At 55.3% G+C, this 56,299-nt stretch overlaps 2 protein-coding genes across 2 annotated transcripts in view; both read right to left on the bottom strand.

The window, feature by feature from the left end:
* Positions 1–5,843, bottom strand: part of ENTPD2 (ectonucleoside triphosphate diphosphohydrolase 2) — an 11,545-nt gene extending 5,702 nt beyond the window's left edge. Inside the window, exon 1 of the mRNA XM_014949756.1 lies at positions 5,652–5,843. Within this exon, the coding sequence (XP_014805242.1) occupies positions 5,652–5,762 (111 nt within the window). The 5' untranslated portion in view covers positions 5,763–5,843. The remainder of the gene's footprint in view (positions 1–5,651) is intronic.
* A 31,417-nt stretch (positions 5,844–37,260) lies between these two features.
* SAPCD2 (suppressor APC domain containing 2) lies at positions 37,261–49,902 on the bottom strand. Its single transcript, XM_014949709.1, has 7 exons — positions 49,502–49,902; positions 44,680–44,821; positions 44,215–44,490; positions 40,973–41,119; positions 40,721–40,822; positions 40,125–40,238; positions 37,261–39,076 (listed from the first exon to the last, which is right to left on the bottom strand). The coding sequence occupies exons 1-7, from the start codon at positions 49,876–49,878 to the stop codon at positions 38,948–38,950; spliced, it is 1,287 nt and encodes a 428-aa protein (XP_014805195.1). The 5' UTR covers positions 49,879–49,902; the 3' UTR covers positions 37,261–38,947.
* Positions 49,903–56,299: the final 6,397 nt, after the last annotated feature.

Raw genomic sequence — 56,299 nt, 5'->3', positions numbered from 1 at the left:
GACCCTGGTAGGACCCCTCCACCTCAACCCCTGCCACCCATGGGCTTGAGGCTGCCTGTGCGGGCCACCTGGGTGGCCTTCTGGAGCTGGTTGGCAAGCTGCCTCTTGCCAGAGAGGAGGCTGCGAATTTGGGGAAGAGGGGAAGCAGCTGAGCATCTCTGGGGTGAAACCACTGGAGGCTTAAACCTGGCTTGTACCAAGGCCATGTCTGCTGCCTGCCTTGCCCAGACCCCATGCAGCACCCAGAGCCACTCCAGCCCCGCCTGGTGGGTGCCCCCGGTCCCATCCCTGTCCCTGTCCCCACCAGCTGCAGAGAGGGCTCCAGCCCGGGTAGCTGCAGGGTTGGGTTTTGGCCAGCTCAGGTGGCAGAAATAAAGTGTCAGGGCACAGGCAGGGACGCCTGGGGTCCCCTTGTAGAGGCAACCCCCATTCCCATGGGGGTTCCCATAGGGAACTATTTCCAATGGGTGACACCCCTCCCCCAACATCCTCCAGCTGCCATTAACCGTCAGCAGCTTCCCACAGCCTCTGAGCCAGAGCTATGAGCCAGTAGAGAACCCCCTCTGCAGCCAGACTGCGGCTGTTGTGCCACGGCACTGGTGGGGGAGCAGCTCCCAGTGATGCTGAACACTGCAGAGAGGAGGAGAGGGAGCTCTGACGGCCTCTCCCTCCTCAGCTAATGCTCCAAAGCACAAAGCTGGGGAGCAGGATCCCCATTTTGGACCATTTCTGGGCTGGGTGCTGGGGTCAGTGCCCTGGGCAGCTTTGAGGGGCTCTCAGCCTCCTCCTCTGTCCAGTGTGCCACGGGCCACACAGCCCCTGGCAGTGAGTGTCCTCCCAGTCCCTCCTTGCCATAGCACCCTCTGCCTTGCCCACCTGCCCCAGGGCCCCGTGGGGACCCTGTGCACCCTCAGACAGATGGGCACAGATGGGCCTGTACCCACCAGGCACAAGGACAAACAATAAAGGGTGCTGAGTCTGCCCCAGTGAAGCTGTCTGTCCCAGGGGATGCCCACTGGCAAGTCACCACCACTTCCTACCCCATGGTCCTCTTGGAATGTCCCCTTCACTGTCCCAGCCCTCACAAGTTGGTGCTGGCATCCCCATGGGGGGTCCCCGGGAAGGGTCCAACCCCAGCAGACCCCCCGCCCACCTCTCCCATGCATGTGTCCTCACATCCTAAGAACACCATGCAGATGTCCCTGGTGTCCTTGCAGGGCACCACACCACCCCTGTGCCACCCCAGGTATCACCCAGAGTGACATTAGCATTAGCTGGGGAACAGTGCTGTCCCCAAAGCGACAAGTCACCCCCAACCTGAGACTGAGCACAGCCAGGACCCCGGGAGAGGTTTCCAGCCCTGGGATGACATGGCCAGGGGAGGAGGACTGCAGGTCACAGAGAGGGACAGGGCTGGAGATGGGGGTACCGATGGGGTGACAAGGGCTAAGAAATGCTCGAGCAGGAGGCAGTGAGGACGACCCGCAACAGGAGGGACACCTGCTGCCACACCCCAGGGATGGGGACAGCCTGGCGGGAGCAGTGCTGGGGGTGCCAGGCCAACCCCACAGCAGGAGCAGACATGGCCACGCAAGCTTGGACACGTGGCCAGACCCGGGGGGCAGGAGGAACCCCACGTGCCTGTGGCAGGGGGAAACCTGGTTCAGGGGGTTTAATCCTACCCGCACCAGGACTGACCCAGCTGGGCCCTGCTTCCAGCCCCACAGAGAGCGGGCACGGGGGTCCACTGAGGGGGGTTGCATGTGTGTGGGTGCGCACATGCATGGCTGTGTGTGCATGTATGTAAGCATGCAGTGTGTGTGCCTGCAGGTGGGGGGTGTGTGCACAGACACATGCACACGTGTGCAGACTCAGGTGTGGAGGTGCATGCGTGTGGGTGTGCGTACACATATTGTGGCCAGTGTGTTTGTGTGCCCATGTGGGCATGTGCAAGGGTGCGTGTGTGCCTGGGGCAGTGGCGCTGTCTGCTCAGGCCCAGGGAAGAGGAGCACACATGGCTGCGGCTGCAGCTCTGCCCCCGCACAGGGTGGCCAGCAGCGAGAGGCGGCACTGACCCCGCGTCCAGAGTGAGCCCCATGGGGCGGTGTCGTGGTTGGGGTGACAGTGACACCATTGGGACAGGCTACCGAACCATCTGCCCCATGCAGGTGCCCGTTCCTAACAATGCCTGTGGGTTGGGGTCCCTCATCTTGACCCCAGCATCCAGGTGGGCAGAGCCCATTGCTGCCAGGTGTGGGGTGGCAAAGATGGGCAGCAGCCCCAGGACTTGTGGGTGAGGGACAGTCTGCGGGAGCCCCCAGAGCGGTGGTGGCCGGTCCCAGTGGGAGAGACAGCGGCACTCAGGCCCAGGCGAGGTAATGGCATGTGGCAACATGAACCACCACAGTGTGGTGGCCGCTGCCAGGCTCAGGGAGTGCTCGGAGCCCCGCCAGCCACCACCGCCACCGTTTGCTCCCTAGCTGCCAGCATGAGAGGAGCCACCATGCCCCTCTCCCAGCGGGCACAGTGTTTTGCATCAGCCATCCTCCCCAGCGGCGCTGGTGGCAGTGAGTACGGGTGGAAGCCACATGCACAGGTGTGTGTGCACAGAGGGGCTGAGGAAGACCTGGATGGCCAAGAGGGTCCCCAGGGACAAAGGAGAGGTCCCATCCCCTCCTCCAGACCTGGGGGTACACACATGCCTCCAGCACCCCCATGGGAATCAGGGATGGCATCACCCACAGCAGGGCTGTGATGGTGCCATGCCCTGTCCCTGTCCCAGCCCCTCTGCCTGGACATCAGAGCCACTGTGTCACCCAGCACAGAGCGAGCTGCTGTGTGGGCTTGAGCTGTGCCTGAGCTGTGGGCTTGCAGCCGTGCAGGGGCCCTGCAGACAGGAAGCCCAGAGAGGGAGAAACGTGGCTGAAAGCCCATCTCATTAGTGATTTGCAGCGTTAAGTGCTGCCCTCAACTCTTCCAGCCTATGTGTCCCATGCCTGCCAACGAGAGGGCTGGAAATGAGGGCTGGAGGGACACAAGGACGCTCTGGCACGCTCCCGCACTGGCGCCTGGCTGCTGACATCCCTCTCATCTGCCCCAGCACACTCAGTGCCCTGGGGCTTGGCAGTGTCTCGCACACATATTCATAACCCTGGCCCCAGGCCGTGGGGCAGTCCTGTCCCCCCCAGCATCTCCTGGTGGCACAGGGATGATGGACTTTTCTAAAACCAGAATCTCCTACACAGACCCTGGTGATACTGCAGGGCTGGGGGACCTGGGGTTCCTTGGTGTGGACCTGCACTGGGACAGTGTCCCCGTGCTGTCCCTGGCCCTGGGTCACCCATGGCCCCGCTGGTTCTGCCCCACTGCAGCATTGCACAGCCCAGCGCAAGCCAGGGCTGCTCAGTCTCAAAGTCCCTGAGGTGGGACAAAGAGGGCAGGGATGTCCCCAAAGGCTACAGGGCAGCAAAGACATGAGTAGGGCTCAGGTCTCCTGGTGAGTGCATGGCTGCCCAGGAACATCTCACACCAGAGGGGAGAAGGAGGAGGGGGATGTTGAGAACTGACCAACTCACTGCAGCCTGGCATCATGCCCCGTGGCTGTGACTGAGCCTCCAGCCCCCTACCCCACAGACTCTCTGGGTGGCCCCATGATGCAGGGGGGACTCAGTCCAGTCCCACAAGATCCCACCTCCCTCGAGAGCAATGAGTCTGGGGTATGCAATGGATTACAAAGAGTTTCCTCCCTGCCATGGAAGCACAGCTCTACTGGAACGGCTGGCAGGGGAAGAGCCCAGCCGGCTTTGTAATGGCCAATGAGGAGATTTGCCAAAAGAAGGAAAAAAAGGGTTGTCAAGAGAAGGCAACAGCTCTGAGCCATCAGGCAGCAGTGCCATAAGCCCTGCTGCAGACCCACAAGGTAAGGGGAACGCTGAGCTACCAGGATCAGTCTCTCTGGCAGCAGGATAACTAATCCAGGGTATTTTTAAGGAATTATTCCTTTTTTAAAAAATATTTTTAAGGAAATATTCCATTTTTTTGCCATTCAAGGCAAAGGAGCTGGAAAGGGAAGATGTGGAGCTGTAGCTCAGCAGTGAACAGGGCTATCACCCAGCAGCTGCTGCTTAACATTGACCAAACCAGCAAGAATCATGTCTTGCCCAGGTGGGCGGGGAGGACGTGCCCAGGGTCCCCCACAGCAGGACCGACCTCCTCTAAATTGTGTTGGCGTAATTGGGGCTGAGTTAGACTAAGACAAAGCTTTGCATCCCCAGAACAGCCCTGAGCTTTGTGCAAAAGCAAACCCCTCAGTGTGTTCCTGGCGCCGGCCCCACAGGATCAGGCACATCCACAGCACTGGTGCCGAGCTCTGGCGGGCAGCACCTCACCGCACACACCGCGCTGGATCTCACCTGTGCTTGGCACAGCCTGAAATGGTGCAAGACCCCAAGTCCCTGGGCTGAGCAGCACAGCCTCAGGCGGAGCAGGGCCAGGACATACATTGGGGTTTTTTTGATTTTTGGGCCCCAAACCGCAGCACTGCCTGCAGACTGGAAGGTGCTACCACCCAGAGAGGGAAAAAGCACAAAAAATCCCAAAAATTAAATTGTTGGAATTACATCTGGCTAAAAAGCAAAGCTCCAGCTTGGAACCAGGAGGAGACAAGGTTTCCCAGGCTGACCCAACTGGTGCACATAGGGCACTCAGCACCAATCCACCTAATTCCCTTACACCCAAAGACACAAAATGTGTTTTGAAACCAGCTACAGGCACTGCTCAATACGTCCCAGCATGTGGCAATGCACAGTATAGACAGGTGTCACAGGGAAAGAGTTAATCATTGCTAGTTATACTAACAGCAGAGACTATCATCTTGGCTAACACAGCTTATTCTCTCAACCTAATCTTCATTATATCTGACAAACCCAGAGAGAAGGCAACACATCTGGCATTCAGTCTGGCTCAGAAAGTTTCCAAGACTTGGGAGGAGAAAAGGGGGGTTTGGATGAACCATTTTCTAGGACAAGAGCCTGCTCCCCATTTTCAAAACAAAAGACTTGGGCTGCAAAAGAGTCAACTGGGGAACTTGGCCAACAAGAAATTGGTCGGGAACTTCTTTCATCATCCAAATTTACAATGAAAAAGATAAAAAAAAAGGAACTTATTTTCACAGGGGAGTGCATTTCTCCTCCAGCAGTGCTGGCTCAGGCGATGCAGCTGGACCCCAGGAACGACGGGCAATGCTGGGGTGCGCAGGGGTGCCCTGAACCCAGACAGAGCCCCGGGAGCAGATGCTGACACTGTGCCTTGGCGGGGGAGGGAGGAGTGGGAGGGGGGGCACATCCAGACACGCCACCGCTATTTTTCAGTGTGTCCAAAAGATTTCCCTCTCAAAGAGCGGGTCTGAGCCCCGGGTGTCCCCGCAGCAGGGAGGCTGGCCGCTGGGCCCTGCGACCCCCACCCCGCAGCCCCGGTGGCCTCCCGTGGCGCTGGGGATCCCCCGGGTGCCGGAGCCTCCCCCGCACTGGGCGTCCCGCAGGTCGGGGTGCTCCGCGCGGCCCCCCCGCCCCCTGTAGCCCAGGTTCCCCCCCGCCGTGCCCGCTGTCCCCCTGCCCTCCGTGCCCGGTGCCTCCGGCGCCCGCCCCGCTCACCTTGAAGCCCGGCGGGCCCCGCGCGTCCCCGGAGCCGAGGCAGAGCAGGAGGATGCCCAGGAGGCAGCCGAGGGCGAGGAGCAGGAGGACGGCGGCGACCCGGCGGACCATGGCGGGGCCGAAGCGGGGGCAGGTGAGCGGCTCCGCGGCGGCTGCGGCAACTCCTGCTGCTCCTCCTCCCCCGCCTCCTCCTCCTCCTCCTCACCCGCCTCTCCCGGCTGAGTCACCGCCGCCCCGGCCCCCCCGGGCGGGACACCGGGCTCCGCCGGGCTGCGGGGGGCCGGTCCCGGGCTGCGGGACCCACGGCTGTCCCTGCCCCGGGATCAGCCCCATCTCCCCCCTGCGCCGGGCATCACCCTGCCCCGGGATCAGCCCCTTCCAGCCCCCCAGGGGCATCACCCTTGTCCTGGTGGCAGCTCCACCTGCCCCCCCGGGCATGGTCTTTGACAGGATTCAGCGCCATCCCTGCCCCCCCAGGCATCACCCTTACCCCGGAGTCAGGCTTGTCCTGCTGCTCAGGACATCACCATCACCTGAGCCCCGATCTGTCCCTCCTCCCCAGACATAGCCTCTGTCCTCGGGATCAGGCCCATCTTCTCCCTCCACTAGGCATTGTCCTTGACCCAGGACTCAGACCCATCCTGCCCCCCACAAAGCATCGCCCCTGACCCAGAGATCAGATGGGTTTGATGGGAGGTGAGAACACCCTGAGTATCAGAAGAGCTCCAAGAAAGTGTCTCACCTACCATGATTAACAACTACAAATATATTACTGCTTTTAATCATTACAAGGAGTTTGTGACAGCCCTGAGAAGCCCAGATGTATATTGAGATTGTTTTTAATATGGTCAGAAGTGAATAATGTAATGTGTTTCCACATAGAGCAATGAGCCAAGGAAGGTTGGGCCCCTGGCTCTGAGAAGGACATTTTGAGCTTGCTTACACAAAGGGATAAAACAGCGAACAAAATAATAAACAAGGAGATATCACCAAGGAGAGGAGGCTGAAGGAGTACGTGGCTTCCAGCCCAGCTGGGTTGCAGGCTGAGGATCACACACCAGCTCCTTGCAGCCTGCCTCACTTTGTAATTTATTCTGAAGCAAGCCACTTTTCCTGCCACCCTCAGCTGCCCTGCACGTAGCACTGATGCCCACGTAGCACTGGTGCCCATTGCACTAGCACTGCGGTTTCCACAGAGCTTCCTGCCATCGTGGTGGCACCCGGGTGCAGAAGTGCTCGAGGGGCCCAGCCTGTGCCTTGGGCTTGTGGTCTGGGGGACCTTGGCCCCAGCGTGCTACTGTGTCATGGAGGCTCTGCTGCTGGAGGCCCTGCCGGTTTTTGTCCCCCAAAGCAGTGACCAAAGCAGAGTCTGGGGAAGATAGTGCCTGAATAGGGGCAGAGAGAGTGACCCTTGCATGGCTGGTGCCCACCACCACAGCACAGGGCTTCTCTGCAGGACAGCTGTGGTCAACCTCTGAGTGTTTGCAGGGGTGTCTACCTCCTCAGTTCAACTCATTAAGCATTCAACCTCTGGAAAACCTGTATCAATCAATTCCAACACAATACTGATTTATGTGAAAAATTATTCCCATTTGCTGCTGCTGCTAATATTGCAGGAGACCATAGTCTTGGCTCTAAGGATCAGCAGAGCATCATTTCTGCTGCCTTCCCGCATCACTGCTGACTTTAAGGCTCTTCTCAATTTTCCATACCTGCTGTTCTTGACTCTTCTTGCCACCCTCCTCACCCATCCGGTGTTTCTGATGCACACATCTGCAGGTGCAGCTGCAGCAGGGATTAACAGAAGCAGAAAGATCTTCCCTGGATTACACTTAATCCCTTTCTCAATAGCTTCCAACCTCCTGATTGCCTTTTTGTCTGGGCAAGCAGTGAGAAGAGGTCTTTGGGGACTGAAAAGGAACCACAAATCTTTTCTGAATGGTAGCGAGCAGAGACGGGGCTGGGAGAGCCCTGTACAGTTAGGGATGGTCTTTTCTTTGCTCCTCATCCATATTTTGCACTTAGGGACTTTGGAGCAAGTCCCTTTCTGATAGGCAGTTACTCTCATGGTGGGACCCTCCTGGGATTTGAGTGGAGATGTGGCTTCATACTTTGGTCTTGCGCAGACTTGGTCACATTGTTCCCAGATCGCCCATTCGTGACACAGAGCAGGGGGTTTGCATCCTTTCCCTCTGCAAGAGGGGTTGTCCCTCCTTCCCTGCACAGGGTCATATTTGCCATCCTCTGCCCAGCCCCAAGGGCGGTGGGGGTTGAGCTGAGGTCCAGGGGAGCCGATCACTTGTGTCCCAGGAGACTCAGCCTCCAGCACAAACTGGGAAGCACCAAGAGCTGGGACATGTTGGACTGGAAATGCTTCCAGACATTCAAGGGGAATGACTTTCACACAGACCCATGTATAGCCAGAGAAATACCCCAGTGATGGTGTGTTCAGGCAGGGAGTGCCCCAACCCCACTGCCCTGGGCTCAGCTTGGCCAGGGCTGGGCAGCCCCCACAAGGGGAGGCTCCCATGAGCAGCAGTTCTTCATCGTGCCCCATTTACAGTAGGCACGACGGGCAAGGAGAGCAGGGCAGGGTGGCAGCACCTCTGTCTGCGCCTTGCAGGCATCCCTGACCACTAATCAGGAGAGCCCAGCCATGTCCTTGAGGAGGAGCAGGTGCCTGCACTGAAGTGGCCACCCCAGGTGGGCAGTGCCTGTCCAGGAGCATGAAATGAGATCCAGAGCTTCAGGCACAAACAAATTCAGTGGGGAAAAGAAAGTGAGGGTCAGGGAGGGCTTTCTCTGCAATGGAAGATGGAGCAAGGGATCTCCCAATACCATGGGAAGGAGACTGTAGCTTCATTTGTCTGAGGAAACCAGGGACACATGGATTTTGGATGCCAGGAATGGAAGGCTGGCACAGATGCCACCTCTGCAGGACACCACGTTTTGAAGTAAGATATGCCTGAATGAGCATGTTCAATGCACTAACAGCTGCGTGTGGAGCCAGCCTGGTGCAACCAGATTGTCCTGCTGCCCTGTCACCTCTGTTACCCTGTCACCTCTGCCAACTTGCCACCCTGCTGCCCTACTGCCTCCCTGCACCCTGACACGCTCCTTGTTGTTGTGTTGCACAGCAAGGCAGGGGTGGAGGAAGAGCAATGCCAGGTCTTGGGGCCCTGTGCTCCATGGGCTGTCCAGTGCTTCTGGTATCCCACTGTCTTCATGCCCCCGGTGCCATGTCTGCTCTTCACTGCCTCATGTCCAGTTTTTCATCCACCAGAACCCCCATGTCCTTCTTGGCTTGATATTGATATCAGGAGTAACAGAGACCCTAAGTATGACCAGACACTTACAGTAACCCGATATAACCATATAGTCAATCAGATGCAGGGCCATGATTTGCTGTGAGCCAGCAGTAAGATCCCCAGAGTTTAATGCCAATTTTGCATGCTTACAGCCTGTGTTTGGGATGGCACCTCCATTACAGGGCCAAGGCAGTGAAGGACCAGGCGTACTTGTGAGATATGGCACCGTGATGGGGCCCAGAGGAGCAAGTGGATGTCACAGGAAAAGGGGGTCCAGATCGGAAGCCCCAACTCCCAACTGTGCTGGTGCCTTGACTCACTCCATACCTGGGTAAGCACTGAGAGCTTGCTCCCAGGTAAAGCTGAATGAAGATGTGCCACCAGCACACCCAAGGCATCTGCAGGCTCTTGGCATAGAAACATAGGATGGTTTAGGTTGGAAGGGGCCTTAAAGACCATCTAGTTCCAAACCCCCTGCCCTGGGCTGGGACACCTTTCACTAGACCAGGTTGCTCCAAGCCCCATCCAACCTGGCCTTGAACCCCTCCAGGGATGGGGCAGCCACAGCTTTTCTGGGCAACCTGGGCCAGGGTCTCACCACCCTCACAGCAAGGAATTTCTTCCTAATATATACTCTAAATCGCCCCTCTTTCAGTTTAAAACCATTTGCCCTCATCCCATCGCTCCACCCTCTGACCAAGAATCCCTCCCCATCTCTCCTGGAGCCCCTTTTAGGGACTGGAAGGGTCTCTAAGGTCTTCCCGGAGCCTTCTCTTCTCCAGGCTGAATATCCCCAACTGTCTCAGCCTGTCCTCACAGCAGAGGAGCTCCAGCCCTCCCAGCATCTCCATGTCCTCTTCTGGATCCACTCCAACAGGTCCATGTCTCTCCTGTGCTGAGGCCCCACAGCTGGACGTAGCACTGCATGTATTCCTTCATCACCCACCGCTGATGTGGACACTGACTTCAGCTCAACAGCACAGGGGAGACAGGGCTTTCCCCTCCCCACTCCAAGCAGAGGCTTCCCAGGAAAAACAGGTCCTGGTGGCAGTCACATCCCAGGTGGGCAACAAAGCCTGTCCCCACCCCAGGGGACTCACAGGCAAAATATTCACTGGGGACAAAGTGGCAGGTGGGGAACAAAGATGAGAAGGTGGGGGGTGCGTTACTCATCCAGCAGTGTGGGATAACTGCTTCCCGGACAAAGGAGAGAGGTTTTTCTAATCTACCTCTTCCAACAAAAACATCTGACATGGGGCCACCTGGGCGAGGGCTGCCTGTGTTGAAGGAGCGATTAGTGGAAACACTGGAACAAGAGCAGGGACTCGCTGGCTGGCCCGGGGAGGTGGTGCCTGGGCATGGTGGGGTTTGCTGGTTGTGGGGTTCAGGGCTTCTCAATGTCTTCATTAAACAAGGATGAGCACATCTGGGAGCACTGGTGGGCGGCACTGCAGTTCCACATGTGGCTGGGAAATAACAGGAAGAACAGAATGAGCCTGGAGACACTGCAACAGGCAGGGGTCCAATGGGAGGGATTAGGACAGGGATTCTTCTCCCATCTGCAAGCTCCTTGGCCAACAGCAAGTGTAGGGGAGATTCAACCAGGAGCATTCAATAATCTGGGGACTAGGATAAGCCACTGGTGTGGGCCAGCCATGAGCAATGCACAAGTAGCCCCATGATGCACTCAAGAGCTGCTAGAATAAAACACTGATCTCAGCCCTGATGGGAGCTCCAGAGCAGCCCCCGCCTGCTCCTGAGAGGGCAGTGGGTGCCATGGCTATCCTGCAGAGAGTCTCAGGGCAAGGAACAGCAGCAGGTAGAGAGAGGGGCTGGTTGGAGACCAGCACAGTCCCTGTGGCAGCCAGCAGCACATTTGGGATGGTGGGAGGCTGTAAAGGTGTCTCCAGCAGGAGAACAGCCCCCATCTGCCTCATGGGCGGCTCTCGAATGGCGTGCGAATACGGGCGGAGGGCAGGGACTCGCGCCCGGTCACAGGCTGGGCTGAGACTGCTCTCAGGGCCACATGTTGTCACCCATGGGATGGGGAGTCCCCTAACCCTGATCCCAATCCCAATCTCGATACCAATCTCAATCTCAATCCCAATCCACATCCCAATTCCAATCCCAGTTCTGCCTGGGAGCAGCACTGGACCCAGAGCCAGGTGGAGGAGCTGTAACCTGCTCCCAGTCCCCAGAGTTACATACACTCCACTGAGCTCTGCAGCTCCTGCTGGAGTCAGGACCTGGACTGACCCAACCCTGGGGACTCAGCTGAGAAATCAGGTGTATTTTTGGAGATCTCAGGCCAGTGCAGGCCAGCCATCCCACAAGCCCAGAGCTTCCCTGCAGCCTCCAAACAGGCTGAGTCCTGCACCAATCAAAGGACTTGGGCTTCCCAAACTGCTGATGCTGACTCTCTCCTCAGTGTGTCCTTGTGTTGCATGGAGGAGTCCCAAAATTGCTCGACATACCAGAAAAACCTCTCAACAGCCTGTCTTGCTGGGGCGATGCATTCCCCAGACCAGCAGAGGTGTGCCCAGGCGCAGCCAGAAGGATGCTTGTGCACGCACCCACATCTCCACCTGCACGGTGTCACTGGCATGGCCAGAGCCGGGCCAAGACTGGCCAGGGAGCGAGCGCCTGCCAGGAATAGCTGGGAATGCCCACACCAGCATCAAGCAAGGTCACAGCACACACATGCAAGGTATTTTGTTGTTTTTTTCTTTGAGTTTGTGGGCAACAGGGCTGCAAATCCAACCCGTGTTTCCAGGGGTAGGGGAAAAATAAGCGGGTACAACAAACTAAAGTGTGCCTGAGCGCAGTTCCTGCTGAGCCAGTGGCTTGGCATCTGCACCTAATGGGTGGAAGCTCCCTGATGCACTCAAGCCTCAGCTTTGAGCCCAGAGCTTTTCCTCTTACAGGCACCGAAGTGCTCCAGGACTGGAAGGATCCCAGTGTATCCAAGGCTATAATCCCCATCCTGGCAAGGATGCTTGCCTGGAAGGAAGATCAAACCCAAGCAAAAGTCCCCATTCTTGCCTTACTTTCTAAAATCTTTTCTCTTTCCTGTTTCCCAGGGCAGTGTCTGTGTGGTGCCAACCCAGGGGGGCTCTCACGGGCTGGGATCTGCTCCCTGTTGCCCTGGCACCGAAGCAGCCAGGAAATAGGCAGCTTCTTGGAAAAGCCCCACTGATTTCTACCGGCTGCCTCACCAGGAGTCCTCTGGTGACAGGGCAGAGGGCAGGATGTCTGGCCACAGGGTTCTTGCACCTGGCAGGGCAGGTGTGACAGCAAGGAGCCAGCGTGGGCTGGAAGGCACCCTGTGCCATTGAGCCCATGGCTGTGGCATGGCACCTCATGAGCTGCTTTCCCAAACTCATGGTATGGGGCTGTGGACCCTGACATTGGATCCTTCCCCTGCGCCATGGCCTCAGGGCAGAGGTGTGTGGGCATGCAGAACACCGGAGCCATGGTCACATCCCACCAGCTCCTGCAGCCACTGCAGGCTCACCTTTCCTTAGGGTCAGGGTGTATGGGCAGGAGGCAAGTGCACACCATGGAGGAAGGACGCACCACACACAGACCCACGTGGGCAGCCTGGCCCATGGGTTGATCCCCATCCTCAGCAGGAGGGAGGGAATGGTGGTGGGAACAGAGCTGGTGGGATGGAGGGGTAAATTATATTCTGTTTGCAATAAAACAGGCGGCTGTTTGTCACTTTTCTTAAAACTGGCCAATACTATTGAGGGCCTTCAATCATAAGTGAGAACCACACTTCAAATGACCTCAGCTCCGCACCACGAGCACTAGCCCCAGAGCCAGTGCCAATGAGCCCAGATGATGAGCTGAACCCTTGGCCCAGATCTCAGGGCAGGAGGCTCACTGCAATGGGTGCCCCACGGCTATCACCACATTCTCATGCAGAGTCACAGCAAGGACCGGTTTCCCTGCAGGATGCTGAAACACCCAGGCTATCCTTGTTGAACCCCCGCCAGAGCATCAGAGGGGCTCTGAGCAAGCAGGGGGCTGTTGGGGTGCCTATGTGGGACTCTCTGCCAGAGCTGTGACTCAGCTTCCTGAGGTCCGAGGTGAGCAGGACCATGGGCTGCTGCAAACGCCCCCCGCGAGCAGGTAGCAGGACAGGCAGAAGGTATGGGGATGGCCATGCCTCCTCCAACTGGGGCAGGTGCATGCACTGCAGTCCACTTTCCCCCCAAACCCACACCATTTTCTGGCCAGAGGTGATCCCTTGTTTCCCAATCTACATTTAACCAAGTTCTATGAGGGATTTTGCCTCTTGAAGGTCCAAACAGGACCATTTCTCCATTCTTGGTTATTGCATTGATCCACAAGAAAAATTCAATTAACTCAGAGGGATGTGGCTTGTGTAGCATCTCTCCATTAGCTCTCCTGTGCAGTGAATTTGCTTTTTTTCGCAGTCAGAAAAGGTTCTCCAAACTCTCTGCAGTTAGTTTTGAGGACCATCATCCTGTGGAGGGTTCCCGCCTGCAGAGGTGTAATCCCATCCCTCGATGCTGTCACGCAGTGCTGCAGCTGGAGAAGCTATACTGTTTCAGGGTTCCTTCAAATCTTTGGCATCAGAATGTGCTTTCTGGATCCAAGACCTTGCACTGCAAACTCAACCCGAGGGAAAGCGGAGGTCTCTCCTTTTCTTTGGCAGGACTTTAATACAAGCCAGATTCCCAGTGCAGGCTGGGGCTCCCTGGTGGTCTCCCCACAAGGTTGTGGACGGCCAGCAGAGCTGTCCCACAGCATCCCATTCCCTCCCCATGCCATGGTCCTTCCAGGGAAATCTCTGAACCCGGGAGGCATCTCATCTGGACTCCTGCCTCTGTCAGTCCCTTTTCCCACTGTTTTCCAGCAGGAGCTGTGACAGCAGCCCCAGCACAGCAGCTCAGCGTCCCGCACCTGTGGGCACCCCCAGCCCAGCTTAGCAATCTCTAAATTTAAGCGTGTCAGTGGTGCTGTTTCTCACCCTAATAAGAGTTTTCTTTTGACGGATAGTAACTGTCTCTGTGTAAAGGCACATGGCCCTGAGGATCACCCTCCAGCCAGCAGGCATGTTTCCAGTCCTTTTCACACCCCAAAACACAACACAAAATCTCTGGAGAGACATTTCCTCTGCTGGAGCACCAGGGCTTGTTTCAGCCCCAGCTGAGCGTGACATGCTTTCTTTTCCCAGCCTTAGTCCAAATGGCATTTTCCCATCCTCTCCTCCCCAAACTGGTGTGGAGGCAGCCAGATCCTCCCTTGCCTGGTGGACTTCCAACATGCAGCCCCAGCCAGCTGACTGCTAGAGGGCAAAAGGTGACTCAAAGCCACCTATGCTGGTCCCAAGACTGGGAGAGCATCCTTTGTTCCAGGACGAGGATTTCCTACTGTCACACTGCTGACAGCCGAGAACCCACTGCGCTGCCCAGTGGCACCAGGGCTCAGCTCTGAGTGACCTCAGCAAGTCATTTCTTAGATGCTTCCAGGGCTCTGAGTCCTCAGTGGGGAAGGAAAGAGCACAGACCCCATCTGAAGGGGAACACTGGGGACATCATGGGCTGTTGAAATTCCTGCTTCAAGCTGTCACAGTCTCTGGCCGCGGGGACCCCTTGTGTCCAGCAGAGCAATGCCAGTGTGATGACACAGGTGTGACAGACGATGGCACAGGCAGGAGAGATGGTAGCACTTGCAGGACAGGTGATGGCACACGCAGTACAGACTTCATTTCCTACAGCCATGGCAGTGTGAGGTGCCTGAAGCAGCCTGGGACATGCCTGGCTGCCTGCAGGGACCTGTTTGCATGGATGGCAGCAAGGGGACCCACTGCAGCATGAGGGCAGGAGAGCGGGTGCCACAACCCTCTGGCCAAGGCTCAGCCCAGCGTCCCTTCCTCTCCCGTATCGCTCCCAGCCCTTGGCAGCAGCCCTGCCTGCCCCAACTGCCCAGACCCTGCCCTGCAGAATCCCACCCCAAACCCGCCAACATCTGGCCACCAGGTAGAAGATCTCTCCCAGCTGCCGACAACTCCCACTTTGGGGAAACACCACTGGGAGTTTGCTTTCCTGGAGACACTCCCTTGGCATCCGCCTCCCGGCAGCCGTCCAGCATCTGGGATCGTCTCCTTCCGGCAAGCCCAGCACTCCCCAGGGCTGGGGGAGCAGGGACCAGCTGTGCAAAGCCGCCGTGAACTCACCGGCTGCTGAGATCAGGCTGTTCAACTGATCCTTACCCAGGCCAGGGAATTAATCAGCTTTAATCAATTTATTAAATCTGCTTGTCTCCATATTTAACCCTCCCTGCTTCATCACCATTGCCCACCCTGGGACCTTCAATATGAACCCTCCTGCTGAATTCCCAGTGCATCTCTGGCTCCCCCAACTCTCTTTATGTTTTTTTTTCTCAAATGACTCAAAACTCAAAAATGGGAGTCAGACAAACCCAAATCCTGACATTTAAAAAAGAAAAAAGTTGGTGAGCTGCAGAGATTTTCAGTTACACTTGTCAGTTTTTTAACATAACTGCAAAACTGGAGCTTCTGAGCTCATTGTGGGATGCCACCAGCTGCAATTTGAGAAAGTCATGTGCTGTAAAGCTCTCAAAAAGCCCTTGAGAGCCACATTCATTTCCTCTTCCTCCACACACTACAAAACAGTACGATTTATGTGCAGCTGGATGCTCCTGAGGATGCATAGTGATCTCTCCAGCTGCAGATGGACACCCTCAAATGCAGCCCAGTGCTGCAGGTTACCTGTTCCTGCACCAAAACAGAGACATCTCTGTGGATCTTCTTCAGGCCGCTTGAGGAAGATTGCTGGTTTGGTGCAAACCTCTGAAAAATGACAAGAGACTTGTTCAGCATGAAGCAGGCGAGGGGCTGCTCCACATCCCCTGCCCAGCCTCCACGGTGCAGCATCTCCCTCGGCTCTGGGAGCACCTCAGCTGGCAGCAGGGTCTCGGTCTCAGCCTCAGCAGGGGGGGTCCAGCCTCCCTCCTTCACCAGCACGGGCAAAATATTTTGAATAAACATGGTCCTGCGAAGAACATTACATGCGGCAGGGCAGAAGAGCAAGCAGGACTCCCCTGGGGCAGCACCAGTTCAACACACATCCCTGAGGCTGAAGCAGGTCGCAGAGGCGATGGAACCAGAAGAGATGGATAATAGCTGGGTCCTGGGATGATCTCTGAAGCCTTCAGAGCTGCTAACACTTCACTAAGAGCCACCACCCTGCCCTTTTAAGATACTTTGTTGCTTTGTAACTGGGACAAAAGGAAAACACAAACCGATTTCATTTGTGGGAAGCTGGCAGTGCAACCTCCAGGCAATCCTCTGTGCCCACAGGGATGTGTCCGTGCCCGGGACAGGCATGGGAAGGGTGCTCATCCCACCTTCAGGTTCATTCCTGTTCTCAGGTTTCAGCAGGTGACTTGGATGAAACTACTGAGTGCAAGTTTTCCAGCCTCAGCTGGATTTTGCTTTTTTGTAGGGTGGAAGAGTCACCGTCACTTCCTGTGCTGCTGAGAGGGGCTGCAGGGAGACACTGCCCTGCCGTGGGGAAAATCTTTCTTGGCGGTGATGATTTTTTTCAGCCTAAAGTCCCCAGGCAGGGCTCAAGTTAAACTCTTAGAGCAGAAAAATAGCATTTTGCCTGAGTGTGAAATTTGGCAGAGTCCAGGGGTGCGGACAGCTTGCCAGAGGTGTGCTCAGCAGCCTGCAGCTTCTCCGCTCTTTTACAAGGAGCAGCCAGCGAGGTCCAGCTCCCAAAACACACCCTGTGCCGAGTGTCGGAGGAGCTGCCCGGGCTGGTGAGTCCTGAGGAGAGCCAAAACCAGCCCAGGCATGTGGGAAGCTGCTGTTGGGGCAAAAATGATACTGCCTGGTGTGCATCAACCAGATGGGATCTGGGCAGAGGCTGGTGTGGGTGAGCGGCCACATCCTGCTCCCAGCACATCCCTGCTCTGCTCCAGCCTGATCCTCCCTCCTGCCAGGGGCACGTCCTGTCCCTTGGACTGTATTGGTTTTACGTGACGAGGTTTCAGTAGTGGGCAGCTGCAGAGGTGGCTTCTGTGAGAAGACAACAGGAGCTAGCCCCATGTTGGATGCAGCCACCTCCAGCTGGCTCCAAAAGGGACCCACCACTGCTCAAAGCTGAGCCCATCAGCAAAGATGGGGATTCCTCTCTGATAATGTACTTAAGAAAGGGTAAAAAAAAATCTGCACAGGAGCTGGGAGAGAGGAGTGGGAATATGTGAGAGGAGCAACCGAAGAAGAAGAGCGTTATCAAAGCATATCCTTGAAATGTTACTAGCAACTAATGTCGAAAGGCCTTATTGTGTATTTTCAGAAATAATGAGGATTCTATCCTCGAATTTATCAAGCGTGAGCTAACGAAAAGAACTCCTAATCAAGGGAGGCGAGTATTATATCATTCTCAAGGAAGCACATTGAGTATAAGGACCCTGAGGATGGTACTAATCTACACATTTTGAGATGTTTAGCCAACTTGGCAGGAAAGCGAAAATCTGAGTGTCCTAAGCTGAACTACCTTTATTATAATACTAAAAATCGTGCCCATAGGTCAAGAAGACCCTTGCCCAGATGAAGACCCTTCCCTTGAGCATATGTGGTAGCTAAACTTCATGGTGTAATTGTATGTAAACCACTAACCATTCAAATATAGGTAGGAGATACTAATATTATAATGATGTTGTAAAATGTGTATAAAAATGGCACAGAGAGCTCTGATGGGTGTGCATGACAGGAGGAGAAATCACCCATGCACCCAGCGCTGTAAATAAACTAATGTTGGCTTTCTAAACTACAGACCTGGTTTGGAGAGTGATAGTTTTGTTACGGATTTTGGTAACAAGAGGAGTTGCTCCAGGCACTGGAGCAGATTGACCAGCAGACCGTGGTGAAGACCACCCATTGTCAGGCAGTCTCTCCACCTGCAGCCCGTGGAGGTCCATGGTGGAGTAGATATTCATTCGAGCCCATGGAGGACTCCACATCTCTGCCTTCCCTCAGCAGGAGCCTGCTCAGACTTGAGGGCTGCTTTGACAGCGAAACTGCTGCCAGGACCCTGCCTGGCAGCCACTGCATCCTGCCCCCCACTTGTCAGATAGCAAGGCTTGCATGTGCCTTGAGAAATGATTCAGCTTCCCTTTCCAACATTGCACGTGTGCCCCTTTTGGAAGCGAGCCCTGGGACTGGCAGTTTCAGTTCTACTGTGGTTACATGGGTAACCACAGCAGGATTTCACGGATTCACGGATTTGACAGGGTTGGAAGGGACCTCTAGAGATCATCTAGTCCAACTCCCCTGCTAAAGCAGGATTGCCCAGAGCACTCAGGACTACATCAAGGCGGGTCTTGAAAATCTCCAGAGAAGAGGACTCCACAATCTCCAGAGAAGGGGACTCCACACCCTCCCTGGGCAGCCTGTTCCAGGACTCTGCCACCCTCACCTGAAATAAGTTTTTCCTTGTATTTGAATGGAACTTCCCATGTTCCAGCTTGTGCCCGTTGCCCCTTGTCCTATTGCTGGAAACCACTGAAAAGAGTCTGGCTCCATCCTCCTTCAACCCACCCTTTAGGAACTTCTAAACATAGATGAGGTCTCCCCTCAGTCTTCTCTTCTCCAGGCTAGAGAGCCCCAGCTCTTTGAGCCTTTCCTTGTAAGGGAGGAGCTCTAATCCCTTAATCATCTTAGTTGCCCTACGCTGGACTCTCTCCAGTAGTTCCCTGTCCCTCTTGAACTGGGGAGCCCAGAACTGGACGCAGGATCCCAGTTGTGGCCTCACCAGTGCAGAGTAGAGGGGGAGAATGACCTCCCTCGACCTACTGGCCACACTTCTCCCTACGCAGCCCAGGATCCCATTGGCCCTCTTGGCAACAAGGGCACATTGCGGCTCATGGAGAGCCTGCCATCCACCAGGACTCCCAGATCCTTCTCCTCAGCAGTACTTCCCAGAAGATCCACCCCTAACCTATATTGGTGCCTGGGGTTCTTCCTCCCCAGGTGCAGGACCTGACATTTGCCCTTGTTGAACCTCATTAAGTTCTTCCCTGCCCAGCTCTCCAGCCTGTTCAAGTCATGCTGGATGGTGGCACAGCCCTCTGGAGCATAAGCCAGCCCTCCCAGTTTGGTATCATCAGTGAACTTGCTGAGGATACACTGTGTCCCCTCATCCAGGTCATCAATGAATAAGTTGAACAGGACTGGGCCAAATATTGACCCCTGGGGGACACCACTGGCTACAGGCCTCCAACTTGACCCTGCTCCATTAGTGACAACCCTCCAAGTTCTGTCACACAGCCAGGACTCAATCCACCTCACTGCCCTCTCATATAGCCCACACTTCCTTAATTTTCTAATGAGGATATTATGGGAGACAGTGTCAAAAGCCTTGCTGAAGTCAAGGTAGATGACATCTGCTGCTCTCCCCTCATCCAGCTATCTAGTTATAACATCATAGAAGGCTATCAGATTGGTCGAGCATGATTTATCCTTGGTAAATCTGTGTTGACCACTTCCAAGAACTTCTTTATCTTCAATGTGTTTGGAGATGACATCCAGAACAAGTCGTTCCATTATTTTCCCAGGGACAGAGGTGAGACTAATTGGCCTGTAGTTCCCTGGGTCCTCCTTCTTGCCCTTTTTGTAGACTGGTGTGATATTGGCCTTCCTCCAGTCCTTAGGCACTTCTCTAAGACCTCTCATAAATGATGGAGAGTGGCTCAGTGATAACATCTGCCAGTTCTCTCAGCACTCGTGGGTGCACCCCATCAGGGCCCATAGACTTATGGATGTCTAGTTTGGCCAAGTGGTCTCTAACCCAATCCTCCCCAACAGAGGGAGGTCTCTCCAGACCTCCCCCCTTGTCTCCAGGGTCTGGGATTCATTTCCACAAAGTGTGGCCAAGCGCAGCCTCTTATATCCTGGTTGGTGCCAGCCAGAGGTACTTGGGTCCGAGACAGAGACCCTGAGCCCTGTCCCAGGCTGTGGATGCAGCTCAGGCTCCTCTTGTCACCCCACCAGGATGGTCACACCTGCCAGCTGGGAGGGCAGTGTGAAGGGCAGAGGGTGGAAGTCGGGTTCCATGGCTTCAGCAGGGGGTGTCTGTGTGAGGAGCCACGTTTCCAGTGTCTGGAACAACTGTGGTGCCCCAGGAGTCACGGGGCAGCTCGTGCTGAGGCACTCACTTGGGCCCTTGGCAGTGGGTTTTAGCTTTCAGGTGAGATCTTTGCAGGTACAAGTTTCACTAGTTTAAAAAACCCACAACATTTCAGGGTCCAGCTAGAGCCTGTACCAGCTGCACTCATGGCCAGCACACGCCTCTCTGAGCAAATAAGCCTGGGAGCAGGTGGCAGTTACACAGCTGTGATGTCTCCACCATCCCCTCCTGCCACCCAGCGGTGTCCAGGGATGAGGCAGATGACAGCAAGCAAATGTGATACTTTGCTTGAACCTTCTCCCAGTCTCCAGTTATTTCCAGCACCAGGGATTTCCTGAGCCAGACGTGATTTCCTGATTTCTCCATATTTACACCCTTCAGTTAGATCCTTCCTCTTTGGACTTGTCAAAAAAACCTCCCTTTGAGTGCAGGCAAGTCTCCAGCACCAGCACCCCCTCAACAAGGAGCTCCTGCCACCCCAGCATGGAGAACTGCCTGCTTCAGGTTGGGTTGAGTCTGGTTCCCACTTCCTTCACTTCATTCATGCACTGAAAAAGCTGATGACTCCATTCCTCTTCAGCCTCTCCAGTCCTGAGCTTCCAGAACAGTTGTATCTTCTCCAGCCAGAAGGTCTCATCCTGCTCAGATTACGGACATCCCTTTCCACCAGAGTTTCTCAGGGACCCTATGGCCACCATGGTGCCTGCAGGCAGGGCTCATCCACCCCTGCTGCCCTATCGGTCCTCACACACTGCCCTGGGGGAGTCCATGGGGGCAGGATCAGCCCCTTGCCATCCTTGCAGCCACAGCACACAGCCAGACCCCGCCTCACATCCTGCCTGGGTGCAAGCAGGACATTCACCATGGGACAGCGGTACACCGTTATCCCGCAGGCTGGCCCAGATCTCTTGGATTTTCCCTCCAGCGATGTATTTTCCATTGCATTTAAAAATAAAATCCCGGCAATAAAAGCTCTTGCTAATTTTATACCCAGATTGGTTTTCCCAGGCTCTGCAGGACAAGATGCCTCCCAGTCTCACCATGCGAGTTCACTCACAGCATGGACAACACTCACACGGCTGCAGTGGTGTCACATGTGGACACAGGTTTGTGGGTGCATGGGTGGGTTGGAGTGGAGGACGCCAAGCTCCGACAGAGCTTGTTACCTACAGAGGGGCTCCTTCCTCTTTGCCTTGCTGGGGAGCCAGGAACTGAGTGGGGAAGGTGGCGGTTTGGGGTGTGTGCGGGGTGGGAGCTCAAGCTGGTGTGGTGTGAGCACAGTCAGGGTGTGAGCACGGTCATGGGATGAGCACAGACATGATATGAGCATGGACAAGGTGTAAGCTCGCTCATGGTGTGACCATAGACACAGTGTGAGCACAGACATGGTGTGACCACAGTCACGGTGTGACCAAGGACACAGTGTGCATGGCCCCTGGGCAGCCTGGCAGCACGTGAGCATGTACACCCCTGGTGTGCTGCTGTGCCTGTGCCTGTCCCCATGTACACCCACAGCAGGAGTTTCTCCAGCAGTGCCTGAATCCCTGAGCACCCACCCGAACCAGAGCCATGACCGCTGGCACGCTGGTGTCTGTGCCGGTGTCTCCCCTTGGCAGCCCCTCTCCTGCCTGTCATTTGGGGGTGTTCGTTAGCACGCTCACAGGCTGAGCTGGAGCATCCCAGTGGGTCTCCAGCTGCAGCAGTGGTCTGCAGTGGCATGCACATGGCCAGGCTAAGGTGGCTGTCACAGCCTGACATTGGCACACGGGGACAGAGAAAGCCACCTCGTGGCCCTGCAGCTGGGCTGGCAGCTGGAGGGATGGCAAAATCTGCCCTGGCCCTGCAGGCATCACCATGCAAGTGCGTGCCTCCAGCCAGCAGAGCCCCTGTGGGCACAACCACAAGGAGCCGGCTGCCAGCCCTGTTTGCAGAAGGCAGGGAGGGGCATGAGGTGGGAGACCTGGGCAGGGAACCCGAGAGAACAGACCCTGTCCTGCAGACCCATGTCCTGAGGTTTTGCCATGCAAATGCCCTGCAAGTGGGGAGAGCCATGGATCGCACTGGGAGGCAGGAAAAGCACCTCACAACCCTGGGAAGATGGTGGAAATCCCTGAAAAAGCCACAGGGAGCAAAGATGGGCCCCACCAGCATGAACAGGTGGGCAACCAGGACACAGTGTACCCATGTGGGAGCCACACACACAACCCCTCCAGACCCCACGGGCACGGCCATTCCGTGGGACATGAAGCAACCATGGTGCTTCTGTCGGTGTCTGATCCTGCCAGGTGAGCTGCTCCCAGCCTCACAGCCCTGACGTCCCCAGCAGTTTTGCCTTTCTTCTTAACCAAATGAAGTTTTGCAATATTTAGGTCTTCAGAGGTCCTTTGGTTTCATAAGACTGGGCTCCCACTAAAGGTGGGGATTGTAGGGGAGAGCTGAGCGATGGGAGCGATGAAGGATGAGGACCCTGGAGAGGAATAAATGTCCTCTCCTAAAAGTATTGTTTACAAAAATGCTTTTGTTTTTTTTCCTTTTTTTTGCCCTAATTTCATGATTTTAGGAGGGCCAGGGAGATTTATGTCTTTCTGGGAGTTGGCAGCAGTGCAACAGCCTAGTCATCAGAGGAAAATGTGAAAAATGGCTGGGCCAGAAAAACTCCCTTAGGATTTCAGACAGAGAAGGAAAATGAGAGCTGAGACATCCTGATGGTGCAGGGATGCTGCAGGGATGAATCTGCCCCTGCAGACCCCACCAAGAATCCCACTGGAATCAGCTGAGTGCTGGCTGCCCTGTATGCAGGGGTGCCAGGGATGCTACCAGGGTGCCAGGCTTATCCATCCCTCCAGGCAAGCCTGGCAGCCGGGCACAGAGCAGTGGCTGCTGGCACTGGCCAGCCACATGGCCACCGATGAGAAGGCATTTGCATCTGTGCAGGAGCATCAGCAGTAGGATGTCTCTCACAACCCCAAATTATTCTCTTCCTAAACCATCAATATTAAATATTTAATGATTAAATCGTTTGATTATTTGGTTATTATCTTCTTGACCCACCCATCTGAGCTCTCTCCAAGCTGGCACGTCCCTCGCGGGGGACAGGACACTGAACTCAGACCTGAGCATGGCTCCCAGCCCTGGCACATAGGAACGTCCAATCTGCCCATGGAACCAGGTCTCCCCTACAAAATGTTTCAGCCTGAGCACTAATGGAGGTTTTGGAAGATTTTTAAGACCTAATGAAGATTTTGGAAGCATCCCAAAGAAGTGGATGCTTTCTGCATGGCAGAGCTCATGCCAGGAGGATCAGGACAGGGCCCTTTCTCCGTGTGCTACTTAGAAATGGCTTTTCTATTTCAACTGGCCCTAAATACAGCAGAAGGAAAAAGGGAAGTTTGTTTAAATAGCCCAAACTGAACTCAAAACAATACAAAATATTTTCATTTTGGGCTAAACAAAACCTTGGGGTCTGAGGTGCAACAGGTGATATCTGTGTTTCTTTATTTAGTCAATAGGACAAAAAAGTCTATTTCTTTCCCAGTTTGACCAGCACCACTCGGGAGCCATTTGTCTTCAGCAGGGATGGAAAACGCTGATGTGGTTCGAGAGCCACTAAGTGTCTTTGTAGAAATGAAGTAACGCAAAACCCCCACACAAGCCCCTGCAGATGGGAGCGTTGTTACCATGGTCGGAGCCTGCCTGCACTCCTGGCACCCACCATGCTCAGCCCTTCCCCACCAAGCCTGGCACTGCTCGTGCCACAACTCATCCAGAGCTTCCCTTTGCCCCTCTGACTCCACACAGAATCACAGAATGATTTGGGCTGGAAGGGACCTCCAAAGGCCGTCTTGTCCAACCCTGTGCAAATGAGCAGGATGTCTTCAGCTCGATCAGGTTGCCCATAGCCTGTTGCACCACTCCTGGGAACTCTGAGACATAAATACAGATAAATATTTTTACATGCATGTGTGTGCAAGAGCATGAGGAGGAAAGCTGGCCCTCGCAGCTGGTGCACGCTCTCAGTATGGTGTGGCTGGGTTTCTGTTTCCCTCAGTACCCTCCATTGCCCTGGTTGCCCACCCGTGACATTGCCACACGGTTCAGGTCTGGCAGGATAGAGAGGTGTGGTGAGGAGGAGCCCTGGGCTGAGACAGAGCAAACTCATGTCACTTGTAACACCCTTCTGGCAGGCAGGGGGACATACAGTGCCTGCATAGAGTTTGGCAGAGCCTGACCAGCAAGAGGCACCTCCCTGACAAGGAGCTGGCTGGAGGCCATACCTGGGGACACAAGTCCGGGGAGCTTGTGCTGTGATGTCCTGCTTGCATTGGGCTGTTGCCACAGTGTCCAAGCTCTGCCCTGTGGGTCCCCATCTATGGGACACAGACATGGCCATGACTGTGACCCTTGCCCGGGGGTGGCCGCAGGATACTCCAGGGCAGGCAGCACAGGCAGACTATTTCCTAAATAATTCCTAAAATACAAGTTTTATTAAAAATATATAGCATTGTTCACACATTAACAAAAGGTATAAAATTGAAACATTTCCAGGGTAGAACACAGCGGCGGCTGGTACGTGAGGAATCCGCTACATCCTTAAAAATATATAGCATTGTTCACACATTAACAAAAGTGCACCCCATCAGGGCCCATAGACTTATGGATGTCTAGTTTGGCCAAGTGGTCTCTAACCCAATCCTCCCCAACAGAGGGAGGTCTCTCCAGACCTCCCCCCTTGTCTCCAGGGTCTGGGATTCATTTCCACAAAGTGTGGCCAAGCGCAGCCTCTTATATCCTGGTTGGTGCCAGCCAGAGGTACTTGGGTCCGAGACAGAGACCCTGAGCCCTGTCCCAGGCTGTGGATGCAGCTCAGGCTCCTCTTGTCACCCCACCAGGATGGTCACACCTGCCAGCTGGGAGGGCAGTGTGAAGGGCAGAGGGTGGAAGTCGGGTTCCATGGCTTCAGCAGGGGGTGTCTGTGTGAGGAGCCACGTTTCCAGTGTCTGGAACAACTGTGGTGCCCCAGGAGTCACGGGGCAGCTCGTGCTGAGGCACTCACTTGGGCCCTTGGCAGTGGGTTTTAGCTTTCAGGTGAGATCTTTGCAGGTACAAGTTTCACTAGTTTAAAAAACCCACAACATTTCAGGGTCCAGCTAGAGCCTGTACCAGCTGCACTCATGGCCAGCACACGCCTCTCTGAGCAAATAAGCCTGGGAGCAGGTGGCAGTTACACAGCTGTGATGTCTCCACCATCCCCTCCTGCCACCCAGCGGTGTCCAGGGATGAGGCAGATGACAGCAAGCAAATGTGATACTTTGCTTGAACCTTCTCCCAGTCTCCAGTTATTTCCAGCACCAGGGATTTCCTGAGCCAGACGTGATTTCCTGATTTCTCCATATTTACACCCTTCAGTTAGATCCTTCCTCTTTGGACTTGTCAAAAAAACCTCCCTTTGAGTGCAGGCAAGTCTCCAGCACCAGCACCCCCTCAACAAGGAGCTCCTGCCACCCCAGCATGGAGAACTGCCTGCTTCAGGTTGGGTTGAGTCTGGTTCCCACTTCCTTCACTTCATTCATGCACTGAAAAAGCTGATGACTCCATTCCTCTTCAGCCTCTCCAGTCCTGAGCTTCCAGAACAGTTGTATCTTCTCCAGCCAGAAGGTCTCATCCTGCTCAGATTACGGACATCCCTTTCCACCAGAGTTTCTCAGGGACCCTATGGCCACCATGGTGCCTGCAGGCAGGGCTCATCCACCCCTGCTGCCCTATCGGTCCTCACACACTGCCCTGGGGGAGTCCATGGGGGCAGGATCAGCCCCTTGCCATCCTTGCAGCCACAGCACACAGCCAGACCCCGCCTCACATCCTGCCTGGGTGCAAGCAGGACATTCACCATGGGACAGCGGTACACCGTTATCCCGCAGGCTGGCCCAGATCTCTTGGATTTTCCCTCCAGCGATGTATTTTCCATTGCATTTAAAAATAAAATCCCGGCAATAAAAGCTCTTGCTAATTTTATACCCAGATTGGTTTTCCCAGGCTCTGCAGGACAAGATGCCTCCCAGTCTCACCATGCGAGTTCACTCACAGCATGGACAACACTCACACGGCTGCAGTGGTGTCACATGTGGACACAGGTTTGTGGGTGCATGGGTGGGTTGGAGTGGAGGACGCCAAGCTCCGACAGAGCTTGTTACCTACAGAGGGGCTCCTTCCTCTTTGCCTTGCTGGGGAGCCAGGAACTGAGTGGGGAAGGTGGCGGTTTGGGGTGTGTGCGGGGTGGGAGCTCAAGCTGGTGTGGTGTGAGCACAGTCAGGGTGTGAGCACGGTCATGGGATGAGCACAGACATGATATGAGCATGGACAAGGTGTAAGCTCGCTCATGGTGTGACCATAGACACAGTGTGAGCACAGACATGGTGTGACCACAGTCACGGTGTGACCAAGGACACAGTGTGCATGGCCCCTGGGCAGCCTGGCAGCACGTGAGCATGTACACCCCTGGTGTGCTGCTGTGCCTGTGCCTGTCCCCATGTACACCCACAGCAGGAGTTTCTCCAGCAGTGCCTGAATCCCTGAGCACCCACCCGAACCAGAGCCATGACCGCTGGCACGCTGGTGTCTGTGCCGGTGTCTCCCCCTGGCAGCCCCTCTCCTGCCTGTCATTTGGGGGTGTTCGTTAGCACGCTCACAGGCTGAGCTGGAGCATCCCAGTGGGTCTCCAGCTGCAGCAGTGGTCTGCAGTGGCATGCACATGGCCAGGCTAAGGTGGCTGTCACAGCCTGACATTGGCACACGGGGACAGAGAAAGCCACCTCGTGGCCCTGCAGCTGGGCTGGCAGCTGGAGGGATGGCAAAATCTGCCCTGGCCCTGCAGGCATCACCATGCAAGTGCGTGCCTCCAGCCAGCAGAGCCCCTGTGGGCACAACCACAAGGAGCCGGCTGCCAGCCCTGTTTGCAGAAGGCAGGGAGGGGCATGAGGTGGGAGACCTGGGCAGGGAACCCGAGAGAACAGACCCTGTCCTGCAGACCCATGTCCTGAGGTTTTGCCATGCAAATGCCCTGCAAGTGGGGAGAGCCATGGATCGCACTGGGAGGCAGGAAAAGCACCTCACAACCCTGGGAAGATGGTGGAAATCCCTGAAAAAGCCACAGGGAGCAAAGATGGGCCCCACCAGCATGAACAGGTGGGCAACCAGGACACAGTGTACCCATGTGGGAGCCACACACACAACCCCTCCAGACCCCACGGGCACGGCCATTCCGTGGGACATGAAGCAACCATGGTGCTTCTGTCGGTGTCTGATCCTGCCAGGTGAGCTGCTCCCAGCCTCACAGCCCTGACGTCCCCAGCAGTTTTGCCTTTCTTCTTAACCAAATGAAGTTTTGCAATATTTAGGTCTTCAGAGGTCCTTTGGTTTCATAAGACTGGGCTCCCACTAAAGGTGGGGATTGTAGGGGAGAGCTGAGCGATGGGAGCGATGAAGGATGAGGACCCTGGAGAGGAATAAATGTCCTCTCCTAAAAGTATTGTTTACAAAAATGCTTTTGTTTTTTTTCTTTTTTTTTGCCCTAATTTCATGATTTTAGGAGGGCCAGGGAGATTTATGTCTTTCTGGGAGTTGGCAGCAGTGCAACAGCCTAGTCATCAGAGGAAAATGTGAAAAATGGCTGGGCCAGAAAAACTCCCTTAGGATTTCAGACAGAGAAGGAAAATGAGAGCTGAGACATCCTGATGGTGCAGGGATGCTGCAGGGATGAATCTGCCCCTGCAGACCCCACCAAGAATCCCACTGGAATCAGCTGAGTGCTGGCTGCCCTGTATGCAGGGGTGCCAGGGATGCTACCAGGGTGCCAGGCTTATCCATCCCTCCAGGCAAGCCTGGCAGCCGGGCACAGAGCAGTGGCTGCTGGCACTGGCCAGCCACATGGCCACCGATGAGAAGGCATTTGCATCTGTGCAGGAGCATCAGCAGTAGGATGTCTCTCACAACCCCAAATTATTCTCTTCCTAAACCATCAATATTAAATATTTAATGATTAAATCGTTTGATTATTTGGTTATTATCTTCTTGACCCACCCATCTGAGCTCTCTCCAAGCTGGCACGTCCCTCGCGGGGGACAGGACACTGAACTCAGACCTGAGCATGGCTCCCAGCCCTGGCACATAGGAACGTCCAATCTGCCCATGGAACCAGGTCTCCCCTACAAAATGTTTCAGCCTGAGCACTAATGGAGGTTTTGGAAGATTTTTAAGACCTAATGAAGATTTTGGAAGCATCCCAAAGAAGTGGATGCTTTCTGCATGGCAGAGCTCATGCCAGGAGGATCAGGACAGGGCCCTTTCTCCGTGTGCTACTTAGAAATGGCTTTTCTATTTCAACTGGCCCTAAATACAGCAGAAGGAAAAAGGGAAGTTTGTTTAAATAGCCCAAACTGAACTCAAAACAATACAAAATATTTTCATTTTGGGCTAAACAAAACCTTGGGGTCTGAGGTGCAACAGGTGATATCTGTGTTTCTTTATTTAGTCAATAGGACAAAAAAGTCTATTTCTTTCCCAGTTTGACCAGCACCACTCGGGAGCCATTTGTCTTCAGCAGGGATGGAAAACGCTGATGTGGTTCGAGAGCCACTAAGTGTCTTTGTAGAAATGAAGTAACGCAAAACCCCCACACAAGCCCCTGCAGATGGGAGCGTTGTTACCATGGTCGGAGCCTGCCTGCACTCCTGGCACCCACCATGCTCAGCCCTTCCCCACCAAGCCTGGCACTGCTCGTGCCACAACTCATCCAGAGCTTCCCTTTGCCCCTCTGACTCCACACAGAATCACAGAATGATTTGGGCTGGAAGGGACCTCCAAAGGCCGTCTTGTCCAACCCTGTGCAAATGAGCAGGATGTCTTCAGCTCGATCAGGTTGCCCATAGCCTGTTGCACCACTCCTGGGAACTCTGAGACATAAATACAGATAAATATTTTTACATGCATGTGTGTGCAAGAGCATGAGGAGGAAAGCTGGCCCTCGCAGCTGGTGCACGCTCTCAGTATGGTGTGGCTGGGTTTCTGTTTCCCTCAGTACCCTCCATTGCCCTGGTTGCCCACCCGTGACATTGCCACACGGTTCAGGTCTGGCAGGATAGAGAGGTGTGGTGAGGAGGAGCCCTGGGCTGAGACAGAGCAAACTCATGTCACTTGTAACACCCTTCTGGCAGGCAGGGGGACATACAGTGCCTGCATAGAGTTTGGCAGAGCCTGACCAGCAAGAGGCACCTCCCTGACAAGGAGCTGGCTGGAGGCCATACCTGGGGACACAAGTCCGGGGAGCTTGTGCTGTGATGTCCTGCTTGCATTGGGCTGTTGCCACAGTGTCCAAGCTCTGCCCTGTGGGTCCCCATCTATGGGACACAGACATGGCCATGACTGTGACCCTTGCCCGGGGGTGGCCGCAGGATACTCCAGGGCAGGCAGCACAGGCAGACTATTTCCTAAATAATTCCTAAAATACAAGTTTTATTAAAAATATATAGCATTGTTCACACATTAACAAAAGGTATAAAATTGAAACATTTCCAGGGTAGAACACAGCGGCGGCTGGTACGTGAGGAATCCGCTACATCCCAATATTGCTTGCAAAAGCAACATGGAGGATGGAGTGAAGATTCCATGGCCAAGTTCTGTGATTACACAGCAGTTACAGGAACAAGGTGATCCTATGGAACTGATAAGCTGCATATTTGCTACCCTGAGCCAACAGTCTGTCAGATTTTGATGACATGCTGTCCTTTGTGTGAACTTTGCTCATTATAATGTCATTATAATATCAAAACACATCTCCAGCCTGAAGGCTACCCACCTCCAAGGTGCGACCACTCCTCCTTGAGTCTGCGCTCTGAATTTTTCGTAAACTCTACCTTTAAACACGAGGCGAGAGAATTTTACACCAATCATAATAAAGGTATTTATGACTAAAGTCACTCAAACTCCACCTTGAAGGTAAAAAATAGTCTAAAAATAGCCCAAGAAAGGGGGGATACTAGGGAAGACACCATCGTGAACAAGTCAGGGAGGACCTCATCATGGACGGCCTCTGACTCCCGGGACCAGTCGACAGGCTGAGCCTTTCTTCCCCCACATAGGGACACGCGTGGGTAAGACTTAGACTCTACTGACTGCTTCCTCAGAATCATAGAATCGCTTAAGTTGGAAGGGACCTTTAAGATCATTTAGTCCAACCACAAAAAAACCAAAACAAAAACACACACAAAAAACCCCAAACCAAAACAACCAACCAAAACACACACACCAACACTAAACCATATTCCTGAGCACCATGTCAACTCATCTTTTGAATATCTCCAGGGATGGTGCCTCCACCACTTCCCTGGGCAGCTTTATAATCTCTCTCGAGCATTACCTGTTTTATCTATAGCCAGGCTGTGTTGTTTGTAACTTTATCACACGCTTTGTACTGTTAACAGTATTTTGCTTGCACGTGCTTTGTAGACAGAGTTTTTATCACCAGCAAACCATAAGAACCTTCATATCTGTTGCTTAAATAAACTGCACGCTTAAGTAGCTAGCCGTTTTGGTTTCTCATTGAATGCAACCCAACACTAGAGAGTGGCTGTGCCAGTTCATGAGCACGACTAGACTGAAGGTGCAGTCCATTATTAGTGTATCCGGGATCGTGATAGTTTAATAAATTAAATGCAACCGGACTGATAGTGGTGAATTGGGCATCACTCAGAATTTAAACCTAGCCACCCCCAGCCTCCCACCTCAGGAGTGTTAGAATGCAAGGGGGTTTATTTTCTGCCAAAACTATTTTGCCTCTTGACGCAACACCTGCTTGCTGTCAGGTTCTTGATGGGAAGATTTGACAATGATTTCACTTTTTTTTCTGCCCAGGGAAAAGGGCTGGGGGACATCCCTACAGCCACCACGTCCCTACCTGGTATCTTCTTGGACTTGTAGACACCCCCCACATGTCCTCCACGGGCAGGAGATCACTTTCAGCAGCCAAAAGAAACCAAACCTGCCTGCCTGGACCTGTGCAAGGATGGGGTGTCCCTGGATGCCCATGTCAGGGAATGGAAGATTTGGGAGGCATGTCCCTTGGACCCTTGCAGGGAAGCCCTGCAGGGAGACAGGAAAGCCCCCAGGGCAGCAGGATTCACAGACCCCAGTGCTGGCCCCTGGATCGGCTGCAGGGCAAGTGGGAGCCACATGTCCTCCCTGCCCCGTCTCCCTGGGGCCAGGCTGCAGCAAGTCATGGGAATGAATGAAGGAAATATGCTTGGTTGTTGAAATTGCACAGGCACGGCGCTTCCCAAGCTTCCTGCCACAAGGACGTGCTGCTCCATGTGCCCAGCCCTCATCTACAGCTGGGGAAACTGAGGCAGAGCAGTTAAATGGTGGGTTTTGATCGCTCCCTGGAACATGGCTGCAGCCCATCCTCCCACACAGGCTCTCTGCCCATTGTCATTTCTGCCCCTTCAGCCACCTGTCCCTGCTCAGGGCATGGCCCCGCTTGGCCTCTTCTCTTAGGCAGGGTGACCAGAGGTGTCCTGATGGCAGGGCAGGAGAAGGGGGCCACCCACCACCAACCCAAGGTCCTGCAAGGGGACACTGTGGGTCTGAGGGCACCCACACAGCTAGCATGCGCCCCACACCCAGGGCGCTGGCCAGGACCCCAGCCCCTGCTCTAGTCCCCAGTGGCTGCTCCTCTGGAGTCAGGAAACAGGGTCGATATCGGCCACGAGCAGCTGCCTCTTGATGTAATGCGGGAAGTAAAGTCACTGTCCCTGTGGCATGCAGCTGCAGAGCAAAGGAGGAATTTTAGGAGCCCCACCCCTCCTTGTCACTCCGGGTCTCCCCAAGAGGGAGCATCTGCCTTCAATCAGCTGTACTTTGGCAGAGGCCGGGCTGGCTGCACGGAGGCTGAGCACCCACACCAGGCTGGGGTCATGGCCGCGGGGAGACATCAGACCCAGCAGGGCCCTGGAGCAGAGCCAGGGTGTTGTGCTCCGTTTTCCCCAGGACGGAGATGTTGGGGGCAGCTGACACTGCTGCAGCCCCAGCATCTCCCTGGGAACGAGCCAGGACGGTGCAGCAGAGGCTCACCCACCACTGCCAGACCCCGCAGAGGGGAGGGCAGACCCAGCCCCTTCCCACCTGGGAGTGGATCTTTGCTCCACCGTCCCTCAGGTGCCAGCATAAAATGACACTGCAATGGCCACAGCCAGGAAGGAGGAAGGGAAGTGCTGAACACACACCAGGGAATGCTGCTGAGGCAGAAGGCAGTTTTGTCTCTGCCAGGAGGAGAAAAGTTGTGGCAAGCTGGGGCCTGGGATATGGGCAGGGCTGTGGCAACAAGACACAGGGATGGTCCAGGGTGGAAGAAGACCCGCAACAAGGGACCAAGAGGATGAGCAAGAGGTACCGGATGCCAGTTCTCAGGTCTGAGATGCACTAGGCACCCCCTTAGCCAAGACAGCCCTGCATGGCCCGGCTCCCCAGCCCAGTGAGGACCAGCCCAGGACCTGAGGACTGGTCATCACAGGTCATCCAGGTGATGAACTCCAGGTCATCACAGCGTCGGTTCATCTCCCACGGATTTGCCTTGGCAAGAGCAGGAGGGGGTGGGCACAGCACATGTGCAGCAGGGAAGAAAAGCAAAAAGCAAAAAGGACAAAATGTACAGGCTGGGGGCCCAAGATGTGGCTGTTCCTGCTGGCATTTTGGGTAATTGCTCTGCTGGGACACTGGTCCTTCTCTAAGGGGGGTAGCTGGGCAGACAGCCCAGCCTCCAAGGGCGTGAGAAGGGCATGGAGCTGGGCAGGAGAAGAGAGAGGAACTACAAATAGACCTGGGTGACTGGATCCTTCCCAAACCACTCGGCTGAGTGCACAGAGGATGAGAAACTGCATCCCTCAGGGCAGCTCAGATGCCAGGCATGTCTCTGGTTGAGCTCAGGCAAAAGCCAAAGGCACCCTGCACCTGATAACAGCCCCCCTTCACTGGGCTCTGGCGGAGGGGACCCCCCTGCAGTCTCACCCTGGTGCCTGTGATAAATGCCCAGCGATGTGAGTGTTGACTATGATATCAACCCCTGGTACTAGCACAGGCTGGGGGGATGAAGGGATGGAGGGTGACCTGCCAAGAGGGTGAAAAGCTGGAAATGAGCTGGCAACGTGCGCTGGCAGCCCGGAAAGCCCCCCACATCCTGGGCTGCATCCCCAGCAGCGTGGCCAGTAGGGTGAGGGGGGAAATCTGCCCCTCTGCTCCGCTCTGGGGAGACACCCCCCCGCCCTCAGTGCTGCCTCCAGCTCTGAGGCCACCAACATCAGAGGGATACGGAGCTGATGGAGCAGGACCAGAGGCCACGGAGATGGTGGGAGGGCTGGAGCCCCTCTGCTGGGAGGACAGGCTGAGAGAGTTGGGGGGTTCAGCCTGGATAAGAGAAGCCTCCAGGGACACCCTAGAGCCCCTACCAGTCCCCAAAGGAGCCCCAGAAAAGATAGGGACAGTGCACAGAGGATGAGAAACTGCATCCCTCAGGGCAGCTCAGATGCCAGGCATGTCTCTGGTTGAGCTCAGGCAAAAGCCAAAGGCACCCTGCACCTGATAACAGCCCCCCTTCACTGGGCTCTGGCGGAGGGGACCCCCCTGCAGTCTCACCCTGGTGCCTGTGATAAATGCCCAGCGATGTGAGTGTTGACTATGATATCAACCCCTGGTACTAGCACAGGCTGGGGGGATGAAGGGATGGAGGGTGACCTGCCAAGAGGGTCTTGGGGGTGCTGAGGGTGAAAAGCTGGAAATGAGCTGGCAACGTGCGCTGGCAGCCCGGAAAGCCCCCCACATCCTGGGCTGCATCCCCAGCAGCGTGGCCAGTAGGGTGAGGGGGGAAATCTGCCCCTCTGCTCCGCTCTGGGGAGACACCCCCCCGCCCTCAGTGCTGCCTCCAGCTCTGAGGCCACCAACATCAGAGGGATACGGAGCTGATGGAGCAGGACCAGAGGCCACGGAGATGGTGGGAGGGCTGGAGCCCCTCTGCTGGGAGGACAGGCTGAGAGAGTTGGGGGGTTCAGCCTGGATAAGAGAAGCCTCCAGGGACACCCTAGAGCCCCTACCAGTCCCCAAAGGAGCCCCAGAAAAGATAGGGACAAACTTTTTAGCAGGGTCTGTGGAGACAGGACAAGAGTTGAGGGTGAAAAGCTGGAAATGAGCTGGCAACGTGCGCTGGCAGCCCGGAAAGCCCCCCACATCCTGGGCTGCATCCCCAGCAGCGTGGCCAGTAGGGTGAGGGGGGAAATCTGCCCCTCTGCTCCGCTCTGGGGAGACACCCCCCCGCCCTCAGTGCTGCCTCCAGCTCTGAGGCCACCAACATCAGAGGGATACGGAGCTGATGGAGCAGGACCAGAGGCCACGGAGATGGTGGGAGGGCTGGAGCCCCTCTGCTGGGAGGACAGGCTGAGAGAGTTGGGGGGTTCAGCCTGGATAAGAGAAGCCTCCAGGGACACCCTAGAGCCCCTACCAGTCCCCAAAGGAGCCCCAGAAAAGATAGGGACAAACTTTTTAGCAGGGTCTGTGGAGACAGGACAAGAGTTTAAATTAAAAGAGGGATGATTTAGACTAGATATAAGGAAGAAGTGTTTTACTCCTGCCCCTCTGCTCCGCTCTGGGGAGACACCCCCCCGCCCTCAGTGCTGCCTCCAGCTCTGAGGCCACCAACATCAGAGGGATACGGAGCTGATGGAGCAGGACCAGAGGCCACGGAGATGGTGGGAGGGCTGGAGCCCCTCTGCTGGGAGGACAGGCTGAGAGAGTTGGGGGGTTCAGCCTGGATAAGAGAAGCCTCCAGGGACACCCTAGAGCCCCTACCAGTCCCCAAAGGAGCCCCAGAAAAGATAGGGACAAACTTTTTAGCAGGGTCTGTGGAGACAGGACAAGAGTTTAAATTAAAAGAGGGATGATTTAGACTAGATATAAGGAAGAAGTGTTTTACTCTGACGGTGGTGAGACCCTGGCCCAGGTTGCCCAGAGAGGTGGGAGATGCCCCATCCCTGGACACAATCCAGGCCACGTTGGACAGGGCTCTGAGCAATATAGTCTAGTTGAAAATGTCCCTGCTCATGGCAGGGGGCTGGACTAGATGGCCTTCACCTTTAAAGGTCCCTTCCCACCGAAACTAAACTAAACTACTCCACTCCTACTTTACTGTATTCTTTCCTACCCTATTCTTTTTATTCTTTCCTATCCTACTCTATCTTTTCGTGTTGCACCCAGGTTTGACAACATCAAGCATAGAGGAGCCAAACTGAGGTAAGTTGGCAGGAGCTGCCCTGGCTGGGGACAGCAGATACCTGTTCCAGCTGTTCCCAGTGTGGACCACAGCTTCACACAGCAGTTTTCAGGTGTGATCAGAGCCCTGGAGAAGCATTTACAGATCTGTGCACAGAGGGAACAGAGCCTGAAGAGAAGATGTTCACCTATGTCACCCAGCGCATCGCTTACAGATCTGGCCACAAAGCCTGGTCTCATGGCTCCCGGAGCATCACCAGCCCCCATAGTTAAGGGTGCCGAAGTGGACACAGACCAGACACACTGGTGAGAGTCAGGGACTCAGAAGCAGCTTGGCCAGGCCATGGCAGCAGCTCGAGATCAGCCTTGCAGCTCGTGGGGGGACCAACAGGCCCATCACCCCCCCAGCAGTGGTCCCACAGGAATCGGGCCTGGGGCCAGCGCTGCTGGGATGTTCCTCTGTGCCAGGACAGCAGCGGCCGCAGGGCAGGGGGAGAGCTGCCCTGGCTCTGCACAGAGCGGCATTGAGCGGGGACAATGATCCTCTCTTTCTTTGAAAGCCCTCACAGGCTCCCATCCAAGCAAAGGCATGAAATGGGAACCAAGGGCAATTATCATCCCCTCCTGGCCCTGCCTGGGACTTGTGGCTGCCCAAGGCAACACTTGAAAGAGACCGCAGCAAAGATCCCTCTTCCAGCTGGGTGGGGGACTTGGCTCGGGTCCCCCTCCTGGCTCCGCTCCTGGCAGGGACAGCTCAACCCTGGAGGGCTCTGCCCACCCCACAGCCTGGCTGTGCTGAGGGGCAAAGGCAGGTGACTCCAGCCAGTGTAGAGCCCCAGGTTTGTCCCAAGCAGGTGCTGCCACCCTCGGCACAGGCCAGAGGCATGTGTGCCACAGTACACCATGCCAGCGGGGTCCCCTCTGGCTGCCCCCAAGAGCACCACGGCCACCACTGCCCACAGCCACAGGGGCCAGCTTTGAGGGAGGGGGCTTAAAAAGAAATAAGAGATTGTGAACTACACCAGTATCCCAGTGCAGCTTCTGGAGGAGCAGCCAGATGAAGCTACATGCACTGGAAGGGGGGGCAGGTGGTTTCATCTCCCCATCCCACAACAGCGAGGAGAGACCAAGGGTCCCCAGCCCCAGAGCACAGGGAGGCCCAGAGGGGATGGGAACATCGCCTGTCGCAGAGACCCTCTGGCCTCCTCATGTTCAAACTATGATTGTGCAACCTCAACTCACCCCATATCCCCTGGAACAGGACAGTCTGGAACTTGGTCTAGAGAACAAGTCATACAAGGATAGGCCGAGAGAACCGGGCATGTTTAGTTTGGAGAAGAGAAGGCTGAGGGGAGACCTCATTGCCCTCTACAACTACTTGAAAGGAGGGTGTAGAGAGGTGGGGGGTTGGCCTCTTCTCCCAAGGCAATAATGACAGGACCAGAGGAAATGGTCTGAAGTCGCAGCAGGGAAGGTTTAGATTAGATATTAAGAAGAATTACTTTACAGAGAGAGTGGTCAGACACTGGAATGGCCTGCCCAGGGAGGTGGTGGAGGTATTTAAGAAACATGTAGATGTGGCACTTCAGGGCATGCTCTAGTGCCTGAGATTGTTGGGTATGGTGATTGCTGTGGTGATGGGGTGTTGGTTTTTTTGTTTTGGTGTTGTGTTGTTTGGTTTTATTTTTTTTTAATGGTTGGACTTGATGATCTCAAAGGTCCCTTCCAACCATGAAGATTCTGTGATTCTATGATTCACAACTCACAGCAGCAGATAGGCTGATTTAGACAGAGAGACAGAGGGATAAATTAAGTAGTTCACCCCACTTTATTATTCCTACAGAAAGGTGACTCTCCTCATAAAGAAGGTCACTTTTATGTAAACCTCAGGCAAAACAGGTACTGGACACCAAAATGGCATCATAAAGAGATGGCAGGTACCGATGTCCAAGGGACAACGGTACTGATGCCCAGGGGACAACTAACACCCTACTCTTGCAGGCAGGGACACAACTAGCCATGGCCTTGATCCTCTTCCTCCTCCCTCTCCCTGGGAGAGGCACAGGACAACAGGAAAAAGGGCAGAGCAGGGATTCATGCTTTACAGTAAAGATCAATCTCAAAGACGGAGCTGGATGGGACAGACAGCACAGAGAGAGAAAAACAGGAGTGAGAAAATAATTGGTCTGTGTGGTGCCCAGCCCAGGGCAGGACCAGCTCTTTCTGCCCAGCTCAGTGCATTGTGCCATGGCATCATACGAGGAGAGTCAGAGCATGAAACAACCCTAGAGAGAAAGGTCCTGGTCTTGGAGATACGGAGGGACAGGCCTGTGCTACATGGGGAATTCACAAGGATCTCCTATGAAAGTACCATAAATACCAAGTGCAGTGGAAGACATTGTTCAGCTCAAGCATCACTGAGCTGGGTGAGAAGGAGGAGATATTTTGAGATGCACCAGTCTAACAGGACCCACGATTAGACCACCCCACCTGCCCCAAGAGACCTGAAGAGGGGTGCAGTTCACTCAGGATGTCACCCCAAGGAGCCAGCATTCACCACCATGACAGGCAAAGCTGCCATGTCTCCACTTGGAGATGCGCAAAGGGAAGGGCCCATCAGCCTCTGCTCCATCACCCAACTTCAGTTAAATACAAAACCTTGTCCTAAAGCCCCTCTGTGAAGTCAGGCTTGTGTCAGCATCCTTGTGCTGTAGGAAATCACCTCTCTTTTTAAAGTCATCATGAAAAACATATAAGTCTGGCAGTGATAAGGAAACATTTGCTGGGTTAAGCCAAATAAAGGGATGTAGATGTCTCTGCCTCAACCTGCAAACAACCTGGAACAGCAGCTCAGAGGTACAGGCTACCTCGTTTGGGTCTATGGCTCATTAACTACAGGAGCCTGCAGACATGTAAACAATGACTATGGCATCACTACCACAAACTGGAAAGAGGGATTACCCCAGCAGGAGCACCAGCTCCGGCACTGCTCTGGCCCAGTACGGTGTTACTGGCAGGCACAACTCAGGCAGTAGAAAGCAGACAGGTATGCCCCATCAGATTTTTCAATCTTGTCCTCCAACAGTGGGACAAGGCACCGTTCGACAACCAGGCTCGCCTGGAGATGTGTTGAAGATGCATCACCTTTTTCTGAGAGCAGCCAAAATTCAGCCTAAGTCAGGCGACCGGCACAGCAGCTGCCACCCACACAGGCAGCATGGGCAGCAGGTGCTTCCCCAGCACATCAGGGATCACCGGGCTGGGGGTACAGTCCTTGCAGTCCCTTCAAAGACAGAAAAGGAGCAGCTTGAGAGCAGTACATCTGGAAAGCCCAGCAGCAGAGCAGTGAGGGGATGCTCCCCAGGCAGAGTCAGGAAAACCTTCCCGGCTTCCTCCTGCAGAGATGCCATCTGGAGCAACTGGTGTGACGGGTTTTAGGCAAAAGTCCCATGAAAACCCCAAGGAAGCTCAAGGACAGCGCACAGGGAGATGGTTGCTAAATGAAGGTAGAGTCCAGCTGGCTCGTTTCATGGCTATTGCGGGCGCGAGCCTCGAAGAGCTGCTTGATCAGGGCAGATTTCTCCTGCTCCAGCTGGGTGATACGTTCACTCTTGTCAGTCACCTCCTGCATGGGACAGAGGAGGAAAACACTGGCACCATAAACTAGTTAAACTATCCATGAGCCAGCAATGTGCCCTTGTTGCCAAGAGGGCCAATGGAATCCTGGGCTGTGTAGGGAGAAGTGTGGCCAGTAGGTCGAGGGAGGTCATTCTCCCCCTCTGCTCTGCACTGGTGAGGCCACAACTGGGATCCTGCGTCCAGTTCTGGGCTCCCCAGTTCAAGAGAGACAGGGGACTGCTGGAGAGAGTCCAGCGTAGGGCAACTAAGATGATGGAGGGATTGGAGGATCTCCCTGGTGAGGAAAGGCTGAGAGAGCTGGGACTCTTGAGCCTGGAGAAGAGAAGGCTGAGGGGAGACCTTATCAATGCTGACAAGTGTCTAAAGGGTGGTTGCAGGACGATGGAGCCGGACTCTTTCCAGTGGTTTCCAGCAATAGGGCGAGGAGCGATGGGCACAAGCTGGAACATGGGAAGTTCCATTCAAATACAAGGAAAAACCTCTTTCCAGTGAGCATGCCAGAGCCCTGGCAGAGGCTGCCCAGGGAGGGTGTGGAGTCCCCGTCTCCGGAGATCTTCAAGCCCCACCTGGATGCTCCTGAGTGATGTGCTCTGGGCAACGCTGCTTTGGCAGGGGAGTTGGACTAAAGGATCTCTAGAGGTCCCTTCCAACTCTGACAATTCCGTGATTCTGTGGCACATTTGCTGCTGGGATGTGAATCCCAGCGATGAGCCTGGCCCAGGCAGGGCCATCACAGGTGCCCCTTCCCCAGCAGCCCTGCTCCCAGACCCCTACTGCAGCACCCTTGGCACCCTCTCGTGGCTTCTCCATCAGGCTGGGACCTGCCTGTGGACCCTTACCCAGCAAACAATTAGGCACAGCTGTGTGATGGGGGGGTCTCTAAGTGCAGCCCCCATGCTTCAATGACCAAGCTTGGCCAAACTGAAAGAACACCTTCCAATGCCTCATATTCCTTCCCCAGCCGCATCCCAGCCTCCCTGCTCTCCTCCCAGCACCCCCCAAAGGCAATCTCCTTCCCCCATATTCCCACTCACTTTAGTGAGAAGCCGGTTTTGCTCCTTCAGCATGTTGATGGTTTGCTGTGAGCCTGCTGAGGCTGGGGACACCACAGGGACCAGCCTGCCCAGGGCTGAGGAGGAGTTTGCTGGCTGCAGAGAAGATGAAGGGAAGGGATGAGACATTGAGCTTTCTTCCCAGAGGCCCTCCCCAGCCCTTCTCCAAGGTCAGAAGCTGTTTCTGTGGCACAGGGGGAACTGAGAGAAGCCCAGCGCCGGACTAAGAACCCAGCACAGGCCATCGCAGGGTGTCCAGCAAGGCAAGCAGAGGTGGGAAATGTTCCTATGTTCCTGCCAGGAGCCCAACAGGACAGCCAGCTCTGAAAGGGCTGACTCAGCACCTCAGCAGGATGGCTTCCTTATTGACGCCTTTTTGGGGATCTCCTTTAGTCCCCCAAATGCTTTGAGCGTCCTCCAGCCCAGCTCTTGGCCATCCCCCATCTTGCCCACGGAGTCAAGTCACCTCCCCAGAGCCCGGGGGAACTCTGGCAGCTCCAATGTCAGCCCAGCCACCAGCATAACAAGGGTCCCAAGCTCACGCAAACAACCACATGCTGCTAATCTGCTGCTCTCACCTTGCCAGCGGTGGAAAGGAGGTCACCCAGGCAGCTGTTCACCTCCTGCAGCTTGGGGAGCAGGTGCCCCAGGTGGCTCTGGCCGCCTTCAGGGAGGAACTCCTGGGGGACAGGAAGGAAGAAGATGATGCTGGGGGTTACTATGGGGCTGACTCCAGCTCCAGCCAAGTCCCAGCCCGGTTCTCCAAACCCACAAGCAGCTGTAGACCATCCCAAGCAGATGGACACCCCAAGAACAAGCCCTAGACTCACAGCACTGGTTTTGTTCTTCCCCAGGAGCCTTTGGCGTTCCTGCATGAACTGGATGTGCTGGTGGTACCACTCCCAGGTGCGCTCTACCAGCTCCAGACCTTGCAGCAGGAAATCCTTCTCCTGTTCCAGCTCCTTCATGTGCTTCAGCTGCAGGACAGAGCATGCAGAGATGTCACCCCCTCCCCACCAAGGCCTTGTCAAGCCCCAGGAGCTAGTTTCTTCACAAGGCGCAGAGGGAAATGGATACAGGCTGGGGCCCCAGCTCCTCTCTCCGTGCAAAGCTGCAGAAGAGCGGGATGATGATGGCTGCTGCCTGATGCTGCTCTGGGGGAAGAGTCCTCCGGCTTGGGAGAACAACCAAAGCAGGCCAAAGACAGTTAGGCCACCTCCACCCTCCTGCTCTCCACTGCAGAAGGAGGTTTCTCCACATTGGATGCAGCAAGAGCAGGGCCTGCAGCCTCTCCCCAGATCCCCCCAGGCTGTGAGGGCCAGCCAGCAGCACAAACACACACGGATCTCAGCAAGCAGCTGAGCTACACACAGACTGGAAGCCAGGGGAAAATGTGTGACTCTGTTTCCCCAGCACTCTGTTCCCTCCTCTGCTTCACCCCCAAGGCAGCTCCGAGCTGCCTGCCTTGCTGCCTCTGCCCTCTCTGCCACAACACAGCCTGGCCCCACTGCCCACAGCACAGACTGAGCTACAGGAGAGTCTCCTCCAGGCACCAGCGGGACTTTGATCACCCAGAAGCTGCTGGATGCTCAGGAACCTCTCCTGCTGCTTTGGAGAGATCTGGAGGGGGACAACTTAGCTCAGAAGTGACCCCAAACAGATCCCCACTCCTGGAGACAAACGAGACCATACCAAGACTTTCTTCAGGCTGCCAGCATTTCCCCATCCCTACTGCCAGCCCCAAAGTCACCCAACCACCCCAGGCCATCCACGCTTTACACCAGGGCTGCTCTTCAAATGCTGTTTGCAACACGACAGTCCTCCCCCACCCCTCATCCCCCCAGCTTGGATGGACAGACAGACCAAAGAGGACATACCCACAGGAAGAAGCACAGAGCCTTGGTGCTAGACAGGCTGTTGCTGAGGGGCATGAAGAAGGTGCTGTATGTGCCAAGGACCCCCACCCAGCTCAAGCTGCATCCTGTGACTGCCTGGTCTGGCCTGGCACCACCAGGCTTGCTGGCCAGCACAGTGACCGGAGGAAGAGGCAGCATCCCACAGAGCAGTGGAACATCAGCAGCTCTGCCGGGCGCAGGGACAGATGGCATTTCACTAAGGGCGGGATGCTCTGGGGCAGAGGCAGCTTCTGGGGCAGGAAGAAGAGAGTGCTGGATGTGGTTGGTGGTCCCCGGGGCAGAAGGGGAGGGGACAGTGCCGTACCCTGGGCTGCCTACAAATGAAAGCGCTCAGCCTGTCACAGAAGGTCTCATCCCCCCTGCGGCCATGAGGAAATCAGGCCAATCAATGATGGACTGGCTGAAAAGCACCAGCTGAGCAGACACCAGCTGTGGTGGTGCAAAGGGTCCCAGGGTCCACAGCGCAGTCCCCACACCTCTGCTTCACTGCTCAGGGTGAATCCATCCCAGTGCACCCCAGGATGCGGGATGGACACCACTGCTCCCATCTCCCTTAAGGCAAATTAGCTTATTCCCAGCTGAGTGTATTGTCTCTGGAGGACCAAACATCCTGCCAGCTCCAGCAGGGCAGCAGTACCACCCATCGCAGGGATTCAGTCCTTGCTGGACTTAAACCTCTTCCAGCTCTGTACACTCAGAAGTGGGATCAGTACCCGAAGGTTCCAGCCAGGGAAGGTTTCTCACCAGTGGGAAAGGGACAGGGATCCCTTCTCTGGAGGGAGGAGCATGCAAAAGGCAGTGCAGCACTCGGGCACATGGGGAGGGGAAAAGGAAGGCAGAAGATCTCCCTTATACTGGCCCCCCAAAACCTTGGGGAAGCAGAGGCAAGGGCAACAAAAGCCCAGGGCAAGAGTGCTTGTGGCACAGCTGGGAACAGACCCTAGCTCTCAGCAAGACATGTTGGCCACCAGCCCCTTCTCACCAGGGCAGGACCTTGCTCACCACTCAAGGCAGGACCTTGAGCTCCCAGCAGTGATGGGCTCCAGCATGGAGCTGCGCGCACGGGGAAGAGTCTTGCTAGGGAAGGAGGGAACCTCCCCTCTCCGAAGCAGCAACTCCCAGCCACCAAAACCAGACAACCCCATCCCCAGATGCACACATCTACATTTATTAGTCCGTGCCAGCACCTCTCAGCAGACACCTCTCAGCCCGAGAGCACCCCAGCCCCGTCCAAGGCTGCTTGCCCAGCAAACCATGTGTGCACAAATCTGCCTCCCCAGGCCAGGCGGCAGAGCACGTTATGTCCCGCAAGGCCTGGGCCAGGCTGTAATTGATGCTACCTGTGCCACTGTTCAGCCCCGCTGGCTCATGGAGCCAGGTGACACCAGGGCACAAGCAGTGGAAGTGCAGAGGTGACAGCCACAGCCTCGGCAGCAGCTCCAATACCCGCCGGAGCTTGTCCTGCCAGTCACTCATCCTGCAGGCCGGGTCCTGGCGTTCTTCCCAGGAAAATATAGCTTAAGCATGTGGGGAACATGCCCAGGCAGCTTCTCCATCCCACTTAGGAGCGGTAGGGATCCCTCCATCCTGGGCTGCCCAGCTAAATTCAATGCTGATTTCTCTGCATTACTGGCAAAAAGTCTCTCGGGAGCCAGGAGGATCAGCATGCTTGAGCCCTGACCTGCAGAGAACATCTGGCAGGGGATGCAGCCCAGCACCACCGCTCACTAGCACAGAGCATACCCGACCCTCGCTGGAGCGCTTGAAAGGCCCAGAGACCCACCAGCTCGTACACCTACAACTCTGCCTTTCTTTGCCGAAGGATTTGCCCACTGGGAAGGCACCCGTGCAGTTAAACAGTGACTCCATGGGCTGACTCCACACTGGGGGAAGGCAAGGGAACATGTGCTTCCTCCCTGTCTGGCACAATTTGGGACAGAAAAAATCTCGGATGTACCTCCACATACATCAATGGAGCTTTATATCCAAAATATAAGGATGTGCCTGGACACCCCACAGCTCACATGTGCAGGCTGGGCAAGGAGGAGCCACAGCCCAAACAGAGCTGGTGTCACCAGTGAGGGATTCCTGCAGTCCACCTTCCCCTGGGAGCACGGGCCCCTTTGCTGAAGCCCATGACAGGGCTGTCCCCTTACCACATTGAAGTCCACGCCATTGGTGATGGTGTGTCTGCGGTGTTCTGCACGTCCCCTCTGATGCCTCCGAGTGTCCCCAGCCCCTGGATGGCTACCATCTCCCCGGGACTGCCCAGCAGCTTTAGTATCACCACCTGTAACAGAGGAAATCATGAGGCTACCAGCCGGTTGCAACAAAAACCTCCCCACAGCCACTTCTCGGGGACCTCTATCTGTAGGGTGGTCTTGCAAATAGACGTGGCAGGGAGCAGCTGAGCAAAGCACTGGCTTGAGCACCTACTTGCATCTGTGTATGGGCAGGACAGGCTTCAGCAACAATCGACTTGACCGCGCCAGGCTGGCAACAGACCTCAGTAGTCATCTTCTGCAAAAAGCAGGCAGCTTCCAGACAATGCTGATTCAGTCCCGGCACAGGTAGTTAAACCATAAATAATACTGCCTACCCTCGTCCTGTCCTTACGGGACCCCTGAGTCCTGCTTGGCTGGCACAGGCTCTGCCAGGAACACAACTCCTCTTGGAGGCAGCTCCTGCTTGGTGATGGGCTTGGCTGTGCAGACGTACCCCTCCAGACCCTGTGTCTGTGGGCCAACCATAGAGTACATCAGGCTGTAGGTTTTCCAAAATTTTATTAAAATCCCAAAATTCTGTCTTGCAAAAGACGGATCTACTACAAATACATGACGTGGTTGCAAATCCATGCATAACCTATTTTTGCAGATTAAGTTCATACTGGCAGGTTTTAGGCTGGATCAGACACCTCCTGCCTGGACATCAAAGCAGGTATTGGCCAGGCACCTGCAGAAAAGTCAGTACAAGCCCCACATCACCTGCTCAGGCAAACTTGCCAGAAACACAACCCTGCAGCCCCAGCCAAGCCAGCTTACATCCCCTGCTTCTGGCCGAGCTGGAAAAGCTCCAAACCACAGTGCCAGTGCAGCCAAGGGTGCAGCCAGCACCCTCCCTAAACTTGCCTGGGCAGCAAGGCGGCTGCACCTCCCTTTTTGCCCTGGTGCCCTGCAGACCTTGCCTTGTGCTCACCCCCTCACTCTTGCAGCTCACCATGCTCTCTGCGCGCAGCTTTTCTCAAGAGTTTCTTTCCCAATCTGGCTTTCAAACAAGAGCAAGCGAAGGCAGGCAGTGAGGCAGCTGGGGAAAACATCTCCTCCTTGGGACCGCTCCCCAGGTATCTGCCCCACCCCCACCTGTTGCCACATCCTTCTCCCACAGGCTGGGCACACACCAGCTCCCAGGCAGCAAAGCTGCCTTGCCCAGGGCTAGCACATTCCCTGCTGCATGGGCACCAAGAGCTCTTGTGCCTGCTGGGACAGGGCACACCACCACCTGCTCCTCCACAAGTCTTGTCAGCTGAGCACATGGACACGATGGATGAGGGAGATGGGGCAGGAGAGGGCAGCCATGGCCATAGGAGCTACCCCTCACCTTGAAGGCACCAAGGTCTGGGAGTGTTGCCCCACACTGGGGCTGCCTGTGCTGCCACATTTGCACTGGTTCTGCCATGGGAGCTGGAGTCAGGCTCCTGTGCTGCTCCTTCTGGTCCATCATGGCATCCCACTTCTCCTACCAGCAAGCGGTCCGGCACAGACAGATCTCCGGCACATCAATAAACACAAAGTCTTTAATATCTCCCATTCATCCGTTTTGCCAAGTGTCTGGTTTCACAAACCCATATCTACCTGGAAGGAAGCCAGTAAGACCAGTGCAACCACATATATGTTCTCCTAGCAGACCTGTATCACATCCTGCTTGGGAAGCTGAGGAATATCCCCAAAACCAAAGGTAGCTTCAAAAGGCAGAATCCCAAAGCAAAGCCAGGAGCACCTCTGGGAAGAGCTGCAGGGTAAAAACAACACAGTAAAAAGGTTTTTGCTGCTGTTACTTGGAAATGCCAGGCTGAGCTGAGCCTATGATAAGAAGGTGATTCCTGGTCAAACAACTGATCTCCATGCACCTGAGCTGACAACGTAGTGGCTAAAACAGGATGCCACTAATGAACTGGGATCAGTTTTTTTAGGCAAAGAGCATGACCAGCTCACCAGAGGTGGAAGAGATCCTGCCATGAGATATGATCCTCCTCCCTCCCAGAGCCACCTTCTCCCTGCAGGGCCTGAGCCCAGCATTCTCCAGCCAGAGCAAGTGCCCAGGACCATGACACCTCATGGGCGTTTTACACATTTACATCCCTGTCTTTGGCAATGGCCCAGACAATAACTGTTTCAGGAGCAGCGTGTTGGGTAGGACTCAGGAGGTGATCATCCCCCTGTACTCAGCACTGGTGAAGCCCCACCTTGAGTACTGTGCCCAGTTTTGGGCCCCTCACCACAAAAAAGACATTGAGGGGCTGGAGCGGGTCCAGAGAAGGGCAACGAAGCTGGTAAGGGGTCTAGAGAATAAGTCTTATGAAGAGAGGCTGAGGGAGCTGGGGTTGTTCAGCCTGGAGAAAAGGAGGCTGAGGGGAGACCTTCTCCCTCTCTACAACTACCTGAAAGGAGGTCATAAAGAGGTGGGGGTCGGTCTCTTCCCCCAAGTCACAGGTGACAGGACTAGAGGAAACAGCCTCAAGTTATGCCAGGGGAAGTTCAGATTGGATATTAAGAAGAATTTTTACACTGAAAGGGTTATCAAGCATTGGAATGGGCTGCCCAGGGAAGTAGTTGAGGCACTATCCTTGGAGGTGTCCAAAAGACAGGTTGACATGGTGCTGGGGGACATGGTTTAGTGATGGTTTTTTTGTCAGAGTTAGGTTGATGGTTGGACTAGATTATCTTGAAGGTCCCTTCCAACCTAGATGATTCTATGATTCTTTAACAGCTACCTACAAACCATTGCCTCCTTCCTGTGGGTCCACCAGCTCTCCAGGCAGCTGCCAGAGCTGGGCCACCCCAGCAGCAAAGGCAAGTGCTGCGCTGGGGGAGGAGGCAGTGCCCAGGGCCACCACCTCCTGGCAAGGCACTTTCTGCTCTGTGTCTTAACTTCCCCAGGTCTCAGCTCTCAGAGGAACCCCAAGGGTAAAGACCCCCAACATCGAGATGCTTGTATGCTACTACGACAGGCCACCTTGGCACCAGTGGTAGGGAAGCCATCATGGTGACTTCTGAGTCCAAGCTCTTCTTCAATATCAGCCTCATCTGCCTTGTGCCTGGCAGATGCTGTTGGCTCCCCAGAGACTGTAGCTGGTGTCCAGCAGTGGCTCATGGGCTGCTCCAGTACCACCAGGCTGACGAGAGCTTCTGAGGAGCTGGAAGCTGACTCTGAGCAGGGATTTCTTCAGAAGAGCTTCTGCCCATATGCTAGTGGAGGTTAGCAGGGACGAGGGGACAGAATCGCTGTCCCGCTGGCTCATTGCACCCCTGGATGCACCAGGAGGATCACCTGGCCCCAACCTCTGCCATCTTGCCACAATTCCACATCCAAATCACCTCTGACGCATGCAGATGCCCTGCTGGACCAGGAAGCAGAGCTAGGGTGGCATCCCGTGAGCACCTCCTTCCCCCAAAACACAGACAGGGTTTCCTCAGACTCTTTGCAGCTGATGAGCACTGGTATGCCATCTCCCTGCCCTTGATTGGGTTCTTACAGAAGCTACCTCGTGCAGCTGGAGCCTCAAGCCCAAACAATACAATTGGAATGGAGACAGGGCTTCTGGGATTCACAGGCATCTCTCAGCACCAGGTATACTTCTCCACAGGAAGAAAGAGCCATGTCCTGCCACGGCGGTGCCCAGCTCCCTCGCAGCCAGCTGAGGAGAATATCTACTGGTTCAACCACTCTCCAGGAAACCCTCCCCGGTGGCAGGGAGCACTGGGCAGCTGTGCAGGACCTGGACATAAAGAGACAGAATAACTCTGAGTTATAACATTTGCTAAGCTGCTGAATCAACCTGAAATTCAGGCCTGTTGGCAGAACAGTCCTGCACTGCGGGGAGCTGGCAGCGAGGGCTGAGGAACTAACCCTGCCCGCAGGCTCCAGACATCAGCGTAACATCAGCCTCTAAAGGAAAGATCCTCCGCAACCAGAAAGTTGCTGTAGTCATCTGCTTGCTCCTTCCCAGGGCAGAGTCTTCAATCTGATGTTTATTTATCAAGCAGGATTTTTTTTTCAGGTTTTTCCAGATTTATACTCTTGATGACAGAAGAACCAGCCTGCTTAATAATATTCCCTTAGATGAAGCTCCAGTGATTAGTCTGGAGGCAAAGTGGAAAGCAGAGAACCTCCGCCACGGTTAAAGTTTCTTCTCCACCCAGCAGAAGAAGGGACTGGGAGGGTGCGGGTGGGAAGGGAAGGCAAACCAGCCCAGACAACTTTCCCAAGGCAGAGGAAGTCATCACGCTCAAGTGTTGCAATAGCAAACACCAGCTCCTCACACAGACCTTTGTGTCAAAGTGCTTCACAACTCTAGATAAAGAATTATTACCTACACCAGGCAAGTCCAGAAGCCGGGTTTCCCCACTACGTCTCCTACTGCCCAGCCACAAATCAAGACGCCAGTGACAGTCTCCCGCTTGCTGAGGTCAGCGTGTCACCCAGGGCTGGGGGACCCTGGTAGACCCCACATGGGGACCCCAAGGAAGGGGCAGAGTCCACAGGGACCTGGGGATGAGCTCTGCAGACAGAGCCCTGGCCTGGCCACCCAGACAGCGCTCGGGGACAGCAAAGTGCATCTCCCTGATGCTACTTTCCCATTTAATTATTGCTGAATTATTTATTATTGTAAATAGTGCTGTGGAATTATCCAAACAAAAAAGTTGGATCAGGTTTCACTACTTTTTTTTGGTCTAGAACGTAGACAAAATAGTGAACCAAGCCTTTCTGAGGGGGCAGAGCCACAGCAAGGTGCCCACCCGGGCACAGGGCGCTCCCTGACCCCAGCTCTTGCTCCAGGGAAGCTGCAGGGCTCCCGGAGGCCCAGCGACCCCCCGAGAACACCTACCCCCAAGGAAGGTCACCTGCAAAGTTTATGCCAGGGGTTCGACCACCATGGACACGTTACGGTAAAGCCCTTAGTTCTTTCACCCCTATAAACAGCCAAGCCCCCAGGCAAGGAGGGCCATGAAGGGGAGCACAGACCCCGGGCGGGCAGGGCAGCAGTTGTGTCTCCCCCAGCCCGGCTCAGAGCCCACCCCAGCCAGACTGAGACCTGCAGGAGCTTTGGAGGAGTCTCACCCCAGTCCCGCGGGGGGAGCTTGCTGCTGGCTCCAAGGAAGCGGGATGCGCTGCCCGAGGACCGGAGCAAGCCCCGGGCTCCCAGCCCGCCCCCAGCCCCCCCACCGACAGTGCCCGCCGCTCTTCCCCCGCCGCTCCTCGGCACCGCGGGGGCTCGGCGGCTTCTCCGCGCCCCGCCGCCCGCCGCCGCTCTCCGGGGGGGGGTCAGCACCGGGCAGGGCGGCGCGCAGGCCCAGGACGAACCGCTCGAACGTGAGGTACCCGCTGGCCGGCGCCGCCCGCCGCAAGCCCTCCATCACCCCGGCGGGCAGCTCCTGGGCTTCCGCTCCCCGCCAGCGGGACTCGATCTCCCGTAGGTGCACGTAACCCCGCCGCCGGTCATCCAGGATATCGAAAAGAGTCCGCAGGCTCTGGAGGAACACCCGGGGGAGCCCCTCGGTACCGCCGGGGGGGAGCGACCGGTCGCCGCGCTCCGGGGCCATCGCCGCCGCCGCCGTTCCCGAGCGTTACTCGCCCCGCCCTCCCCGCGCTCCTATTGGTTGGAGGCGGGCGGTTCCGCGCGCTCATTGGTTGGCGGCGAGCGGCGGCGCCGGCCATTGGCTGAGGGGGAGGACGGCGGTTTGAGTTCCGCGAAACCCCCCCCCGCTCTCGGCCGGGAGAGGGGGCGAGGGGCTCCCAGTCTCTCCTCGCCCCTTCGCCCCCTCTCCCGGCCGAGAGCGGGGCCGACTCATGGAGGTCTCTCCTTCTCCATCCTACCGCCATCCGAGCCCCTGCAGGGGGAGATCGTGGCCACCGATTCATTGACCACCCACCCAAACGGTACGCCCTGCTCGAGAGACAGCAATGGAAGAAGAAAACAGCCTGTGCACCCATTCACACAGGAAACGAAAAAATCCCGACCAATCGTTAAAGAGAATAATATCACGGAATTCATAGAATCATAGAATCGTTCAGGTTGGAAGAGACCCTTGGGATCATCGAGTCCAACCATCTACCCTACTCTACATAGTCCTCCCCTACACCATATCCCTCAGTACCCCATCTAAACGTCCCTTAAACACAGCCAGGGACGGTGACTCCACCACCTCCCTGGGCAGCCTATTCCAATGCCCGACCACTCTTTCCGTGAAAAATTCCTTCCTAATGTTCAGTCTAAACCTACCCTGTTGGAGCTTGAAGCCATTCCCTCTTGTTCTGTCATTAATTACCTGTGAGAAGAGACCAGCACCAACCTCTCTACAGTGTCCTTTCAAGTAGTTGTAGAGAGTGATGAGGTCTCCCCTCAGCCTCCTCTTCCTCATACTAAACAGTCCCAACTCCCTCAGCCGCTCTTCATATGATTTGTCCTCCATCATCTTTGTTGCCCTACGCTGGACTCTCTCCAGCAGATCCCTGTCTCTCTTGAACTGGGGAGCCCAGAACTGGACACAGGATCCCAGTTGTGGCCTCACCAGTGCAGAGCAGAGGGGGAGAATGACCTCCCTCGACCTACTGGCCACACTTCTCCCTACACAGCCCAGGATTCCATTGGCCCTCTTGGCAACAAGGGCACATTGCTGGCTCATGGAAAGTTTGCTATCCACCAGGACTCCCAGATCCTTCTTCTCAGTAGTGCTTTAACTATTAGAGTATGTCATAATCCGTGTATCAAAAGGGAACTAAAACATGCTTCCATTTTGGGACAAGCACCCTATTTCTACGCATTAATGGAATAAACTTGAAAATACCTCTGCTTGGTGTGTTATTGACTTGCACACCAGGTAAAGAACCCAGATTTGGGACAACATAAAAACTCCAGAGCAAACATGGATGGTGAACAGGAAAAAAATAGCTCACCTCGACATGGTGTTTGTTCTCACTGCCAGCTTCACACTCACAGCCAAGAAGCATCTGTCCAGCTCCTCACCCCAGCAGCATCCTCATGGGGGAGGGATGTCCAGCTCTTCAGCGTCGGCATGGGGATGTCCTGTGTGCTTGACTTGTCTGGTGTTGCAGTGAAAGTGGGTGCTTCCAGCAGGGATTGAGGCCAGGTATCCCAGTGCAGCCAGTGCAGCACCAGTGGCCGACAGTCAGCAGGAGCTGGGGTAGGGCTCCAAAGGAACCACGGGCATGGAGGAAATAGGAAAGAAAAAATACCAGTGTTGACATGTGTGAGAGAAACAGGATTTGGATCATATCTCTGACAAACTTAGTACGAACTGGTATTGTTAAGAGAATGGGTTTCTCTAACTTATACTGAAATTTGCCATGTCTGTTAGATCCAACAGCACATCAGCCAGTGCTGCCGTCCCTTGCAAACTCCCACCGTCAGACAGTGTTGCAACAAAGCAGACAGAAAAACCCTGGTGTCACCATCCCATGTCACAGGCACTGTGACTCGCCTGAGGGGCCCTGGGCAACCATGAGCTGGCAGGTCCAGAGCCCCTGTCCTGGTCTGATGCTCATGATGCTGAGAGAAGGAGCATCAGGGACCGAGCGTGCTGGGGAAGGGTAACAGCCAGAAAGGGCAAATAGCCATTGTCTCAGGTTGTGAGGCTGCCTGTGCCACAGCCATGTCCCTGTGCCACGGACACCTCCCTGTGCCAAGGATGATTTCCGTTAGCTCTGAGTTGGTTTCAAAGGGACGGGGTGGCAGATGCTTGGTCCTTAAGCCCTCCTCTCCAGGCAGCTCTCGCTGTGCTCCCCTTCAGCTTCCCTGTCCGGGCCAGGCACTGCAACTCCATCCCGAGTGTGTTCAGCACCACAATTCCTTGGGCTTCTGAGCCCATTCTTGCCACTCCTTTTCTCCTCTCTGGAGTTCCTCAGCCCCATCAGACCTAGGCTGCCAGGTAAATCCGAAGCAGCCTCTGGAGACCCTCACTGGGCTTTTTTCTAGCAAGGACCTGTCTGGCTGGTCTCCTCTGTGCTATGGCCTGGCTGTTCACAGCCTGCTTTTCATTAAACCATTTATTTTCATAAATTTCCCGGACCTGTCCAAACTGTTTTGTGTTCTTTGCTTGGCTTTGCCATGTTTGACTGAGCAGCTGCGGAGGATACAGAGAGAGAAGGTGCATCATGCCTCCGCTTTCTGCTCTGGAAACAAGGCAGTGAATGTGATGCTGCTCACCTCCAGTAGCATCAGCACATGGGCTGTTTTGCTCAGCAAAGGCTAGATCTGTAGGAAAATGAGGTTTTTCCTAGGTTCCTCCCACACCTCTGGGCTTGCTGGAACAGCCAGGAATAATAGGAGAATTCAAAAGGACCTTAATTTCTCTTATCCCATTTCCATGCCTGGCAGGTCTGTCCCACCAGAAAAGCAATCTGGAGATACCAGGAACAATTCTGGACATTGGCCGTGTCTGGTGGTTCAGCTGAAACACTCTCACTGCTCTGTGTGGAGATTTCTGCTCTGGCAACAGTGAGCTGGGACAACTGCCCAGTGCAGCTCTGGTCTTACTACACTTTCCATACCAAAGTGCCCTCAACAGGCTGCCGTGACACAGGCCAATGTTTTCAGCCTGGTCGGGTGAATGAGGTTAAGGAGATACTGAAAATTCTAGGAAATGGCTTTTTTGAGGTTTGGGGTTTCTGGTTGGGTTTTTTGTTTGTTTGTTGGTTGGTTTTTTTTCTCCTCTCACTGAATATTTTACCTTGGGGCCAGCCCAGGCTCTTCTCATTAACAGGGCCATCTTTGTTTTTTTTTCATATAAGAAATGTAGTCATTCAGTTCTCCTTCCTCCAAGCTACTGGGAAGCACCAGCTGCCATTCAAGCCAGGCCCAGCCCTCCCTCACTGCTGGCCCACACGCACTGGTGGTGATGCTCATGGCTCCAGTGTGGTGGTACCCAGGGCAACGGTGCCCTCTCTGGGGAGGGCATGGGCCATCTGATGTCCCCTGGAAGGCTGGTGTGTCTCCCCAGGCCAGCATGTCCCACCAACCAGGGGGCATTGCCTCCCCTGGGAAGAAAGGTTGCAGCCAGAGCACTGGGGAAACAGGCTGTTGCTGGTGGAAACTGGGGCACCTTCCTACATGACACTGACCTTCTATGGCAGTAGATTAAAACCCATACTGACTTCAACAGTGTGTAGAAGTTCACTTGTGAATCTTGATACTGCAGAGGACACATGGTGACTGCAGCCCTGAGGTTTCCTCCCAATGACCAAGTGCAGGCAGATGCTGTGAGCCCCTGCTGCTGTGTTCTCCTGGGGGACAGCAAGGTCTGGTGGGGAACCACATGTGGCATCAGCGTGTGCACACTGTTGCCCGGCCCACAGCCCACAGGCATGGCACAGCCCGCCTCTGCCTGTCACACTGCCGGCCAAAACAGTGCTGCAGTCCCCCAGCCAGAGCAGGTTTCCAGACCGTACCCAGGAACAGTTGGTCGGTGCTTGGTTAAAACCAGACCAGGAGCTGCTCAACCAATGGTCTAGATGTCAAGTTCTGGTGCTCCCCATCACTGTCCAACTCATTAAGCACAATTGGTGTCAACCCCTTCTTTCGGCCCCAAAGCTGAGGGGGTGCAGGGAATCATTTCCAGTGGGGTACCAAAGTGTCAGCACAGAAATGCATCTGTCCTCAGGAAACCTTGGGGCAGAGGCTTAAAATGGTGAGGGGAGTGTGGTCGGGGAGATGCAGCAGATTTTCCCTCGGGCAAGGGCTGTCTTGTTTGATCTTCCCAGCTCTGAGATGCCATCCTGTTTTCCATCTTGCTGCTTACGGGGCCTCTTGAGGACATGATCTGTTTGCTTTGGAGGGGGCCAGGCACTTCCCACAAAGTTACTTTTCTTTCCTGCAGACTGTGTTTTCCCTCAGAGACCAGCAAGCAGGAAGCCCGGTGGCTGCCTGGCAGCTCATGGGCTGCCACGAGGGCTGGGAGAGGGGCGGTGGGTGGGGAAGCTAAAATAAGCTGTCTGGGGGGGGGTGGGTTGGTTTGCTCGGTCTGTGACATGCCTGGGTCTGCAGGGCGAGAATTTGTATTGGTAGGAAACAGTAGTGACTCGTGCCCGATCTCACCCCGCTGCCCCTCCAGCTGGTGGGGTCTCAGCACAATGAGTTCAAATATAGGGAATCGTCTGGGGTTTAAATGGAAGCGTTATAGATGCCGCAAGGCCTCTGATTAGAACCTGTCTAGCAATCGCTCTGTCCTGTTATAAATTCCACTCTGCTGCTGCCAATGAAGCCAGCTGACCCAGCAGCAGCCCAGGGATGCCACAGTCATGCCACAGCCATAAACTACCCAGCCTGTCATCATATTCAGGGAATGACTGTAAAAATACATTTCTCTGGGGAAACTTATGTATTGAAGTCTGAAGCAGGGCCCTGAAAATAATCAGCTCAACCTCCCTCCTAGTAGCATACCTTATCCCAGTGGAGCAATGTTTGCTGTCTCTGCTTTTGGGGTGCTGGAGCTGTTTTAATGGTGAATTTCCTGTTCCACCAACATGTTTGTGTTTCCTTTGGGCCAAGCGTATACCTCCTTCCTGCTCTCCCAGGTTGTCCTGCCTGGTATATCTGACCCAACCTGCCATTGTTTTTGTTGCTTTACAGAAGAAGATTTCTCCCCACACTGGGGGCAAAGGGTTCTGGAATCAGCCCAGGGGACTCTGAGCAGCAGGACAAACCTGTTCTGTTGGATGGCTAGATTTTGGGGGGTGGGAGCGCATTCACCAGCAGCAGCATGATTCACTGTGGTTCTTCTAGCAGAGCCAAGATCCCATGGCCACAAGATCCCACGGCTCTGCGCTGGGGTTCCCTCCAGGCGAGGCAGCAAGGCCTGTTACGAGTTCTGCAGGAAAAGGCAGGGCTGGATTTGTGAGTTGAATCTGAGGGAGCTTTTTCTGCCTAACAAGGGTGGATAGGCACCACGTGTGTGGAAGGACCCATACCCATTTGTACACTGGGCAGGCAGGGAATGCAACCATGGCAGGGTGGGATTTTGTGGGAATGGAAGCAGAGCAAGGAGGTTTTGAAACCCCAAGCCTTTGCCCAAGGAGGAGCTGTGTCAAGTCACATAAAAAAGGAAACAAGGTGTGAAACAGAAGCATTGACAACTCTCAGGGATTCTTCCTGACCTGAATGTTACATCTGGATGGGGTCCAGCTCCCCTGACTCCAGTCACACATGGGGAGGTGGCTGTGTCTGAGCAGCTGTCTGTCTTCTCGTCTCCTTCTGCCCATCTCGTCTCCTTCTGCCCATCCATGCTACAACTGCAGGCAGGGTGTCACAGAGACCAGCCAATGGCAGGGACAAGGAGTTAGCGCCACACTGCCCAGCCGCAAGAGGGTACTCAATATACTGGGGGCTCAAGGGCAGGAGTGTAGGACGTTGCACTGACCCCGCTCTCACCAGCCTGTGACCCCGGCACGTGCCGCAGAGGCTGCCTTTGCTTTGTGCCTCCTGACACTCCGTGCCTGGCCCAGCCTCAGCCTTTGGGTTTTTGTCACCGCTGCCAGTGCTGTGTGCCCGATGGGCAGCTGGACTTGGGCCAGGGGCCCTGTCACTGCAGCAGGCATCAGAGCTGGGGTGGGATCTACACCTCCCCACCGCCCCTTCCCACTGTGCTGAAGGGACCCCATGAGCTTCCCCACACCTCTGCAAGCATGGGTGCAAGAAGGGGTGTGAGACTTCCCTGGGTGGGAAGGTTCCGGCATCCCTGGGGTCCCTGCCACGTACAGCCCAGCAGCCAAACAGCATCTCCCACCCGCTGGCACAGCTCACTGTGGAACGGCCACGGGGGAGACCTCACTGGCCAAAGGCAACCCGACTGGCCGGGCAGGGCAAGAGGCGAGTTCTGGACAAGCACCGGGCAAACTCCGGGCGAGCTGTGTGCGGCGCACCAGGCAGGGCACGGGGCGAGCCGCGGGCGGGCCCCCGGGGTGCAGCAGGGTCCCGCGGGCCGCGGCAGGAGCCGGACTCGAGCAGCG

The sequence above is a fragment of the Calidris pugnax genome, unplaced genomic scaffold (assembly GCF_001431845.1).
Source record: "Calidris pugnax isolate Ruff unplaced genomic scaffold, ASM143184v1 scaffold192, whole genome shotgun sequence".
In the NCBI taxonomy this organism is placed as follows: Eukaryota; Metazoa; Chordata; class Aves; order Charadriiformes; family Scolopacidae; genus Calidris; species Calidris pugnax.
This window is presented reverse-complemented; position numbering and strand designations above follow the sequence as displayed.

Excerpts from the sequence above, each read along its gene's own strand:
- SAPCD2 (XM_014949709.1), bottom strand. The coding sequence starts at position 49,878 with ATGGCCCCGGAGCGCGGCGACCGGTCGCTCCCCCCCGGCGGTACCGAG. Across the intron at positions 41,120-44,214 it reads ATGGCGTGGACTTCAATGTG|CTGAAGCACATGAAGGAGCT; the intron begins GTAAGGGGACAG and ends TCTGTCCTGCAG. Across the intron at positions 39,077-40,124 it reads AAAACCGGCTTCTCACTAAA|GAGGTGACTGACAAGAGTGA; the intron begins GTGAGTGGGAAT and ends TGTCCCATGCAG.